Raw genomic sequence first — 72089 nt, forward strand, 5'->3', positions numbered from 1 at the left:
CATCTTGAAAAGAAGAAAGAAGGCTGCTGTTTTTTTAACTGATAATAATGTTGATATCCCCACAATAACACCTCACTTTGATTAGTACGAACCAATTATGCAGCATATAGAAGTGACTTTCTACACAGCTCAACCATGATCCTAGGCTTTTACCAAAGGGTTACTATACCAAAAGAGAGGGAAAAGTGCATGTGGAGAAGTGGGAGCTACATATTAAATACTACTGACAATGCTTAATAAAATTTTCTAACTTGGGGTAAATCTATTACTTTTCACTATCATGTCCATGGGGAAAAAACCAAAGGTAGTGATTTTATTCTTCACCAAAACCCAACAAAATTGTGGGTCATACTTTTCTATCAAGATGTATTTTTACCCCCAACTCATGCTTATACATGCGTAAATTCTTCAACAAAATAGCCTAGCTCCACTTATGCTAATAAATTCAGAAATTAACTAATTCTTCATATCTATATGCAAACTTCCCATTCTTATATATCACCACCATTTGAAGAAAAGGCAGAGTTTGATTTTTGATCCATTCTAAATACTTGGTTCTAGCTAAGAGAACACCTTAGAGAGACTCCAATTTAGTGGTTAGTATAGCACAAAGTTAAGGGTATCACTTAACCCAAAAACTTAAGTCTATGAATTTGGGTCCAACTATGTTATATTAATCACTATCTCTTATCATTTTTATCCAATGTAGAACTTTACTCTCATATGTATTCCCAGAAAAAGAGTTTATTTAGACATTAAGATTTGAGAATGGAACCCATATATATCACTTTCTGTGTATTATGAAAAGCAAAGCTGCTTCCAACTTGGGGAGACCATACAAAGCTGGAAAAGCTGTAACCTCTTTAGTTGTTAGATTATATTAGTAGCAATTAAGTCCAGGCCAGGCCTGTGCTCGATGTGGTTGCGTTATAAGGTAAAGCCCAGAACTCCCTCTATCCTATTAAACTTAAAAAGAGAGACAAAACCAGAAAAAGATCAGAGGGAAAAAAAATATTGGTAATTGAAGAGACTGAAAAAGTGAAACCTGAAATAGTGGCTTATCCTAGGATTTTATGATGACTACAAACCAAATTTATATGACCATGTCAACCTAATGAATGGTCAAGATCAATGAGTTGGCAAATCACATGCACGGTATGGGGTGTAGGGTGCAATCTACCATTGCAAGCTATTGGACCTAAGGGCCCTCATATCATATGATCATATCTTCATATTAGAAACCCCTACAAACAAGTTGATCATAACTTGTTTCTGCATAATGGAAGTATCAACTATCAAGTCATTGTCCTTTCTTATTGTATACATTTGATTCATGCTTCAAGAACTAAATGTGACAGCCACGAAGGAGACAATGCATAAAGCCCACCGGCACTTGAAACTGCCATAGAAATTGACTTAACATGACCAGCCAATATCTAATTTAATGGCCATCTGTCATATGAGCCAGGGTCGGCTCCAGGACACGCCTTCACCAAGTGTCCCTCCACGCACGAGTGTTTTCAAGACTCTGTTTTTTAATGTACTGAGTTCGTTAGAGTAATAAATTTCGAATATGTAATAAAATTAGTTAACAAAAATAATATGTTTGAAACTGATGCAAAAATTCTGAGTGAGCTACTCGTCCAAACACAAATTGTTGGAAGATTTGCAATAAAGAAAGTCTATTGAAGGGCACTGGTGTGGTATCAGCTTAAGTGTCTCTAATGCTTAGGTCATAAACTTCTTTAAACTTAGATAATTGTGTATGAATTTAGAGCGAGTGAGATCTTTCTCATATATCTTGCAAATGGGGCAATGCCACTTTTTATATAAAGGCACCTTAAGTGACCGTTGCCTTTATAAATGTTTCATTCTATAATCGGAATGCCGGAATTATACTATTCATAACGACCACGGGTTCATTAGAATTCATGAATGACCGTTGGGAAGGGTCATGAATTAATGGCATATTAAATGTATACCATTAGTTATGCTTTTCTTTTCTAGTCCAATTAGCTACATGATTGTTCATTTAGGTGGACGAGCTTGAATTTGGTTAATTACGACAAAGATGATAGGTTTAAAGTTATTTTCCATCATTGTATGGTGTAACAAGTAAATATTGTGACTATGGCTTGATGGGATATCAAGAGTTGGTAAATGACTAAACCCTAAATTACCATAAATAAATGCTACATACTCAAAAAAAATTTAAAATTGACAATTGATGGTGAAATTTGAAATCTCAATCATTATATAATCAACATATGTTGATGTATAATTTTCAACAAAAAAAAAAAAAATATATATATATATATATATATACCAGAAACTCAATCATGTAGGTTACTTCCATTTAAAACCAAAGGTAGTGATTTTATTCTTCACCAAAACCCAACAAAATTGTGGGTCATACTTTTCTATCAAGATGTATTTTTACCCCCAACTCATGCTTATACATGCGTAAATTCTTCAACAAAATAGCCTAGCTCCACTTATGCTAATAAATTCAGAAATTAACTAATTCTTCATATCTATATGCAAACTTCCCATTCTTATATATCACCACCATTTGAAGAAAAGGCAGAGTTTGATTTTTGATCCATTCTAAATACTTGGTTCTAGCTAAGAGAACACCTTAGAGAGACTCCAATTTAGTGGTTAGTATAGCACAAAGTTAAGGGTATCACTTAACCCAAAAACTTAAGCCTATGAATTTGGGTCCAACTATGTTATATTAATCACCATCTCTTATCATTTTTATTCAATGTAGAACTTTCTTTCACATGTATTCCCAGAAAAAGAGTTTATTTAGACATTAAGATTTGAGAATGGAACCCATGTATATCACTTTCTGTGTATTATGAAAAGCAAAGCTGCTTCCAACTTGGGGAGACCATACAAAGCTGGAAAAGCTGTAACCTCTTTAGTTAGATTATATTCGTAGCAATTAAGTCCAGGCCAGGCCTGTGCTCGATGTGGTTGCATTATAAGGTAAAGCCCAAAACTCCCTCTATCCTATTAAACTTAAAAAGAGAGACAAAACCAGAAAAAGATCAGAGGGAAAAAAAATATTGGTAATTGAAGAGACTGAAGAAGTGAAACCTGAAATAGTGGCTTATCCTAGGATTTTATGATGACTACAAACCAAATTTATATGACCATGTCAACCTAATGAATGGTCAAGATCAATGAGTTGGCAAATCACATGCACGGTATGGGGTGTAGGGTGCAATCTACCATTGCAAGCTATTGGACCTAAGGGCCCTCATATCATATGATCATATCTTCATATTAGAAACCCCTACAAACAAGTTGATCATAACTTGTTTCTGCATAATGGAAGTATCAACTATCAAGTCATTGTCCTTTCTTATGTATACATTTGATTCATGCTTCAAGAACAAAATGTGACAGCCACGAAGGAGACAATGCATAAAGCCCACCGGCACTTGAAACTGCCATAGAAATTGACTTAACATGACCAGCCAATATCTAATTTAATGGCCACCTGTCATATGAGCCAGGGTAGCCTCCAGGACACGCCTTCACCAAGTGTCCCTCCACGCACGAGTGTTTTCAAGACTCTGTTTTTTAATGTACTGAGTTCGTCAGAGTAATAAACTTCAAATATGTAATAAAATTAGTTAACAAAAATAATATGTTTGAAACTGATGCAAAAATTCTGAGTGAGCTACTCGTCCAAACACAAACTGTTGGAAGATTTGCAATAAAGAAAGTCTATTGAAGGGCACTGGTGTGGTATCAGCTTAAGTGTCTCTGATGCTTAGGTCATAAACTTCTTAAAACTTAGATAATTGTGTATGAATTTAGAGCGAGTGAGATCTTTCTCATATATCTTGCAAATGGGACAATGCTGCCTTTTTATATAAAGGCACCTTAAGTGACTGATGATGCCGAAAAAACCACCAGTGAGTTGCACGACGCTTGTACGCTCGAAACAGCACCTGCACAACACAAAAGCTGAAGACCTTAAGAGGAGTACCGGTATGGTACCAGCCAAATACCCTCCGAAGGTCAAGTTAGAACTTCTCACAACTCTAAAGTGCTAGAGCGGGGTCAATTATGCGTACCTTGGCTTGTGAGGGTATTGGGGTTTTCATAGCAGTAGAGGGTGGACCTCTCTTCCTTGGAGTAAAAATCTTTTCTTTATAGGAATCCTTATGAGCGTAGATTGCGGAATCCTTTCCTTATAGGACTCTAATATTGAACGTGAAAAGCAAGTCATCTTTTTATCATTCATGCGTGGTGATCAAGTCAAGAATACATTGGAGCCGTCAGCTTTAGAGCCGTCAACTTTGCCTACTCCCTCATTAGGGTCGTCAGCTTTAGGGTCGTCAGCTTTAGGGTCGTCAGCTTTGTCTACGACCTCGTTAGGGTCGTCAGCTTTAGGGTTGTCAGCTTTGCCTACGACCTCGTTAGGGTCGTCAGCTTTGCCTACGACCTCATTAGGGTCGTCAGCTTTAGGGTCGTCAGCTTTGCCTACGACCTCTTTAGGGTCGTCAGCTTTGCCTACGACCTCGTTAGGGTCGTCAGCTTTAGGGTCGTCAGCTTTGCCTACGACCTCGTTAGGGTCGTCAGCTTTGCCTACGACCTCGTTAGGGTCGTCAGCTTTGTCTACGACCTCGTTAGGGTCGTCAGCTTTAGGGTTGTCAGCTTTGCCTACGACCTCGTTAGGGTCGTCAGCTTTAGCTTTGCCTACGACCTCGTTAGGGTCGTCAGCTTTAGGGTCGTCAGCTTTGTCTACGACCTCGTTAGGGTCGTCAGCTTTAGGGTCGTCAGCTTTGCCTACGACCTCGTTAGGGTCGTCAGCTTTAGGGTCGTCAGCTTTATTATCTTCAGCTTACTGCCTTCAGCTTACTACCTTTAGCTTGCTATCTTCAGCTTACTACCTTCAACTTACTATCTTCAGCTTACCCTTCAGCTTACTATCTTCAGCTTACTACCTTCAGCTTACTATCTTCAGCTTACTATCTTCAGCTTACCCTTCAGCTTACTACCTTCAGCTTACTATCTTCAGCTTACTACCTTCAGCTTACTATCTTCAGCTTACTACCTTCAGCTTACTATCTTCAGCTTACTATCTTCAGCTTACCCTTCAGCTTACTATCTTCAGCTTACTATCTTCAGCTTACTATCTTCAACTTACTACCTTCAGCTTACTATCTTCAGCTTACTACCTTCAGCTTACCCTTCACCTTCAGCTTACTGTCTTCAGTATGCATAGTAGAGCTGACGGGTCTTTGGAGATCAACTTTTTATTTTTTCAATTAAAAATTCCCCTTATCAGTTGCCCCCCACTCCATAACCTTGTCAGCTTTAGCTGCCGGGTTATGGAGTTAACATCGTCAGAAAGGTCACTTATGTGTGACGCCTCGAGCAGCCTTTATTAAATGCTTGAGCATGTGGCGCGAATTGATCGGTTCTGTTTTCGGACGAGCCTCTACAGTCAACACCCGTGGGCGACACTATTTTTAAGGAAGGTGACGATCTTACCAAGTTCGTGGCAAACCTAAAAGATGATAGCGTCGTCCTTTCCCAGCCTGTTATGGATTTGTTCACGAATCCATCCATTTGCGAATAATGGCATTAGCTTGCTTTTACTTGATGGACTCGTCCACTTGTGGGACAAGTCATACATTCAACCACTTTGTGGATAAGTTCATTCATTTTTGAGGGGTCATTCGCTTTGTGGACTTAGGCTCATCTACTTCGTAGACTTGGTAATATGCTTGTCCACTTTGTGAACTTAGGCTGATTTGCTTTATAGACTTTGGTCCAGTTTGTGGATTTATATTAAACTCGTCTACTTTGTAGACTTGGCAATAGGCTCGTCCACTTTGTGAACTTACGCTCATCTACTTTGTAGACTTGGTAGTGAATTTGTCCACTTGTAGGCGACTTAGTATGGTGATCATCTACCCATAGTCGACTTCGGTCATGCGTCTACCCGTAGGTGACTTAACGTAATGACTATTCACCCGTAGACAACTTTGACCACGCGTCTACCCGTAGGTTGCTTAGCGTAGTGACCGTCTACCCGTAGGTGACTTAGCGTAGTGACCGTCCACCCTTAGGCGACTTTAGCCATGCGTCTACCCGTAGGTGACTTAGCATAGTGACCGTCTACCCGTAGGTGACTTAGCGTAGTGACCGTCCACCTGTAGGCGACTTAGCGTAGTGACCGTCCACCCGTAGGCGACATTGGCCATGCGTCTACTCGTAGGTGACTTAGCATAGTGACTGTCCACCCGTAGGCGACTTTGGCCATGTGTCTACCCGTAGGCGACTTAGCCATGTTTAAATAAACTCCTCTTATTATAATAAACCATGCATTCATAGAAAAAGTAGTTCTTAAAAAGAAAACAAAAACCTGCCCTTTGGGCTTTGTAGCAAAAACTAAAGTAAATAGAAAAACTGAGGAGTATAACTAAAATTCACTAAGGTAAACTAGAAATAAAGGGGTGCCGCTCTTCATGCCATCCTTTCTACTAGTAGTACTTCCGTAGGTGCTTGGTGTTCTATGGGTGGTGTAGCTTTTGTCCGTCCAGCGTCTCCAGTTCTTGCCATCTTCCGCCCTCTGTCCTGTTGCGTATCTTCCTGTCTTTCTCTCTTCTCTCAAGTCAGAAGCGCGTCTTCAGCATTCATGTACTTGGTGGCCCTGTAGAGTACTTCCGACATGGTCTTGGGGTCATTTTTGTATAGTGAAAACAAAAAGTTACCCTTTCACAACCCATTTGTGAAGGCTGCTACAAGTATTTTGTCGTCGGCTTCGTCGATCGATAGCGCTTCTTTATTGAAGCGCGTTATGTAGGATCTCAGCGTCTCGTCCTCTCGTTGCTTGATACTCATCAAGCATGCCGTGGACTTCTTATACCTGTGTCCCCCAATAAAGTGTGTAGTGAACTGAGCGCTTAACTCCTTGAAAGTGCTGATGGAGTTCGGCGTCAGTCGGCTGAACCATACCCTTGCGGGGCCCTTCAGCGTTGTAGGGAAGGCCCTGCACATGATTTCGTCCGCTACCCCTTGAAGGTGCATCAAGGTCTTGAAGGTCTCTAGGTGATCCAGAGGGTCCTTCACTCCGTCGTAACTGTCTATATGCGGCATGCGAAATTTATGTGGTAGGGGGAAGGAATTGACAGCTGCAGTGAACGGCGAGTCGGTGCGATTTACCAGATCGTCAAGGTCGCTGGATACCCGTCCTTTGAGGGCATTCATCATGACCTCCATTTGTTCCTTTATTGCCTGTATCTCCGTGGCAATGCGTGGTTGAGTTGCATCCGTGAGGGATGGCATGCTCAGATTTTGACGCTCCGGTCTACTAGGAGCATTACTGCCTTCCAGCCTTTCTCGTTCTTTTCTATCGGCACTGGTGCCTTCTTGGTCCTGCTCTTGAGTGCCGTGACCTGCATTTTTCTGGCATAACTATTCCTCCAGATCGTTGTTTTGCTTAGTGAGGCGTTCCACGGTTGCAATGAGAGTCTGCACCTGTCTCTCGAGTGCAATTGGGCATGGTTCGTCTCCTTGAACGTTGTTGGTGGTCGCCATCGAGCGAGTAAGTACCATGCAACTCTTTGTCCGGGAGGCGATAATATGGCTTACAAGTTGTAAAAATCTTTCCCACAGATGGCGCCAACTGATGATGCCGAAAAAACCACCAGTGAGTTGCACGACGCTTGTACGCTCGAAACAGCACCTGCACAACACAAAAGCTGAAGACCTTAAGAGGAGTACCGGTACGGTACCAGCCAAATACCCTCTGAAGGTCAAGTTAGAACTTCTCACAACTCTAAAGTGCTAGAGCGGGGTCAATTATGCGTACCTTGGCTTGTGAGGGTATTGGGGTTTTTATAGTAGTAGAGGGTGGACCTCTCTTCCTTGGAGTAAAAGTCTTTTCCTTATAGGAATCCTTATGAGCATAGATTGCGGAATCCTTTCCTTATAGGACTCTAATATTGAACGTGGAAAGCAAATCATCTTTTTATCATTCATGCGTGGTGATCAAGTCAAGAATACATTGGAGCCGTCAGCTTTAGAGCCGTCAGCTTTGCCTACTCCCTCATTAGGGTCGTCAGCTTTAGGGTCGTCAGCTTTGTCTACGACCTCGTTAGGGTCGTCAGCTTTAGGGTTGTCAGCTTTGCCTACGACCTCGTTAGGGTCGTCAGCTTTAAGGTCGTCAGCTTTGCCTACGACCTCGTTAGGGTCGTCAGCTTTAGGGTCGTCAGCTTTGCCTACGACCTCGTTAGGGTCGTCAACTTTAGGGTCGTCAGCTTTGCCTACCACCTCGTTAGGGTCGTCAGCTTTAGGGTCGTCAGCTTTGTCTACGGCCTCGTTAGGGTCGTCAGCTTTAGGGTCGTCAGCTTTGTCTACGACCTCGTTAGAGTCGTCAGCTTTAGGGTCGTCAGCTTTATTATCTTCAGCTTACTGCCTTCAGCTTACTACCTTCAGCTTGCTATCTTCAGCTTACTACCTTCAACTTACTATCTTCAGCTTACCCTTCAGCTTACTACTTTCAGCTTACTATCTTCAGCTTACTACCTTCAGCTTACTATCTTCAGCTTACTACCTTCAGCTTACTATCTTCAGCTTACGCTTCAGCTTACTACCTTCAGCTTACTATCTTCAGCTTACTACCTTCAGCTTACTATCTTCAGCTTACTATCTTCAGCTTACTATCTTCAACTTACTACCTTCAGCTTACTATCTTCAGCTTACTACCTTCAGCTTACCCTTCACCTTCAGCTTACTGTCTTCAGTATGCATAGTAGAGCTGACGGGTCTTTGGAGATCAACTTTTTATTTTTTCAATTAAAAATTCCCCTTATCAGTGACCATTGCCTTTATAAATGTTTCATTCTATAATTGGAATGCCGAAATTATAATATTCATAACGGCCACGGGTTCATTGGAATTCATGAATGACCATTGGGAATGATCATGAATTAATGGCATATTAAATGTATACCATTAGTTATGCTTTTCTTTTCTGGCCCAATTAGCTACATGATTGTTCATTTAGGTGGACGAGCTTGAATTTGGTTAATTACGACAAAGATGATAGGTTTAAAGTTATTTTCCATCATTGTATGGTGTAACAAGTAAATATTGTGACTATGGCTTGATGGGATATCAAGAGTTGGTAAACGACTAAACCCTAAATTACCATAAATTTACATAGAAATGCTACATACTCAAAAAAAAATTTAAAATTGACAATTGATAGTGAAATTTGAAATCTCAATCATTATATAATCAACATATGTTGATGCATAATTTTCAACAACAAAAAAAAAAAAAAAAAAATATATATATATAAATATATACCAGAAACTCAATCATGTAGGTTACTTCCATTTTTCTTGCCTTTTTATTCAATACATTATTTCTCTTAGTATTAGGATTCTCTAGAATTCTTATGGTAAGTCCCACAATAAAGTTTTTAAAATCTTATTAATCCATTTTGAAATGACGGAAGGATTATTTTTTCATATCATCAATAATTTAAATAGGTACCAAAATGGTGATAGTCAACTTAAAAAAAAAAAAATGATGACAGGATAAAATTTAATCCACTTATTTCTAAATAAATTGGTAGTATTTTATAACTAACTAGACCAAGTTCAATTGGCCTACATCTATTGATTGGAACAAGGTGGTTTTTATCAGCTTCTTCAATGCTAGCTAGACCAGGCTAGTCAAGGTTTCTTATACCTATTTAAATAAATACCAAAATGATGATAGTTGATTTTTTGTGAACGTTGATGACGTGCTAAAATTTAATCCGCTCATTTTAAAATGAATTAGTAGGATTTTATAACTATCTTTGAAATGAATTGGTAGGATTTTATAACTATCTAGTTCTGGTTCAAATGGCCCCATCTCTTGATTGCAACAGATGGTTTTATCAACTTCTTCTCACTAGACCAAGCTAGTCATACCCATTTGAAGTAGGGTACTAGGTAGGAAGAGTTCGTGCATTATAATTAACTAGACTTTAAAATACCTTTGAATCCACAAAGTAGAGATCTGTAATCCATTATAAAGTAGAGAACAAGAGATTGAAGTTCTATTATTGATAATTAGCTTATTCAATTTTACAAATTCCCAACCAAACTTAAAGGCTCCAGAAGCTTTAATTTCCAAGCAAAAATATTCTTACACAAACTCTAATTGATATTCTGTCATATAACAGCTGACTAATCAAAAAGCCATACAAACCCTGCAAATTAAGGAAATGAAACCAAAATCTGATTAGAAATTCAAAATTTTTTAAAAAAATTCTTGCAATAATTGCATATGAAAGCCCTACGCCACAGGTGCCAGTATATGCACGTGAGTTCTAGCTACCTTCTTCAACCTTTTTCTGTGTGCATTAACTCAACCCACGAGCTATGTACCATGCAAATGTACAAATATATACGAACACATACCAGCTAGCTATAGCCAGCAAAGCTAACACACACCATTGCTCTATCCTGTGAATGGTAAAATGCGGCATTAATATTCATATCTACAACGTACGTGTGTACATATATATACATGTCAATTTTTTTTGATGTTATTATGTGATTTTACATATCTATCAGAGGCATTATCATACCTCACATGGGCATGGGGTTTTTAATGTCCTCGTGAACCCCTGGAACTTTCTGAGATGCATAAAAGGTACGTAGGGGACCGCCTTGCAGTTCATACATTCTATATAACACCTTGCTTCTGCTGATATCTATTATATCCACTTGTGCTATAGCTATAGCTTCTGTGTGATTGATCATTAGGGTTTACCATCCTTGTTTTTTACACTCTTGGATGTTGTGATTCTTTAGCTTAGCTTTGAAAGTTTCTACTTTTTAAATTATTGTCAAGAAATATGGAGACGTCATCATATATTTTCTTCTTTGATGAGTCTAATTGAAAAGGCTATATATATATATATATATATGAATGTACATATCATAAAATTTGAAAAGTTTAGTACAAATTTAAAATAAATAAAAATTTGTAAATGTATCAAAGTAGTCATTTTGTAGCTTTGTTGTTACAGATCAAATTCTTTATGTGGAAAAAAAAAAAAAGCTAACATGTACATTTTATTTATTCATTTATTTATTATTTTTATAATTTGATAGTTGTAATGGGTAAGAGGGAAATTGAATCTTAAACATTTCAATTGAAAACAGATTTTTTTTTTTTTTTTTTGAGGAACCAATTGAAAATAGATGAATGTGCTAGTTGAATTACAAAATTCTTGACATTGACTTGGTATGTTTATAATTTGAGGAGAAAAAAAATTCAATTTTTGAAGACTTCTAATAAAACTTAATTATCTCAAATTTTAGGAATCAATGGTATATTTCTACCAATTATTTTCCACGTGGCCTGGTTACTTACTTATGTAGTAGGAAGAGATCAAACTTCTGGATAATGCCACTCTAAGTAATTTCCTATCTCACAATTATCAAATAGTGATAAATAAATGCCTTGATATATTAGGCATCAAAAAGTAGTAGCTCAATATTTGTCAATTATAAACCTGATGTTAGAACCCCTCTAAATTGATTGCAGGAACCTAATGTGGGCCTTCTCTAATTGCACAATAGCACATATATATAAGGAAGCTAATAGTTGTGCTGATAATCTAACTAAAATGGGAGTTGATCTTACAACAAACTTCTTTATTTTTTGAATGACCCACCGCCTGTGGCAGAAAGTTTATTAACTAATGATAAAACCGACCTTGTTTGTAATAGACTAATTATTACCTAATATTCTTATGAGCATGCTTTAAGGAAGATTACAGATATAATCATCGGAGAATGGAGGATTTTAAAAAAAAAAAAAAAAATTATGTATTTTTGTGGGATCTTCATTTGTACGCCATTGGTGGTGAATAGTAACATATCTTACTTCAAAAAATCAAGTATATAGCAATCAGCACGTTAGCTAGCTACCTAATTGAAAGTTGTGACTTGTGACACTTGATATGATCCTCACATGATTATATTATTTGATAAACTATTGAGTCTGAAACATGTTTGTACCCATTTTTCAACAGCCAGGAATGATTTGGTTTGACCCCTATATATATCCAACAACAGAAAATTGCGTGTTTGATTCGACTAAGGGACTGATCATGGAATCATCGACAAGTCTCAACAAAGCCATGAGTCTAGATTCAGAAAATATTGAATGCCTGAAGTTATAACCATTTTACATTAAATAGAATTAATCATACTTGAGGGATTAAATAAATAAATAAGCCATGCTTGAACAACCATATAATTACTTAACAAATTTCAATTAAAAAGTCATCTTGTGTGTTCCTTTGTGTTAGAACATGTTTTCCTCTATCTTGTGTATGTATGTTTGTTTCTAAAAAAAAAAAAATAGGTAATTGTCCCACATTACTTAAAAGAGTGTATTGTATGTAGTATAACTTGTCACACCCTCTCTTAAAAGTTATTATGTCTTTTGAGTGGAGTTATAATGTGTCTTTGTCTTAGAACCACTTCCCTCTCCCTTGTGTGTATGTGTTTGTTTCTTAAAAAAAAAAAAAAAAAGGTAATTGTCCTACATTACTTAAGAAAGTGTGTTATGTGTAGTATAACTTCTCACACCATCCTTTAAAAGTTACCATAACTTTTGAGTAGAGTTGTAATGTGCCTTTATGCTAGAACTACTTTCCCTCTCCCTTGTGTGTATGTTTGTTTCTCAAAATATATATATATATATATATATATATATATTTTTTTTTTGGGCCAAAGGTCTTGTAGCTGAATTGACACATATTTATGTACAAAGTAAGGAAGTCAATACCGTACTAGAAACTGTACCGGTTTGACCAGCAATACAATATATTTCGAATACCGGTTAATACTAACGTACCATTTTAAATTTACCACTGTATATATTATTTATATATTTATTAAGCAAATTTTATATAATTTATTAACAAAACTTAATAATTTTTTAAAATGTATGAAGATCTAATTACTACTATTAACTAGTTTGCTGCATCTCACTAATGTTTCTATCCTTTTAATAAAATGATAATATAATAATAACAATAAAAGTACCAAGCAGTGTGATGTCAAAAAGACAAAATTTGAAAAGTTAACTTCAGTTTTTACTTTTATCCCATTTAAACGTCATTCGTTCACATTTATTAGACCATCAGAGGCGGACAAAACAAGAAAAGTATATAGAGAAGAGATAACATTTATGCTGGGACAAGGTGAAGAAGAAGCGGCTTTTATGCTAGGACAAAGGTGAAGAAGAAGCGGTGGCAGCAGCAACTGGCAGTGGGTGATCGGCGCCGGGTCAATGCAGGTGATTAATATAGTTTTTTTTTGTACCGTCCGAATTTCAATTTTCGACCGGAATGTCCGATTTTTGCCGGTACAGCAGGTATAGTCTGGTATTGTCCGGTATTTAGAACGGTACAATACAAGCATGTTTCTGCACCGGTTGAGTGAACGGTAAGAGAAATACCGGCCGTACCAGTCAGTACGGTATAGTATTAACTACCTAGTATAAAGTGCTTACAGGTTTAAAGGAGAAAAAAATTTGAATTACAGAATTAATAGTACGTTGTAATTATCTCAAAATATATATATATATATATATTCTTTGGACCCCATTTCAACAATTGCATGAACCATGCGTGTCGAGATATGAACAAAAACTAAGATCCCCATAACAATATGTGTACATGAGTCTGGGATATCCAAAAAACAAACCAAAATAGGAAAAATAAAACAATAAACTCTACAATACAGTACATGTTATTTTGTTCAATCATCACCAACCAAAATTCTAACATAAACAGTACATGTATTGCCAAAACATGATATAGAATACTAATAACCTTTTTTTTTTTTTTGAAACAAATACTAATAACTTTAATAATTAAGTATACATATTTAATGGACTATCTATAGAGTATAGAGGAAACTATTTTAAGGCTCTACAAAAACATATCATATGAATCAAATAGTCAAAACCTTTCCCTACTAGTCAGTGGGCCATTCTCAAAGATTTGATCACACATCACCCACGAAGTGGCAACCAAGCTGTCTCCCCACTCTAGCAACCTCGTTGGACATCACCAATACCACGTATATATGCTTATACATGCGCATTCATGGACATGTTTAATTTCATAAATTGTTAATTTTATATCACTGTGAGTGATGGATAAGTACTCAGAAGTTTAAAGGAGAAAAAAATTTGAGTTGCAGAATTAATAGTATGTTGTAATTATTTAAATATTTATATATATATATATATATTCTTTGGACCCCATTTCAACAATTGCATGAACCATGCGTGTCGAGATATGAACAAAAACTAAGATCCCCATAACAATATGTGTACATGAGTCTGGGATATCCAAAAAACAAACCAAAATAGGAAAAATAAAACAATAAACTCTACAATACAGTACATGTTAATTTGTTCAATCATCACCAACCAAAATTCTAACATAAACAGTACATGTATTGCCAAAACATGATATAGAATACTAATAACTTTTTTTTTTTAAACAAATACTAATAACTTTAATAATTAAGTATACATATTTAATGGACTATCTATTGAGTATAGAGGAAACTATTTTAAGGCTCTACAAAAACATATCATATGAATCAAATAGTCAAAACCTTTCCCTACTAGTCAGTGGGCCATTCTCAAAGATTTGATAACACATCACCCACGAAGTGGCAACCAAGCTGTCTCCCCACTCTAGCAACCTCGTTGGACATCACCAATACCACGTATATATGCTTATACATGCGCACTCACGGACATGTTTAATTTCATAAATTGTTAATTTTATATCACTGTGAGTGATGGACACTTTTTAACTTTTTATACCGACTTGTCGACACGATTCATATAAAATTGATGGGATCTGGACACGTGTGGGAGAGGGGAAAGTGTCGGGATTCGGGGATTACGAGGAGAGATACTGTAAAGTGTAAATGTAACAGAAGAAGTAGTGGCTGGCGTGAGCGTGGGAGCAAGCTGTCAGACACGTGCTTGGGCCTATGATAGGTACGCAATATGGGCCACCCACCAAGTCCAACTCTCTCTAGAAACGACACCAAACAAAATAAACAAAATATTTGAACTTGTTGAGTGGAAATTTTAAATTATTTTTAAGAAAAAAGTTAATGGATTGTTTTAGAAATTTTTTTTTTGAAAGAGAAAAAAATTGACTTTTTTTTTTCAGGATTTTTCATATTTTTTATGAAAGTAATATTAAAACTATCTCAAAATCATATCTTTATTTACAGAAAAGTGCTACTATGTTTACAATATTTTTACAACAAATCATAGGTAGTAAGTTATTATTGATTTTAATTTGAATTTATTACTAAAATTACTTTTTGACCTATCAATAACTGTCAATAACAACCTTCCACTTAAGATTTGTTGTGAAAATACTGTGGACATAATATTTTTATGTATTACCGATTATATATTTGTTGGGAGCACCATAATTTGACTCCTTACAATCACTCTAAAAATAGGCCCGCGTGGTGTGATGTTGAAAGTCATAAAAGATTTGAGTGTTATACACTCATCACCAATTAGTTTTGAGGTGGAATGGCACAGCTCATAATCTGACAATGTTGATTCAGTGTTTTTAACAAGTTATGAAATTGGGTGGAAATGACTGTGTTTTTGTTTTATATTACTCACTCTAGTCTAAATGGGGTACACGTCCAATTGTCCAAAAGCCAAAGCAACAAAAATATATAGCTCGGCTCACATGGCCTCGTCCGTCCTATAACTCCAACTCCCACACCCTACCCTTTTCATTATTTATAGCTCTCTCGTTTCTCATTTCCTCATTATAACTTTGAACATTATATCATCCATTATTATTATTTTTATTCTTTTTAAATCTTTCTTTCTCTTTAGAAAGGATCTTGGCCTCTTTCTTTTGTTCTTAACAATGTGCTCTAATGGTTGCAAAGAGTTTGCTAAGGTGAAATGTAGGAGAAGGCGGAAACAGGCGGCTCGCGGGGCGGTGGAAATGAAGGTGAAGAAGCTGCAAAGGCTGGTTCCGGGCGGGGAAGGCTTGAACCCGGATCGGCTTTTTCTTAGGACTGCGGATTACATACTACATTTGAGGTTGCAAGTAGATGTTTTGCAAACTCTTTCCAAGATTTGCAAACCATGAGTTTATGTGTTATATCTTATGTTATAAGTTATAGACTGGCTTATTATGGCTTCTGTATTGGTTATAATGTAAGTTCCTCTCTCTTTTTTATTTATTTATTTTTGGGTTATATGTAAGTTCTTGAAAATGCTATTGGCTTATTGAGTAGTTTCTATATATATATATATATATATATTCTGATGAGTTGAGTATCTTACTTTTCTATGCTATTACAATATTGAAAGCTTTGAGAATTTAGAAAGTTCCAAATTCAAGGGAAGGGTAATTTTAATTAAGTTTCATTTCTTTCCTGCATTCCTTCTTTATCTAGCTCTCTCTTTTTCTATGGTTTGTTTGTTCCTTTTCATTTGTCTTCAACCGCAAGAGAAAGTTAAAGTTTTTCTTTTAGGGTTTTTTAAAGTTTGATCCTTGGTCTATAATTTTTCCTCTCTCTCTCTCTCTCTCTCTCTCTCTCTCTCTCTCTCTCTCTCTCTCTCTCTCTCTCTCTCTCTCTCTCTCTCTGATTTTCAATGAACATTTTTGGCCATTGGCAACACCTTTTGAGACTTACCATTTTATTTTGAACAGCTTCTTAACTTCTTGGGGTAAGGACTTATCTTTTAATTTACTAAAGAATACTCAACATAAATACAGTATGAATGACATGAATGCAAAGTTTTTTTTTTTTTTTTTGGGTGATAATAATGCTAAGTCTTTTATGTATACGTTCACATTATAAATGTGAGTCATATTTACACCATCTACATATTATAAATTTGCTTTTGGAAAATGATCCTGATTGTTGCTTAAATTTTTTCCTCCAAACCTTTTTTTTTTTTTTTTTTGCTACTCTAGCTAGCTAGGGGGGAAAAATGAAGAAGAAGAAAGATAAAAGATTCAATATATATAAACAATTTTTAAAAAAAAAAAATCACATGAAATTCACTGCTACTGCCATGCCTTAAAAGTATAAATTTGAAAAACAATGAGTGGTGTAGGATTTTTAATGCTATAATCATTTCTTAGACTTATTTCTTCCTTGGTACCATATACAAGTTTCTGCTTATGCACTATGGTCCCCCTTTCTCCTCTTCAAAAAATAAAATAAAATGAAATAAAAGAATGGAAGATTTCGGTAATGGCGGAAAAAGTAAGGAATTAAAATGAATGCAGGCTCAAATCATCAGTTTGCACTGCAGAGAGTTCCATAAAATTTCTTTCAAACTTAAAACACCAATAAAAGAACCTTCTTCTTTTTTTTGAGAAGACCAATAAAAGAACCTGAATGGCTTATACTCTTGTCCAAGGGACCAAAGCTGTAAAACAAAATTTATAAAGAAAAAATAAAATTTGAGGCTATTTAATATGGACAAAAGTTTTTTTTTTTATGGAAATAATTATAATATGCTGCTAAAATTTTACACTTTATGTTTTCCAATTAAATTCAACCACATGTTTATAATGACTAATGAATTATATAGTTAAATTCAATTATTAAAAAAAAATGTATTGCATTAATCAATGCAATCACATAATTGTAATTTGAGATACAATTACTAAGAAATGAAAAGTTAACAGATACCCTAAGGTATTAATTTAGGAAATATTTTTATGAACTTTTTATGATAAAAGAAAAAGTAGCTAATTTTTTTGGCAAATATTTTTTTATTTCTCATAAAAATTATATTAAAACTTTTCTAAAATTAGCCATTAACAAATACCACGAGGGCAATTGTAATTAGGTTTTGATCATTTACCGCGTACTATTAGTACGATAGTCACTTCACACATACAAAGTTCTTGTAGAGTGAGGATCGCAAAAATTAGAATTCAAATCAACAGAAGAGAGCTTTCTATATACATACGCTTAAATTAAACTAGAATAAAAATTTTTATATTTTATCAAAAATTGAGTTTTGTCCATATAAATTGTCCGCCAGTCAATGCACATGGTTAAGAATAAAGACAAGCCTGTACATTTATTATGCAACTTGTAAGAGAAAAATCGAAAGCAGTTGGGAAGTTGGTCTCTCTCTCTCTCTCTCTCCAATTCCATGGAAAACTCTTATTATATTCCCACTTGGTTTTCTTAAAGATTAGAATCTATGCAAATGGTAAAATGAGTTAGATGAGATAGTCGGCTCAAATTTTCCAACCCAACCTAATTTAGCTGATACAATTTTCCACATTACTAGACTTGACCAAGAAGATGAATTAATCTTAGCTGCTCTTTAAATTCAACTTAAGCAACCTTCCTAAACATGTGTTGGCTCAAGTGGGGAAAACAGGATTGTCGGTTGGAGCAATAAATTCCTGCCAAGTTGGACCAGGTTTTACCGAAAGAAATTCTATTGGAGAATCGAATTGGACCGACCTGAAGTTAAAGGCACTCACGAAAAAAGCAATGTCAGAAGGGTACTGATTTAATGAAAATGATACATGTGAATGTGATGCTGATGCATACTTGTCTTCCAAATGTTTTGGTTTATATGAAAATTGGAAGTATTCAACTGAATTTCACATGATAAATGAAGATGATAGATGTGCACATATATATATGTCAAGAACCCACTTCACAGTTCACACCTCAAAACTAGTTCTGTACATTTATTTGCTAAGTTGTGGTTGTGTTTTCACATTTCACGAGTCTCTTTCCCACTTTTCTAAAAAAGAGTTTCTTAATTTGCTATGTTTTCTTATTTTTGTAAACCCTTGACCATGTCATATTTTGCCTTTTGGGTGAGTATGCATATATAGTTCTATTTTTCATCATTTTCATTTAGAATTTGGATGGTAAGCTTTATTATCTTGCTCAATCGATTGTTTCAGCGTTCTGAATATAAATTGTATACCCAGTATTCCACTTTATATTTTACCAAAACAATAAAAACATAACATAATGTGGATTGTGGAACACTAAGAATGGAACAAATGATTTCTATATACCTCTTTTTATGTTTTTCCAATGAAAAGAATAATAATTGAGCCTGAATTCCAAAATTCATCTCTACTTTGTGACTTCCATGTGGACTAACTGGTACAATGTCTACATGGATTGTGGAACACAAAAAAATAAAAACATAACATAACGTAGATTGTGGAGCACTAAAAATGGAACTAATGATTTCTATGTGCCTCTTTTTATGTTTTTCCAATGACAAAGAATAATAATAGAGCCTGAATCCCAAAATTCATCTCTACTTTGTGACTTTCATGGGGACTAACTACAATGTCTACATGTACCAGAAATTGCATTAGTTCAAAGAAAGAATCATATTTTTTAGTCACACCACCAAAGCTGAGCACTGAAAACAAAAGAGTCCAATCAAAATCAACATTAAAGCTAGCAGAGACTACCTGTACGCAGGAAGGAGGACCAGTCACTATTTGTCACGTAAATTCAAAATAACCACAGCTCAAGCCAAAAATGACTGTGTTAATTTGTACTGGATTTAGAAATATTTCTAAATCATTCTTTGGACCAAAGAACGTGAAACCAATGACCCACCATCTTTTCAAAGCTTTATTATTATCTTCGTCGGCCATATGCGTACAAAATTTCAAAATGTTATACCCAGCTATCAGGACCAGGGTTTTTCCTCACTGAATCTCTTTTTTTTTTTGTCTTTTGAGTTAATCTCAAAGTACATGCGGTATTAGCCAAATTAGGACACATATGGCAGGCACTTAATTATATGTATATATATATAGAAATAGGTTCAAGTTACACATTTTTTAAATCATCGAATTTAAATAGATTCAACGGTAAAAAAAAGACTCTCATTAATGCTAATATTCTAATTAACATCTTATTAATTATCTCTCATTTATTATATTTTATATCTATTTTTGAACCCAAAAATATTTGACTCTCTCTCTCTATGTTTCTCTCTCTATCTCTTTTTCCTCCACCATTGTTCCACCTCCATGGATAGATTGCACATATTTTGCACAGGATCTCAAGGGTGGCAGATACTTCAGAGTTCAAATTTCCTGCTTACATTCTAGAAAAAAAAAATCTACTATTACAAACTACTATACAACTTTTTTTTTTACAACTTCAGCGTTCAAATAATGCTCCCTTTTATTACATACCTTCACCATTCCTATCACTTTAATATGGAATATCAATTTTCCTATAAAAAAAAAATATGGAATATCAATTTCATTTTTTTTTTTTTACAATGCATCACTTTTTTTTTTTTTAAACTATCCCAATCATTCTTTGATTTCTTTCTCAAATTTTGGATGAGTACTTTTTTAGTTGCTCCTTGTTTTTTAAGAAACTTTTATAGTTGAACCTAAATGTATAACATTTGAGATGTCCCCAAATCTCTACAGCAGAGCTTGATCAGTAATACCCTTGATCTCCTTTATTAAATGTCAACTAAATATAAACTCATATCACGTAACCCCAATATTATTATTTTTGTCTTTTTTGTTAGGTCACAACAACTGACAAGATATACTTTGATAAGTTCGAGTAAAATCACAATGGAATCTTTTTTTATCAAATAAATAAAGGAATCTGATTAGAATTCTATAGAACGTAGACAGTTGTTAAAAAAAAAAAAAAAAAGTTCTATAGTAGTTTGTAATAATAGATTTTTTTTTTTTTTTCTAGAATGTAAGCAGGATTTAGAATTCTATAGAACGTAGACAGTTGTTAAAAAAAAAAAAAAAAAGTTCTATAGTAGTTTGTAATAATAGATTTTTTTTTTTTTTTCTAGAATGTAAGCAGGAAATTTGAACGCTGAAGTATCAGCCACCCTTGAGATCCTGTGCAAAATTAGTGCAATCTATTCATGGAGGTTGAAAAACAGTGGAGAAGAAAAAGATAGAGAGAGAAACGTAAAGAGAGAGTCAAATATAACATTTTTTTTGGCTTAGAAATAGATATAAAATATAATAAATGAAGAATAATTAATGAGATCCTAATCACACTATTAACACTAATGAAGATTTTTTTTTTTTACCGTTGGATTTACTTAAATTCAATGGTTTAAAAAATGTGTAACTCTTTAGAGTTACACTAGATGTAATTTGAACCCATCTCATATATATATATATATATACACATATGAGTCCGGTTAATGTATGCATTTAAAAAAAAATTATCGGAAATTGAAAAAATTGTCAAAATTTTTCCTAAAATGATTTACTAACATATGTCCTAAGGGCATACGATAGTAAAATCCTAGGTTTGATTAATATATACCCTTAGGGCATACATTAATCATCCATTATAAGAAAATTTTTATTGAGAATTGAAAAAGCTATCATTAGTAACGTATACTCTTAAAACATACATTAGTAAACTATTTTAGGAAACCTTTTATAGAAAAATGTAAAAGTGATTGACTGTTTTGCCAGCTTTTTCAATTCTTTATAAAAACTTTCCTAAAATAGATAATTAATGTGTGCCCTAAGGGTATACATTAACCCGACTCATATATATATATATATATATGCATGCCCGCATGAAATTGAAGAGAAGTTATAATTATTTTCTAATTGTGCAGGCCTTAATATTGGTTTTCTAGCTTCACACTAAGATCCAATGGCTATGGAAACTAATCACAACCGTTGCTTCTACTTCTTCATCTTTTTATTTAAATTTTTTTGTTAAATTTAGATTCATTAATCAAGAAAAAAATAGATAATATACTCTCCGACCATCTCTCTACCGAAATGGCAGCCAACACCGCCAAATTTTGAGCCTTTGACCTGGTCAACCGAAGCAGAAAAAAAAAAAAGTTTTCAAATAACAAATGAATCTAAACACTCACATTAGCTATGGTAAAATGACGTGAGGGCGACGTACCTCAAAAATTACTCACATCAATTTATGCATATATTGTACCGAATGTATTTTTGCTATAGTTTTTGCGCAAATAAGCATAAGCACTGCATATCAGTTTTTTCACTTTTTTGTTCTTTTTTTGCATTTTCCAAAGATAAATGGAGAGAGAGAGAAATTGAGAATAATGGTTGTGATGTGTGGAAAGAGAAACAATTAAAAATAAATAAATAATGTTTGATATTCCTTTGACCTGGTCAACCGAAGCAGAAAAAAAAAAAAGTTTTCAAATAACAAATGAATCTAAACACTCACATTAGCTATGGTAAAATGACGTGAGGGCGACGTACCTCAAAAATTACTCACATCAATTTATGCATATATTGTACCGAATGTATTTTTGCTATAGTTTTTGCGCAAATAAGCATAAGCACTGCATATCAGTTTTTTCACTTTTTTGTTCTTTTTTTGCATTTTCCAAAGATAAATGGAGAGAGAGAGAAATTGAGAATAATGGTTGTGATGTGTGGAAAGAGAAACAATTAAAAATAAATAAATAATGTTTGATATTTCAATAAAATGGAGTTTAAAATAAATAATTTGACGGGTATATTTTGAAAAATAATTAGATAAAAATAGAAAAAATAAGTTATTATACTAAAATATATAATTTTTTTTTACACAAACTGATATGAACCGTTGCTTCCGTGGCATGCGACTTGTTTGGAAAACTTTTAGTGGATATGGCCCAATCTTTGAAACTCCTGCAGTACGGCACATGTTGATACCTTTTCTTCAAAATTTCTTGGTCGGAAATCTCACGCATTGGACCATGAGCCCTTTCTGGTTGCATATGTGCGTAGATTCCTTCTCTTCTTTCTTCTTCTTTTCTCAATGGACAAGTTTTCAATGGAAAGCTGGTCTAGAATGTTGAATTCCATGGTTGAAAATGACAATATCTGTTGACTTAATTTCAAAGGGTACGTTTAGGGTCGGTTAGCTAGGGAATAGCTAATGAATTCCTTGGCTAATTTTGTTTACAAAATAAATTGAAAATTTGTATATAGATTATAAAACTGAAAATAAACTGGATTTTAAATTTAATTTAGTTAATCCACAACATATTGACACAATTTCAACTAGCACATATATTATGAAGTGAAGGTTACTGGGTTACTCTTCCCGTAAAGCTCAACTTTCATCTCTAAAGAAAAATACATATAAATCCTCTCTCTAGATTGCTCCAATTCTAGCACAATCACATCAATTGGCCAATTTAGACTGTCCAATCCTTCTACACATACCTAGTAAGTTCTAATCTAAGAGGGCATCATCTTGAATTCAGAGTTGATTTTTAGTTTTTGTACTTAGTGTTCAAACGGGCTATCCTAAACACATGGATCAAACTCTTGTATTTTAGGAAGAAATGTGAGTTGTGTTCGGACTTCGGAGGAATAAAATGACATTTTGACATCTTAAGGTTCCATTGATCCATTCCATGAGTGGTGTTGCTGAGCTTAGAATACTTGCATGCTCATGAGAGTCCATGGCAAGTACACAATGCAGTAAGCTGAGTAGCTCAATGCAGCTCCATGACCTACAGGGGTGAAGGAAAAAAAAGAAAAGAGAAAGCTCACACCTGCAACTTCAAAGTTGCATTTAATGTTGGCTTGATTACAATTATACTCTTATGTTATGACTTTTAACGTGAGATCATCTGGGCTATTCGAACCCACAACTTTAAACTCGTAGGTATAAATTATAATGGTTCACAAGAGTTTCTTACCATTAAGTCACATTCCTAAATAATTAGATTAACAAATTAACATTCCCTATTCAACGCAAAATGTGATCAGCTCGAACACCCAGAAATCCCACTTCCCCATGCAAAAAGTTTTTAAAAAAAAATTATATATATATATATATATTGTTAGGTTATGATAAAATCACTCTTTACAAGCCCTTAAAAAAAAAATTCAATCCTAAATACCTCAAAATGTTTTGGGCATATATAGATGAAGGCAAGGAGAAGAAAAACGAATGATAAATTGATAACTTAAACATTAACTCTCTGTAACCAAAAAATCCCAAGCTAATTCCACTCCAAAATTTCCAACAACATGGTTTCTCTAATCCAGCAAAGTCTGAAACCTTCAAGTTTCCTTTTATTTAACGACATTATTTGAGTACCCTTTCTCTTATAAGAGACAATTTCACATTTATGATATATATTTCTCCTATATTTTCATTTGTGTATTTCTAATGTGACAAGGAACAAAGTGCCCACTTGTAGTTGCTGCTAATCATGCTTATTGGTGTGAATTCTTGAGCTTGACTTCTTGCATGTCCCTCACATTTATTCGGCAAAGGAGATAAAAAGATTGGTTATTTTGTATCTTTGTTGGTGTGCACCAATTTTTCTCCCTTTATATTTTACTCTTTATTTATTGCTAGATATTCTTGTCTAATATTGCTAAACACATTTAGTCGTGGATTTACTGTTAAACCGTAGGTCCATGCTTGTTTTTTTCACTTTTCTTTAAGGCATATAACCGAAGCATTGTTTCTCAAAAAAAAAAAAATATATATATATATATAACCGAAGCATTAAAAAATAAAATATTTATTTGATTGATAAAATTAAATATGTGCACTTGAATATTTATTTGATTGATAAAATTAAATATGTGCATTTGAATTAGTTTTTTTATTAATTGAAAGTTGACAATATTACAGTTGACTTAAAAATAAAACTAAAAGAAAAAGCTATATAGAAGCAAATAAATTGAAAACATAAAAGATAAAATAAATCCAAACTCTCACTTTACAGCAACATCGTTGATAGTTGATACCACCGAAGTAGTTGTTAGTTGCTGATTAATTGGCCAACTCCCTCGTTACTAGTTATCACCTTCTTTTTCTTACTTTGGTTGCCAAAGGTCACCGCCATATAGATAAATATTTGTTGACTTATTGATTTATTTGTGTCTAACAAACATCTAACTAAGAACCTATTAATTTTAAAAAAAAAAAAAAAACATAAAATATTTTTCATGACAAAGTCAATTTTCAACTTCTTGCTCATTAATTAATTAATAACCCAAGGAAAAAAACAAAACAAAAATCTTCTCAAAACCTTTGTGCCTAATGATTCTTGGCTTGTGTTTCATAAAATAGCACTACATCAAAATTTCGGGCTTTTCTAACACCCCAAGGATCCTGAATTGGATATTGAGCCACCAAGGATCCATGGACCATATTACTATTGGGCCATGTACTCCTCACCCAATCTTGTCCAACAGTTGCAACAAAGGGTAGTCCACTAGTTTCTCAAAAAAAAAAAAGTGTAGTCCACTAACAACACACCATGACCTAGCCAAGGTCCCTAGTTGTTGAAAGTACAATAATTGTGCAAATATGTAATAATTGTAATTATGGTGATTATTATTATTAGGAGCATGTTATCCGATGTCCAAGTGCATCCTTAAGAGTATTCACATTAGTTTATATAAAAATAATTTTTTATCTTAGGACAAGAATTTATTTATTCTATTTCAATTAACCATTTTTCAAAATACTTTCATCATATTATTTATTATATTATATATTTTTTATTTCATTAAAATATCAATTTTTTTTTTAAACATTTATCTCTCATCACAAACAACAACTAACATCCATTATCTTCTTTTATCTTGGTAAAGTAAAGAAATAATATAAGTTTTTTTGCATAAGCTGTGGCAGCTCCTAAATTTGGACAAGTATCGTAGCAAAATCTATTTTTGCATAATGAATACATGAGTTGATGTGGTTTTTTTTTGGGGGGGTTCATTGGCCAAATTTTGGGCTTTATGGTATTTTAGCCAAACTAATATGAATGCTAGGAACCAGGAGGATCAACCATTATTTTTCTGTTGATCAATAACAATATGTATTACACAGTAAATGTGAAGAAGACCATTATCTCGATAATAACGAGACAGCCTATGAATAACATAGAAGAGTAGAACCCAATATCCCATTGCATTGGAAGATAGAAAAAGCTAATAAAAAAAATACCCATTTAACTGAAAGTTACTTGACTCCAACATAATTCATTGTAACAAAAAAAAATTAATTAAAAAAAAAAAAAAAACTCAACCTTAATTAGTACACTTGAAACTCATTAACCACCATCATTATTTTATTTTTAATATTATTATTATCTTTTTTTTAAGAAGGTTATCATTATTATAGAAAAAGTTATCAAATGTCGTAAGATTCTTAGTTTATAAAATATTTTTAGAAACTTTTTTAAGGAAAAGAAAAAAAGCATTTGACTCTTCTTTTTTAGTATTTTTTTTTATTTGCCATTAAAATAGTTTTAAAATTTTCTTAAAATAATCTATTATCAAATGTCCTAAGGTACCCGTCAATTGACCCTATTATTATTTAGGGAAAATGGCTAAATGTCATTTATTTTTAAGTATGTTGCTACACCCATCTTTCCAAAGTATATGGTAAAATGCCACTATTTTAGAACTCGAATTTAACAAAATCGAGTTCTGTGTAAACCTCTATATCCTCAAAATCTAATTCTACTAGTCGCTTATAGGAATATCTACAAAGTGAGTTTCAAGAGAAAAAAAAAAAAAAGCCATTATTTTTTAGTTGGAATAGTTAGCAAAAATGCATGAAATAAATAAAAAAATTGATATTGAAAGAAATAATACAAAGTTTTATTAGTTAGGCAAAGAAAGTAATGTTGCGTCTCTAATTTAGTTTGTGTTATATATACAGGGATATATAAGATAGGCTATGATATATATGCCAAAAAATGTTTATTGGCCAAAAATGTGCTTATTGAATGAAAATGTATCTATTGACTAAAAATGTTCATATTGAATGACAACGTGTCTACCAAAATGTATATAATGAAAGGTCATAACCCTTCATGTTGGATATACCAAAATGTGCTTATTGACCGAAAATGTGCCTATTGACCGAAAATGTGCCTATTGACCGAAAAGGTGCATATTTAATGAAAATGTGTCTATCAAAAGGTGTCTATTGAAATGTTATAATCATTCATATTAGATACACTAAAAAATGCCTATTGATTGAAAATGTGCCTATTTGTCGAAAATGTATTTGCTGAAAATGTATATATTGAAAAAGAAAAGTCATAATTATTCGATATTTTTAAATATATATATGACATTAATTTATGTAATCATGTGGTGTAAAAAGGAGCAGTTTGCAAAAAGTCAAACATTTCGGTTTTATATTATATATAGATGTGTTTCTTGTAAGTAAAACTTGATATTAACAATATCGAGTTCATTGCATATTTTGACAATATACATGAAACTCAACATTACTAATGTCCAATTCCACCTAAAACTCAACCTCAAAAATATCGGGTTCCATAAGCAAGAATATTTTGTTAGATATTTTAGACAAACAAGTATTTTACTACATACTTTAAAATAAAAAAACATTTACCCATTTTGTCTTTATTATTTGATCTAACTGTTAACATTTGTAAGGCAAAAAAATAAAAGTGTGTGCACGCCTAAATTACACCAATGAAAAGGATAGTAGTGACACCTATAAAGATTTGGCCCAGTCATTCTAAATGACAATTTTGCCCTGTCTGTGGTTCTTTGTTTTTTTTTTTTAAAAGCTGCGACCTTTTTTCTCATTCCCTATGACCTCTGTAGCCTGTACCTTCCATTATAAAAAGAAATTTAAACCCCTAAGAGGGTACCATTTTTTTTATCAGGGTTTTTTATTTTCATTTTTTTTTTTCTGTTCTCACTGCAACAAACAGTGTCCAAGACAAGACTCACCAAGCACATGAAAAATGGCACCATTGATGGCAGGTTTTCCAGAGCTGAGGTAGGTGAACTGCAACCTTGGCATCTATGAAAGGCTGTTTCTTTTTCAATATTCTTTCTTGCCAATGCAAAAGATAAGAGGTGGAGTTTCTGGAAACAATAAAATATTGTCCTTTTATCCAGTTTGGTTTTACAAATCTGAGTCAAAATAAAAGTAGATTCTTTCTGCATATTACTTGACTAAACTGTGTATTTGGGTTTCTTGTGGGAGTGCAAGAAGTAAAAGTGACTATTTGCTTCTTTACCACATTACATGAGTTGGGGTTTGATTCTTTGGTGTCAAAGGAAGCAAGGGAAAATTGTTTCTTGAGGGTTACACAACACTTAAAACACATATTGATAAGTGAGTGTTTGTTGCAATTCAGCTGAGAAAAGTGGTGGTGAATTTAGTATGCCAATATCCTAAAATGTCTTTGGTTCAATCTCAAGTCAGGCTGAGAAATGGTTTTCTCACCAGTCCTCCTCTTTCTCATCTACTTTCACCTTCTTCTTCTCCATCATTGCCATATAATACTGAACCAAGCCCATCATCATCATCTGGAAGTAAAATAAGCCCAGCAATCCTTTTTATCATAATTATTCTAGCTGTCATCTTTTTCATTTCTGGTCTACTTCACTTGCTTATTAGATTTCTCACAAAGCATAGATCTTCATCATCAAACAGTGAATCAAACAGACACCCAGAAATTTCTGAGTCTGATTCTTTTCAGAGACAATTGCAACAACTCTTTCAACTTCATGATTCTGGCCTAGATCAAGCTTTCATAGATGCTCTCCCAGTTTTCCACTATAAAGAAATAATGGGTCTGAAAGAGCCATTTGATTGTGCAGTTTGTCTTTGTGAGTTTACAGAACAAGACAAGTTGAGGTTGCTTCCAATGTGTAGCCATGCTTTTCATATTGATTGTATAGACACATGGTTACTATCTAATTCAACTTGCCCTCTTTGTAGAGGGAACCTTTACACACCTGGGCTTGCTGGGCTTTCCATTGAAAACCCAGTTTTTTGTTTTGAGGACCCAAGGGAAGAAGATGGGTTTTCAAGCAATGGGGCCAGTGGGTTCCTTTCTGGTCAAAAGCCTGCAGAAAATGCCATTATTAGTGACAAGAGGGTATTTTCGGTGAGACTTGGCAAATTTAGAAGCTCAAATGATGGAGGAGTAGGAGTTGTAGTAGAGAGAGGAGTGGGAGAGACCAGCAGTAGTAGTTTGGATGCTAGAAGATGTTACTCATTGGGATCATATCAATATGTGGTTGCTGATTCAGAGCTGCAAGTTGCTCTATGTCCCAATAGAGTTGGTGGTAGCATGAGAATTGTGAAAGGGAGAGGTGAACAAAATGGGACTTCCACAATTGATGGGGATGGTGAGGGGAAGAAGATTAACATTGGAAGCAAAGGTGATAGTTTTTCTGTTTCTAAGATCTGGCAATGGTCCAAGAAGAGTAAATTCACAAGTTCTGCAGAAACACATATGGGTGGTACTGGTACATCTTCTCTTACTGTGGGTTTGCCATGGTCTGATAGACCACAGGGTTCATCATGAAGGTATTCAATGTGCTTTGTACTTTTTTTGCATTTTGTCAAATTGCCAATGGATTCATTTCTCAAAAGCTTTTTCTCTCAGCTTTTTCCTTTTTTTCTTTTCTTATTAATGAATGGTTAATTCCTTGCCTAAATGCTAACTTATGTGAATGGTACTCATTTTTTTGAACTTTATGGCAAATGGCTCTTGCACTTTATCTTTTCAGTAAAATTCCTTACTCCATACATCTACAATTTGATGCTTTCCTCTTCCTTATCACTTTTTTTTTGGGGGCAAAATTTAGGAATATTGGTATCCAATTCTATTCATAGACATTGTTGCATTAACGATCAACTAACAATGTTTCCCGTTTTAATAACAATTAGACTTAATACAGCCATGCATTTGAATATAATTGAAAAAACTATTGGAGTAAACTTGAGGAATTAGACATAAGTTTTGTTTTATTTTTTAAATTCCTCCTCTTTATGGGGGAGTCATATAGTTTATTATGTCCTCTTTATGGGGGAGTCATATAGTTTATTATGTCAAGATGTGATCATAGTAGCTTCTCTATTCATTGGCAAACCAATGTATGGGGGTGTCAAGCAAAAATAGATAGTAAATCTTAATCGAGTGAGTTTCAGTTAACTTGACTAACAAATATTAAATCTTTGATTAAAGGACTTGCGTTTGAATCTTACCCTACCTACATACATAAAAATAAAATCCATAGTTGAATTGACATCACTTTGTCGTTGAGAAGTGACAAACTCAGAAGATCATTAGCATCCAGTGATGCAAATTGCAAAATGCATTTTATCCATTTTAGCTTTTACTGTAACACCAAATCCACAAATAGATTCCCACGTTTAGTGAGGCATCTTGAAAAAAATGTAAACATACATTTTCACTGTAACAACACATAAAAGCTTTTTATTCTCCCTCTACTGTCAGCAAAAGGTACAATAACATGGTTTTCTTTTTTGTTGGTATGTATAAAATATAATATTATTTTAATGAAGGTAAAATGTAGGGTGTGTTGTTAAAGTTGTTATTATGAAATATATAGAATGACTTTTTGGTAATACATTTTTTTTTTTTTTGCTTTTCCATTTGTGGATGTGATTCTACTAAGTACTAACTAACTTTCAAGTATATGTTTGACAGTAATTTTTATTCAGTTTTTATGTATAATTTTCTTTATATCTCATATTTTTAAAATTATAATTATATTTTAATTAAACTATCAACAAATAAACTAATATTGTAGCCTCTTCTAAAAAAAAAAACTAATATTGTAGCCAAATTCCAAAGTCACAAATCATAACGGTTGGTGGTTGATACTTCCTGTTTTCAACTTTATACCATGTTGCTAATGCATCAGTCCTCACCTTTTTTTTCTTCAACTTGTTCTGATTTTTCTCCTTATTTGAGATGGGACCAACAAGCTGCTATGGTTGAGCTTCACGTGTATTCACAAGTCACAACTTTTCTTCTTTTTTGTTGAGAAAACACAAGTCATAACTTTTGTGCAACTGGAATTAGCTTAATTTCTCCAACAACATTATAGTAGCTTTGCACGCTTCCCCATTTGAACCGCCCTTCTTGATTACATTTTTCCTTTTTTAAAATTTAACCATTGATCAAGCATTTCCAAATATATAATAAATGGATTTCTTTAAAGAAATTGTTAATAAATCATTTTCAGAAAGTTTTGACATTTTAAGAAATATTTTAAAAACTATTTTAAGAAATATTTTATGAAAAAATAAAAGAGCAACTTATAGTTAATTTATATATATATATATATATTAATAGGTAAAACTGATAGAAAATCTAATTAGGTTTCAAATTTGAATACAATTAGAGTTTAATTTTGTACCATGTGTCCTATTTAATCTAAATTTTAAAATTTTGTGCCAAGTGAGTTAATTTAGTGTAAAAATTAGAGTTTAATTTTACGTCATGTGTCGTATCTAATCTAAGTTTTCTAATTTTTGTGCCAAACGATTTAATTTAGTGTAGAAAACGGAGTTCAATATAAGTAAACCATAAAAATAAAATAAAAAATAAAAAACCTAATCATGTAACTAAAAACAATTCAAATTTATAAGTCATTTATGTAATATACCATGACTATGTACGGTCAATTACTAATTAGGTTATATATAAAGCCAAAGTTTAGAAAAAATTCAATTAAAATCAAAATTGTATTTTTCTTTGGTTAGCTTTCCATACAAATTAAATTGTTTATATTTTTTCTGTTATTTTTTCTTTGAACTAACGAGCATATTTTTTATACAGTTTCTATTCAGATATTTTGTATGCGAAGATATTGAACATAACAAACTGTAATTGAGCTGAACGATCCCATGCACCTATTCTCATTTAATTTAGGAGATACTATTTGATCAATTTATTATTTTATTTTGTGTTGTATTAAGTAGAATTTCACAGACTAATTGTGAATTGATATTGTATATGTAATATTCAATAGTGATTTTCAAAATTATATATGTAATAGCAATGTAATGAGAAACTTGACGTAATCAATATCATGAAAATTATTAGTAAAAAACTATTTTAGTAACTCCAAATGTCCTGATTAAACTGATAAATATGTTTAATAACCTAAGTTAACATCAATAGCACCACAACAATTCATCAATTCCGTAGTAAGCACATGTTACATAATAGTTTCTTGGGATGGTAGCAAATTTTGTAATTTTGTTTGGGAATGTGGGGACCATCGCAATATCTGTGATCATTTCTATTCTCCTTCTTCGACAGACAAAGGAGTCTTTGTTACATGCAAAATTTTATGAGAATAGAATTTTACTTTGGGAGTCAAATCACATGTTGCTTTTTGGATGCTTTGGGTTTCTCTAGAATTTTTTTTGCTTTTTTCAAAAATAAAATTCTTTTCTTTTCTTTTGATCTTCTAATGGAGCCCCACTTTTTTTGGTTGGATACATGATGGGGTGGGATCAGTGAAAAGTTGTTCAAGGGAGCCTTGTTATGAAGAGCTATTATTTCAAACGTTGACAAAAGATGGTGCTAGTGGGGTTCACAGGGTGTGTTTCCCATATCTTATGATGGCATTTCACATAGTGTAACATTTTCTTTTAGGACCTAAATCCAATCGAAAAAAGATGACCTTTTAAGAAAGGCCACACCACAGTTCTTGCACTTGTACCTGTAAATAAGAATAAAACTATGTCACTTCATTTGTGCATTGGATTAGGGAAATGATTGGGCAAAATGGTGTATAGTTCTTTTGGCAATATCTTTCCCTGTTCAATGAGAAAAATTTCTTTTTCTATTGTTTTTTCACCCCCAACTTTAATCGACTTCGTTAATACATGATTTTAAGTTGTGGGGCATATGAGAGATAAAGGGAGGGTCTAATAATAAAGAATAGAAACTGGGTTTGAGAGGAGTTGGTCACATGCCAAATCCTTTAGAATCAGAAACTGGAGCTGAGCAAAAGTGACAGAAAGTAAGCTATAAAGTCAGAGTCATATATTGGTAGTTGGTAAATGTGAGATCATAATAAATACCGACTCCGCAAGACCCGCTCACACGGGCTCTCCATATAAAGTCATGCTTTTTTAAATGTAACCATCTTTATCAAGCTGATGTAATTATGCAATATTATGCCTCCACACAGTCACAGAGAAAGAGAGAGAGAGTGTGAGAGAGAGAGTCACAGTATCAAACAGTGAAACTTGGCATTCATTGATTGATTTAAGGGTGGTATCCAAGGCATTAACAGAAACTACATCGCTTTCATGAGTTTCCCCATTCTGGGTTTCAAAAAAATAAAGTTGGGAGTTTCCTTTTTTTCGCTATTCATGAATCATGAGTGTTGCAAAGATCAGCGTACTTTAGGTCAAATCTATGATCTTTCCCAGCAAAAAACAAAAAGGTTAATCTGTGGTCTAATGCGAAAACCAATGAAAGACTTATCATTAAAATAGAACGTTTTTTTTTTTTTTTTTATGACCATATTATTATTATATCACAGCCAAAGTTTCGTAATAACTGGCATGCATCGATGGATGAAAAGGTTTGACTGTATATATATGATTGCTAGAGCTTCGTTAAATTTGACCGGCAATCAAATATGAACTCTGAGATGACTTTTCGCCAGTTGGACAACCGAAGAGAGTTGAAAAATGAGAGGATGACAAGGCCAACTCTCACAATGACGTTTATATTAGTTAAATTGTCCTCAAAGGAAGAAGAAAAAAACACCAAATTGTCACCTAAACAAATATTTAGAATAGAAATAATCATCACAATAGCTAGAGTCAAGAAGATTCACAATATACCAAACAAACAAAGCTGATCTTTCCCTATCACTAAAAATAATAAAAAAATATTAGAAGCTGATATTTCACTGATATTGATGAAGAAATATTACATAAAAATCACATTGAAATATATATTACATAAAAATCATATTGAAATATACTAATCACTGTTTAAAGTCAAGAGACTAGGATCTCAAACAATAAGGCTTTGTGAGTAAATTCAAACTACAAAATAACAACACCTCAAGTACTCAATATGACACATGAGCTCCCTCCAATCTGTGCCTCAAGGGCAAAAATTCAATTACAAGAATCCCTAACAGGAATATAATGTAATAATGTACACAGAACACCTACAAGAGGAAGAAAATTTTAAAAGGGAAAAAAAGAAAAAAGAAAAAGAAGTGAAAGTGTGAAAGCCTTCGGACATATTCCAAACTAAAGCAAAATCAGTCCAAAATGCTAAAAATCATACCGCCCCAAATTGAACCATTGAAGCAGAAGATTGCACTAGCACCCCATGCAGCAAGAAAGATCAGTGATAGTGCACTTCCATCTTCAACACATCCAAAGGGCAACCAACCTCACAAACCACGAGGGAAATTGCTAATTTGTCCTTCCTCCAATACATCTTTGTCGTTGATCTTGTAAGCTATTCTTATTCGCATGACAAGAGATTTCTGAAAATGAAATGAATTTTGTAACTATCTAGTATCACACCCGAAAAAATGAAAAAAAGGTGATAAAATTTCTGTCACGATTCAGCTGAACATAAGCCATAGGTTCCTGGACTACATAACAAAGGTCATGTATCCAACACCAAGTAGTAGGGAATGTCTTGTTTTGAGTAGAGCTTACAAAATTATATAAACAAATACTTACAACTCTTCCAGAAAATTACCCTAAAGCAATAAGGACCTACTTTATTAATTCATCTCAAACATTACATGACAGGTTGGCCCTGTTAGAGAGTGGTTTTATTTATTTTTTTTATTTATTTTTAAAATGATTTCCTTATCACCAGTCACAACTTTCACTAACATTGTTGGTTGTTTTGTCTTCTTTGGTAAACCACAAACTATAATGTGAATTTTATAATTGTGGCCAATTTTCGGTATATTTTCTGTTAAACACATAAACCCACAGTACAAGTATTTATTTTGATGGTATCTACATCCAAGAAGCGCCTATGATGAGACAATATAAATGATAAATGTAAGGCTTCAAGTTTCAGTGAGTTGGTAATCTATATGATAATGAAGTAAAAAACTCCACTTCATCCATTAAAACAAATAGAAAACAACAGCCATCATGAACCACTGTACCAGTAGATCTAATTAGCCCCTTACATGCCTGCCTCTTATACATTGACTCAGCTCCTAACAATCTCTCTAAATCAGTGAAGTACAAATGTACCAGTAGATCTAATTAGCTCTTAACCTCTTGTTCACATATCCTTGTACTCAAGGAAGCTTAAATATTGAATAAAAGAAATTATTTCATTTAAGGATAGAAATGATCACCAAGATTTTTATTGATTGTTGAAGCACTGTTTTTGTTTTAGTGAACCACTTTGATAACAAATACACAAACACTTTTACTTTTTTTTTTTTTTTTAAATTGTTAACTATAAAAAATTAGAGAATGGTTAAGAAAATAGTAGGTTATTCAGACAGCAAACTGAAGAATAATATGTATTGTCATGTAGTCCAGGTTCTAGACTTGCAAATACCTTTCCATGTTGGCTGTTGGTAACTCTCAAATTTTGTGTGATAGACCCATTACCAGTTGCAGGAAGAGTATTGCTGCTAGCAGGATCAAGGTGCAGTTGAAGAAACTGTGAATTTAAAACAACAAATGTCAGGACTACATCTTGAAGGAAACATGGAAAAAATATACCTAAATCAACATAGCAACCAGAGAACATGAGTTATGATCTACATTGACAGACAACAATATCACAAAAGAAAACAAAAGGCTGCATGAGAATTGATTTAAAAAGCAAGCAAAATATCTCTGAAAGAGGGTGGGAAAGTCCAATGATAAGTTGACACAAAAAAAATAGTATAATACAAAATATTTTATAGCCTGTTATCTGGTCCTACCTTTGGAACTGCTGCCTGGAAAATAAAATCTGTATAGACATTTGGTGACAAATTTGTAAAAGTAGCCTGGATCGATGTTGTTTGTGGGTTTCCAGGAGGCTTAGAGAAGTCAAACGTTATTCTCAAGGCGCTGCTCTCAAATGCAACAACAGATGGATAAACTGAACCATTGTTTTCTGTTCAAGAAAAAAGCTGTCACTACTTTTGACAAAAACTATATTTTCCTAAAAAAGAACTCCAAGTGAGGCCAAATTTTACCAGGCTTTGGTGGATTGGAGACAAAACCATCCAACAAATCCATCATTGGAGCAGCTCCTACAGGAGTAGTGGCTTGTCCAGAAAGTAAAGATGGCAATGCAAGTTCCTCCAATGATGCAACTGGAGATTTGTTATCTTGAATGCTAGATAATACATCAGGTGGGGATAAACTACTTTGTACAGGAGGTGTTTCAATAGACAAAAGATCCAGTAGAACATCTGTGCCAGTTTTTGAAGCCTGATTTGTACCTGAAATTGCAGAAAGATAAATTCCTGGCAGATAAATACTCGTTTGTGTATTCTCACATGCAAACAAATGCATACGTTTGCCTGTATATATCTATATCCTTATACAACAGAAGACCATTATAAGTCAAATTAAGAAACAGAGAGCACAAATAGAAACTTTAAGTCACATTTAAGATGCAGACTCTGCAAGAGGATCCTGAACAAATTTTCTCTTGCCTTCTCGTTTAAGTAAAAAAGAAATTATTTTTACAAAAAAACAAATATACATTGTGTGATCACAAGCATGGTGCCAGTAAATTCTCTGGTACAATCTAGTATTCTGGTTTCAAATGTTCTCACATGGAGAAAAGATTGACGAACTTAAATAATTATGAAAACAACCTAGTCATTGAAATTGGAATTGACCAAAAATAATGCTTTCCAAGAAACAAAAGTTTGTGAAAGATTCTAGAAAATTTCACAGGCAGCAACCTATTATATAATCTAAATGTTTACACACAATATTAACTTTCCTAACTTATCCTTTACTTTAGATAAAAAGTCAATGCCCCTCTTTCACATTAGTTTACGTTTAAGGACAGTAGTTTTGGAAACATATATCTTTATATTTGAAAGACAAAGCATAAAATGATATTCCGTCAAAGAGTTGGATTTTCCTAAACATGAACAAAATTTGGAACAGAGGGAGCAATATTTATAATTATATTTAACATAATATTAGGTTATATATTATTTTTTTCAGGTAGATGAGCGGGCATGGTACAGAGTCCACTCAAATCTGACCAATAGGAACTGGGTTAAACCTTGGCTAATGCTCCAGCATGATCATCAACAATGGGCCTCCAGAAATGATACATCGAAGGACATCACTTAATCATGCATAAAGGAAAATTTTACAGATCTTAGAAAATACTGACTTCTACCCTAATGCTTTGAAGGCCAAAAGGTTTATAAGAATAAGCATATGGTCAAAGCCGAGAGAGAGAGAGAGAGAGAGAGAGAGAGAGAGAGAGAGAGAGAGAGAGCAAATGCTTAGAAAGATAGAATAATTCAATAATGACAAATTATGCCATAATACATTCCAATACTAACCAGATTGATTTGATGCTGGTGACAAATCAACACCAAGGAGATCCTGAAGAAAATCACCACCAGAAGAGCTAGGTGCAGGAGCATCATCTAAACTTAGATCAAGTAAATCTACAAGAGGAGCTGCAGAAGGTTTAGCAACTCCATTTGGAAGATTAAGTGACGCACCACTGGAAGTTGAAACCGTTGCTGGCATTGAACCAGCCCTCCTTCCAATGAAAGTTGCCTCATCCAAAACAGGCATCCTTTCCACCAGTGCAGACCTGCACAAATTCATCTATCTAATACACAAATTCACTAAATTAAGGGAATCCTTCCCAAGGGAAGGAGGGGTGGGGAAAGTAACTGAAGCACTTAATGTTTTAAATCCCAAAAACATTAGACTGCATACCTAATATTCTGATGCTTCTGAATAATGGAATTGAATTCAATGGATCTCTGCTGCAATTCAAGCACAAGGTTTCCTCTGTTTTGAACGATGATATCTTGGATCCTCCTATAGACATTATTTAGAGAACAATCATACTTCCACACCATAAGAAAAGAGCAGAAGGATTTTTATCAATTACTTTTGATTAGAAAAGATTGACTGAAGGGAGACTCAAGGAATACAACCAAAACTAAGTCCAAAAATATCACAAAAATAAAGATGATTTCCTAACAGATCCACAAATCAATAAAAGAAATATTTCACATACATTTCACATGTGTCTGTACCACACACACACATTCAAACATAATCAAATCACAAGACCAACTGCATACCTAGCCAGCAATATGAATAGCTAATAGTTCATATTAAGTTTAGCAACAGAGAGAGAAAACCCAATTCAGCTATGTACGCTAGGCATGTTACTAGATTTAGATACCTCTGATAAAATAGTAGGGCACTAGACAAAAATATATCTAAAGTATGGCAGAAAATAAATGCAATTAAAATGAAAAGAGAATTTGACAATGCATCACGTACTCTGAACAAGAAGGAAAACGGGAAGAGAGCTTTAGCAGAGCAATCAAAGACATTGCTTTTGTGGTGAGGTCTGATGTATGGCGCTTAATAGCAAGTTCTATGATGTCCACAGCATCAGATTCTGTTACCTGTTTAGATGAACTCCAGTTAAACGGAAGAAAAAAGGATGACAAACTAAAGGGTCTAAACATCCATTTGTTGCACATTGTTACTCAGATGCTGTAGTTACAGGATCAATTTTATACTAAAAACAGAGGTCACTTGACAGCCTTATTGTGAGTTTTAGCCCACAAGTTTGTCATTAAGCAGATGACCTTGTGGAATCTGGACGATTCATTATACATTGGTCTATGAAACTATTTTACTTATAATTTCAATTTGAACCTGTATAATTACAGAAAACAATAGGGGGACAAGCAAAAGATACTTCAGTTGCTGAAACTTATTGAGAAGAGCCATAAGAAAGAGAAACTGAAACTATTTTGCCCATGTCTCAGCAACATGCTGCATAAGAAAGGCAACCCAATACCTGCCCCCAAAAGGCAAAAATAAACAAAAAGAAAGAAAAAAGAGTGACTTATTCAAACAACATTGCATAAGACGTGGAGGCTTATTTGTTTAAGGCATTATCTACAGATATGCTTTGTCCTACTTTCTAAGTTCTGAAAAAAAAAAAAAAAAAAAAAAAAAAAAAAAAAATCTGGAAGTTCATACAAACAAACATATGGAAGAGGTTGAACTCACAGTTATTGGATCCTCTATATCAAGCATTCCAACATTCTTGACCAACATGTCACCATATTCTCCAATGCACCAAACAGCCACTCGCACAAGACTTTCCTGATGAAAATATTGAAACAATCCTCTCATGAAGAAAAAATGTTATAAATGGTGTGTAAGCTTAAATACTCAAGATGATAGAGCTCCATATTGAGCACTTATCTTATCCCCTTTTTTCTTTCCATTTTTGAAAAGTATATTGAGCACTTAACACTCAAAAACCAAAAAAGAAAAGCCAAGTACCTGTTCAACTGATGTTTGGAGTGCTCTGTATAATGCCCTCACAGTATATCCATGGAGGTCAGAAGCATTGCTTATCACAACAATAAGGGCATGCCAGACTTCATCTTTAACAAAATTTCCAGCCTACTAAGCAGAGCATAAAGATAAGTACCTCCTAAAAACAAAATATATAATTGAGAATGCTGAGAAAAATACAAATGAAAAGATTAACAGATGTCAGATGTGGTACTTTCTTTTTCTTTTGTTGATAGGTAAAGATAAATTTTTTAGAAAAACACTACTACATGTACAATGGATGCAAAGAAACCTAAAGAATTATAACGTGATCATATTATATATAGAAACCCCATGCACGAGACCATGATGGAATTACTATTAGTGAAACCCCATGCATGAGACCAATCAAATAAAGAAATAGTAAATGTAGCTGATAATTGAGTCCCTGTACTTTCCGCATTCTTGAACATACGTTGATTGTGTTCCCATTCATGTCAAACATAAAGAAAATATGTTCCAAATATCCAACAAAAACTTACCAACCCAATTTCTCCATCCAACAAAAGGTCAATGACCTTTTGTAGCAGGGACAGACCCAGGTGGGGGGCCCGGCCCCCCCAGGTCCTTTTTTTTTTTTTGAGTTATTATATATATTTCATTTTTGTAGTTGGACCCCCTTCCAAAACCTTAGGCCCCCTTTCTCCCCAATCCGCCTAGCTAGTCTAATCCAAATAGCAACTATCAATCCCAAAAACTTAACAAAAACAATAAAAACATTCACAATGGTGATTATATTTTAGCCAACACAAAAAAACAATTTTACCACGAAAGAACCAAAAAATCATGTGTTATTAGAGAAGTTAAAGCTAAATTTTTTGCAACTACAATAATCTGGTATAAATACTAGTTAATTGTAGCAAGTTGTTAAAAATAAAATACAATTTTTAATTAAGATTATATCTCTTCCTTCAATTAAAAAACTCAAATTCTCTCCCTTCCTTTATTTTTAATGAGTTGTTTATATTATTTTAAATGAAGCGATAAAAAAAATAGAACATTTGATATTTGGTATATTGTAAAGCGAGGTGGTAAAATAAATAAAATAGCTTTTTAAGGTGCTAAAAGCTAGAATTTTTAATACCACCACTGTGAATGTTCTAACTTCAGCAAAAAAAATCCTAGTCAGCCTAGTATTAAATAAAACCATTATTTTGTTTTTGTTTTTGTCTTTGTTAGTAAATGATTGTATCTTAATGTATTTAAAAACAACAATTTTTTGTAATTTTTTAATACTATACGGATGCTTGGAGTTTTTTTTTTTCCTTGATACTCCAACCCCCGCTGGCTTAAAATCTTGGGTCCATCCCTATTGTAGTAACACCCATTGAATCCCAAAGGATCTAAAAACAAAGCTCCACAAATCAAATGCAACAGTGCAATATAGATATATACGATTCATCATCTCCCCACTACACTGGCACATACAACACCAGCCTACTAATGTAGGTTCTCCCAAGTGAGGTTCTTCCCTCATGCTGCCATCCAAACAAAGAAGGAAATCCACCATGGGGACTTAAAACCCCAAAAGCCTCTCGAAGGGAGAGTACCGCACATGAGCCCCTTAGATCTGTATAGAAAGAACGAAGATCAAATTCCCCACTCCTCCTCAACCTCCACCTCATTCTATCACAAGCACAAACCTCTATATGAGGAATATTAGAATAAAGAGGATGGAGAAACAAGGCTACCAATTCTAATTCCCAATCATCCAAGACCTGCCCAAATCCTCCTCTTCCCCTCAGTCAGTCTCACCAATAAGGACTCCATTAATGCTTCTCTATTTGTGAAGCAATCATACAAGACGAGGAAGGCCACCCGACCACCCACCCAAAAGCGATTTGCAGATGGATTCTCTCGACCCTTCAATCGACAACTAGTAAAGGCATCCTTCACCCAAAAGAGTCAGTTCGAATGACAAGTTGACCCCAAACCCAAGCCCAACCGACCAGTGATCACCTCTAATCCACATTACACAAAGCATCAACTATAACTTAGGAAGGGCAAGTAATCGCAGAAGGTTAAAAGAGAAAATGGTAGCCCATGACTTAATAGTACATATGACCCTAAGTGGAAGCAAAATCACACAATAGCATTGGTCTAACTATTCTCCAAACAGTTCATTAATACCTTCACAGAATTATAAATACAGTTGTTAAAATAATAATTAAATTAATAGTTAAATGACTAAATTCATCATTTCCTAACATTGACCTTTTGGGAAAATTGGTAATTTATCATGATATCAAAATAGGTGATCTTGAAAGTTCTACCTTCCATTTAAAAAGTTAGAAATTTCACATGATGGGCCCCATTTATTAAAAGGAAGTCTGGGCCCACACTTGAGGGGGGATGTTAGAATAATGGTTAAATGATTAGCCAAGAACCTTGTAACTCAATTAACACCTCTTGGTATTTCCAACAGAGATATCCAAGGTTCAAATCCCCCATCCCCCAACTATCGAATAATTTTATTAAAAAAAAGATTAAATTCATTATTTCCTAACAGCCTAAGCTTTTAGGAAACTCAATAATTTATCAACATTCAAATATCATTAAATCAAAATGGGATTTAGATATTTATTGATAGAGCAGAAATCAACCTTCGGTAGTGACTAGTGACACGGACTTGTCAACATGATGAAATCTTCCAGCAAAACATCAAAGAAACAGCATAAAATATATTAAAATAGACAAAGAATATGTTATTAAGATGCATACCTCAGAGAGAACCTTGAGCATCTGATCAATGTACCATATCTTCTCTGGTGAAAACCTAAAGCACCAAAGAGTGAATGTTAACTGACTATAAATTGCAGGATGAAATTCCAATTAATTAATGAAGTGGACCATGCTCAACTAATCCAACTGTATGGATTCATATAATGACCCAAAAATGGAGTTTGAACACGTGCACATACAAAATTGCATACATATATAACTACACGGAAGCATATATATAAACATACAGATACCACAAAAAAACAAGATTAAAATAATTTTGGATAAGTAATCAATTTTATTGAAAGAGAGACTCCTCCATGTAAACTCCCCCCCCCCCACCCCCTTCCCCCCCAAAAAAAAAAAACTGAACCAAATGCCTATGTTGAAAAACATCAGTCCCAAATAGTAAGCTATTAGGAAGTGGGCCAACAACAAATATCAAGCTCACAATCAAGCTCCCCCTTTTATGTAAGCCCGCCGAATAACAGCTATCTGGGCGCTTGGGCATTACAAGTGCAAAATAGAAGAAATTAAAAAATGGAGATCATCAAGACTGGAAGTGAGGACCTTTTAGATAAACAAGGCTCTGATACCATCTTAGAAACATCAATCCCAAAAGCAAAAGCAATTAGGAAGTGCAAAAGCTCACAAAAACATAAACACTAGTAATCTAAAAACAATAAGGAGACTGATTTACTTCCCCCTCCTTGCAGAACTGCCTTGCTTGGATGGAGAATCAACTGCTTAAGTTGCTTCAAAAGTAAAGGATATATAATGGTATTGGCGACTGCAAGATTTGATAAGTGAACAACTACATCTAGAGGCTACAGATATTACCATATGAATTCAAGTCCTACTCTCACCACTAGTAGCTGCGTAACTTTTGTTTTTTCTTTTAGAATCAATATTCATGTTTGTTACAAATCATACAACAGATACGAGGAAAACATTATCTGGCATCTCAAAGGAGGAGAGAAAAAAAAGGAAGACTTCAATTTTAAATTCACTTGACTGTGTAACTTACTTTGCAATTAAGGAGCAAATTTTCGCAGTAAGGTCTCCCTTGAATTCCTGATCACTTACTTCAAGATAATCAATCAGCTCTTTTGTTAAAGGTTTCACATTGCTCTCATTTATTAGAAGATACACAAGTTCAAGAGCTCTTTTCCTAATTGAAGCATCTGAATCCTGAAAGGGGAATGATCAAATGACAAAGTACGCTAGAAGACTCAGTTTTTGTCAGTAACAGAACAGAAGAGTCAAACGACAAGGAAATGCATCAATTCTACACTGCATTTTCAATCCAAAGTCACAATATTTATGAGTGCAAAGTCAAAAATAATGCTTAAAACAGTAATATTTTCTGCTCAGCAAGTGCACAGGAAGAGGATTGAATCACATTCCCCTAGAGCACCGGCACCTAGACAACTAGAATATCTTGGGCAAAAAGACTACATAAAAAGCAATTGTGTAAATTTCAATCATGAAGAAAGAGAAAGAAGAAGATTGCAACAATATATCAACAACTTTTTTTTTTTTTTTTTTATTGCTAAAGTAAATGGTGGGGGAGGGGGAAGGTGGGGTTTGAACCCTAGACACAGGGCACCAAAAGGATGCAACTACAGCTAGGCTAATGCTCGAACCCAACTTTTTCATTAATATCAAGCAAAAAAACATAAGTAGCCCATGTAATACCTTAACACATTCCAAGATTGTCGCCCGATGCCTCTGCACTGCTTGAGCATCTACGGTTATAGCCTTCATCAGCATGTTTAATGCAACATACCTGAAAAACAAAAGTTTTACTTTTACAATATAGCTCAGTGAGTAGTTGACAGTGGGATGGAGAAGAAGACAAAGCATCTGGAATATTAAGCAAAAAAAAAAAAAAATCTTTCAAGGACTAAAATAACTACTGGCTTGAAGAATAATAGAATAAAATTTAGTCTCAGCTTTCAAAAATGCCAGGATAATAAAACCAAAAAAACAAAAACAAAAACAAAAACCAAAAAAAACAAAACAAGAGTCTGCAGAGAGTCAATGGACAGCTTATGACACACTTACCCAAAATGGCTTATAAGACAAACAGTGAAGAACTTTTAGGTGGTCAGAAATTTCAAAGAGAGAATTGCCAGATACTAACGCAGTCAGGTAGACCTTGGTGACTGCCTAAGCAGTAATTGAAGCCGGAAAAAGGGATACATACTCTCTACAAATACATCTAATGTCAATTCTGTTATTTTTTAGGGATGTAAGACATAGATTAATTGTCATCTATAGATATTTGTTTAGTACTTGTAGAGACAACTAAATTATTTCCACCAAGTTATAGTAGAACAGGAATTATATACAGGATAGGAATTGACATCTTTGCTAGATTTTTCATCAGGTATTTCTTGACTTTCAAACGGACACCCCACATCTTCCTTCTAGTTCATATGCATATGAGTGGCCCATAATAGGCGATCTCCTTGAGTAATTGGAGGGGAGAGATTTAGGATGTGCAAGGATCACCTTCATTGTAAAACTTACAATTACCAGTTGATAAAAAACACAAGACCATCACACTAGCATGAATTTCTACAACCACAAACAATGGTTTAAATTACTAATCAGCTACCCATGACTTTTATGTGCATAATGTTTATGTGAAAGAATACATTGGTAAATAATAGATCCCACAACTCGTTTGGAGACATTAACATACCTAAGATCCTACCTAGAGTGGCACTTTTCATTTGAATGGCGGCTTTAGGGAGAATCCTTACTATAGAATATCTTGAAGCTATTTTTCTTTAGAACTTTAATGGATTGGTTGGCTGCATTGCAGAACCAATCATTTTCATCTTTTCTTGATTTCCTAGATTCTTGTAATTTTTGTTCTTTATTGTTTGACCCCTTGTACACTCCCAGTGTACTAGGGTGCTCCCCCTTTTTGATATCAATAAACTTATTACTTATAAAAAAAAAAAAAAAAAGAATATCTTAGGAAGCACCGTATCTTTGTGGTTGATTGGTGTTGTGTGTGAAGAAGAGTGAGGAGACAACTGATCCCTTGCTTTTCATTGTGGGTTTGCTAGGGCACTTTCGTCCTTGTTTTTGAGCCTTTTCAGTATTCAGTGGGTAATGCCTAGCAATGTAATTGGTTTACTAGCTTGTTGAAAAGCTCTCTTTGGTAGACACTATAGAATATCTTAGGAAGCACTGTGTCTTTGTGGTTGATTGGCGTTGTATGTGAAGAACAGCAAGGAGAAGACTGATCACTTGCTTTTCATTGTGAGTTTGCTAGCGCAATTTGGTCCTTGGTTTTGAGCCTTTTCAGTATTCAGTGAGTAATGCCTAGCAATGTAATTAGTTAACTAGCTTGTTGAAAAGCTCTCTTTGGTAGACATTGTAGCATAGGCATTTGGAATGTGATCCCTCATTGCCTCAGGAAAGCAATGCTTGGTGCTTTGAAGGTCAAGAAAGCTTGGTTTAGTCCACATTTCTTAGACCCTTATATGAGTGGTCATTAGCATCAGGACATCTTTCCTTCTTTTTTTGTAGCCCAAGTACATGGGAAGTATTAAATAGGTACACCAACAATTAAGCTCTAATCAAATCTAATAAATTTGAAAATGAATATAATTCTGAGACCATCATTCATTCAAACAAGGATCTAAGAAACAACAATTGAAGATCTAAAATTGGTCATTCACAATCCCGAAGCTTCTAGCATTCCTCTCTCCAAACGTACCATATTAAATAATGAGGAATCACCTTGTAGATTCCTAAATTCAGAAGTTATTCAAAACAGCTTCTCTAACAAGCTAAAAAAACTGTTAAATCTATTACCTTTATAGGCATAACCCACTTAGCTCCAAAGATGTTGAAAAACATAGCCCATGACTCTAGAAATAGAACAATGAAGGAGTACATGATCAACTGTTCTTTATATATATATAAGAGTAAATGATCAGCTGTCTTCCCACTCCTTTTTTTTAATATGTAATGATCAACTGTCTTCCCACTCCTTTTACACATAAAACACCATTCTACCACAATAATATTCCTTTTTTTCAAGTTGTTAATTGTAAAAATTCTCCCCAAAGCTGCTGTCCACAAGAAGAATGCAATTCTTATTAGCTTAGGCTTCCAAATGTCTTTCCAGGGAACATCACATCTCCATTTGGAACTAATACTCAGAAATAGTATTCTCCAAATGCGTACCTTTTCTAATTTATTTGAAATGATAGATCTTTGTAATTTTAGATAATAATTGTGGTGTATCTCTTGTATACTTCCCATGTATATGGGTTTTTGCATATTTTAGGAGCATTCGCATCAGCTCTTGCAAAAATTTGTCTACTTTAGCATAAGAATATATTTTTTCTATTTTACATCTCAAAATATTCCATATCAGATTATCTATTTACACTACATTTCATTAAAATATCAATTTTTCTTGATTTTTTTTTCTTCATTTTTTCTCATTCTTCACATATAACAACCATTATTCACTCTCTTCTTTCATCCTCAAAATACTTAAAGAAATAATAAAAAACTAAATACAAAATAAATAGCGTCAGTGTAAATTTACATGGTTACTATAGCAAACTTGTCAATTTACACAATTAAACACTAACGGATGTGGGTCATTTTTAAGCAAAAATGTGTAAATTTTACACTTTTTTTTATTATACACCAACTGATATGAGCACCCTAATGAATTCTTTACTTATACTTTAAAAAAAAACATATAAATACATATATATATATATATACACATCTTTAAAATTTTAAATTAAAATTAAAAAAAAAAATCAGGATCAGATAATACATAATATGAAAAAGAAAAAGATACATACGTTAGTTGCAAAAAAAATAAGGTAAAACCTGTAAACAAATTTTTTTTTTAAGTACTTTTTTTTTTTTGGTTGATAAATTCATGATTTGAAATTTGTTTCTGAAAACTAAAATAAACAGACCATAATCTATAATTGACCACAAAGGTAGCCCAGGTTAAAATATGAGAGAAAACCTGATATTGTTGTCACGATTGGACAAGAATCTTCCCAAGATATTGATTGCAAGCACACGTAAGCCACCATTATCTTCAATGCTCATGATAGTTTCAACGCATTCATATAGAATAGCATTGCCAGCATTCTTGTTTGACTCAGTTTTCGTTGCCACCTAGGAAAAATATGGCATGTTAAACAACAAAGATAAAGGGTGTAAACTTTATCATATTTTGTCAAGTCATGAAGCTACCTAGGAAAAATATGGCACGTTAAACAATAAAGATAAAGAGAGTAAACTTTATCATATTTTGTCAAGTCATGATGAAGCTAGATGAGTTTCAGGAATAATGCACAATTGCAACTGTCCAAAAGGGTTTAATGTAAAAGCAACAATTCTCATAAATCCACTTTGACAAGGTTACAAGAATCACAACAAAGGGGTCCTTCAAATTATATGACTGGAATCAAAGAATAAGATTTAGGGATAGGAATAAAATTATAGCACGCCAAATTTACACGTGGAAGGAGGGCACAATTGCAAGGTTTTGAAGACATATGTTGCACCCTTTTTTGCCCCTTTTTTGGTTCAAAGACATACTTAGCATTTAATTCTGCATAGTCATCTAATCCTAATCAGTCAACTCAACATAAACATACATAGATACATTTACATTCGTAGACGAATGATACAGGTGACATAAGCATATAATCTTAAAGATGGTTTTAGAAAAACTGGAGTTTATGGACCCAGTCATTACTCACTGTCTCTGTCTGTATAAAAGAAACTTAAAAAGAAAAAGAAATCCTATGATTTTTTTTTTTTTTTTTTAATAAATAAGAAATCCTATGAAAATTTCTAATAGATAACTCACTCATCCATAAAAGATTTAACTCCTAACTTTTTCACCCCATGTTTTATGGAGAGGAGATGCCAATTGGTCCAAAAACCATCAGATAAAAAAGTCCAATCAAACATCATGAATAAATTTTCCAAAGTACTATATAAAATAAAAGCCTACTTTATGCCAACTCTCTTGTAAAATCCTCATCTCTAAACAACCGATATACATTAAGAAAATCCATTTTGCTTAGGCAATAATTTGTGCCTAATGAAAGTTTCAAACCAGTGACCTCTACTTCCTAAAGCATGGTCCCCAACCAACTGTGCTTCCCTAGGGGTTAATCTCAAGTACTATTTCTATTCTAATTATAATCATACATGTCCTACTTTTCTTAGGATCAATTTATTCTAAAGCATCTCCCTCTTGTTCTAACATTCTCCCATCAATGACAGGTTGACAACTACACTATCAACAAGCATACATGCCACCATGAAACCGAAATGGAAGCCCAGACAAGCATGCATAACTAAAGCAAAAATGATATGGCACCAGATTGACCTAATTTGTAAAGTCCTATTCTGCAGATTTCCTACCTCATCCCTTCCTAAACATGAAATTTAATTTCATCATAATCACAAGCCTACCCTATACACGTTGAAGCCTTAATTTCCTTTCAAGCCCTTTAGATCTCCCATAAGTTATAGAAGATATTCAAATGAAGGCCAAACACTCCTAAGAGTCTAAGACTGCTGAGGCAAAGGCATCACAAATGACCCCTCCACAACCACTAAATCCTTCCTGTTCAAAATCACGGTCAACCACCCGAAGGACCATAGCCTCTAGTGTAACCACGGAATATTCTTCCTTCGTAACTATACTTACATTATGATTCTGTAATTTGGCATCTTATACGGCTTTGCCTGCTTTCTACCAACAAAACACCATCTCAAAAATCACGTAGTTTTACCTTTTTTAAGGGAAAAAAATAAAATTTGAAGATCCAACTCTACTGTAGGCAAAAATTTAGTTATCATCTTTGACATAATATCTACCACCCATAAAATACAAACTCACAAAACATACTGATTGGTGAGGTAAACAATACTGCAACGCAAATTATCAATAATCTGTAAATATTGACTGATAGTTTTTTTTTTTAATGATAGCATGAGATAAAATTTATGTGACAACTTACCTGAGCAAGAATGTCATTCATCAAGTCACTGGCATCTGCATCTCCTTGGCCTAACACACGCAAAAGCTTAAGCAATCTGATATGGAGGAAAGGGTCGGTGATGCCAGCAATGTCATACTCAGGTGCATATGGACTGTTTGCGACATCCTTGAGTGTTTTAACCAAACCCTCTGTGCATTTCTACAACAATGGTATAAACCATTTCTTGTTACAATAAACAAACAATCTGAATAAAATTTCTGTAAAATAAAACCATAAAATATTAAAACAGGCTGCATTCCTAAAATATACAAGCCAAATGCACAATAAGGATTTAACGTGTAGCACCTTGTGCATAAATTCAGAGTGTCATATAATGAATGGTAACATCAGGTCATCAAGAAAAACGAATACATATAGAAGAGACAATGGATTCTCAAACATGCATTATGTATTCCAAAACACAGCACTTTTAATCTTGATCAAGGACTATAATACGTGAAATTAATTCAAGATGCCACCAACATCTAGGATCTTTGAAACGAACTCCTTGTGCATTACTTTTTTATTTTATTTTTTATAATGAATTCCTTGTGCATTTCTTGTTCAACCAGATATGTATTCCAGCATGGATTATCCAATAAGAATGAAAACAGCAGCTTATCATGTAGTGAAATAAAATAAAATAAAATAAAATAAAAAACTCAAAAAAAAAAAAACTTTACAATTGTGCATTAAATCATGTGCCACACAGAATGCTTCTGTCCTATTAACAGTAAGGAGAAACACATTGGCTGGGCCATGGTCAAGTTACCTCTCTGAAATATTCAAGGGCATCCGTACTGGCTTTGCATAGATCTGTACAAAGTTGAACTCCAGTTATTAAAACTCCATGGTGCTTTTCTTTAAGTAAGGCTGCAGCAGGATTTATAAAATTTTCTGCCAGGTCTGGTACTTTCCTTATAATCCTTATAGCACACAATGCTGCCTATATACAACATGGTGCATAGTCAAGTTTACAAGAACAAAAGATTAAAGATAATCAAGTTGACCAAATAATGATTAACATCAGATTATCGGACATTGCAAATGAAAGTTCAAATGTAAATGTTTGTCAAGAAACTCCAAATATTGAATTGCAACACTTAAAGTAGTTTCTCAACAAACAAAATCACAGTAAGTTGAACACATCTAGGATTGACTAATATGTTGGACTCAACCTTTTTCTGAACAAAATGATCATATCTGGCAGTACACCAGGTTAGCAAAGCTTCTAACAAGAGAAAACCACACACCATCAGTCTAAAACAATTTGAAAATGGGCCATTTTGATGAATATTAATTTCATAATTGAAATATGAGGACCAGATTCTTTCACTGTGAGTATTCCAACATCCTACAGAACTAAAATAAAAAAGACGGATTTAGCACAGATATCTTTCCAAGTAACATGTACTTGTACAAATAAATGGCAATGACTAAGAATTTGCTAGAGACAAAAACAGCAGACTAGCCTCGAGTCACTAAAACAACTTAAGGATACTATATACCTAAATTTTCCCTTTTTTTTCTTTTCTGTTTTGAAATGATTATAGGTTGGAAAATTTCTTTCTTGGTTATAACTTAGTTGAGCTATGTGCAAGGAGTAATATTTGGAATTCAGAAAAATTAGCAAACAAACAAGAAATAGACACAAGTTCAGCAGAACTAACATCTCAATCTGCACGAAGAAGTGGAGTTAACCTTGTCAAAAAGTTGAGTATTGTTGCAAATGACTGATTTTCATTTCTTAGTCACGGCATTTACAGAATGCAGATTTTACTACTCCTTGTATTAATACAATCAATATTTAGTTACCATGCTTTAACACAGCCATATAGTGGGATGATCTTCCTTCCCTTTTTCCATCTATTCCTCGCAGGTGAAAGCCAAACTTATGGGTCTAATTCAGACATCTTAGAAACATATTCTCCAGAACATAAAGGGCCCAAAATTAAGGAAAAAAAAAAGACTCACTTTTTTCCGTGTATTTGGATCTCGAAATTGCAGCAATCTTTCTACTTCTGGTGCAAGATCACGAGCCATCTCAGCTGAACAAATATTTCCCAAAGCACAAAGGGCAAGTCCCACAATATACTGATTTGAATGATTGAGATCTCTGCACATAGGTTAAGGTCGCACAACACTGTATGGATATTTTTATTTTTCCCTTTTCTTGTATAAACACCACATCAGTGAAAAAGTCGCAATAAAATAAACCTTTAAAAAATAGGTGATAACAATAAAACACAGAAAATTAACTAAACTTAATGTGGGAGAATGATAAAACTGAAAGAAAAAATAAGGGTTTACCAAAAAAAACCCAACAACAACAACAACAGTTGGATACTGTTTTAGCGAGTTTGTGACCAACATTAGAACTTCTTGTCTTTCATCAAGAAGCAACATAAGGCCAAGATATCCTATTCTTTTCTCTGGAAATTCAGAAGAAGCAATCAACTTCAGGCACTCCATTTGACCAAAATGTGTGGGGTAGCCAAGCATGTGAATGAACATAAGCTTTGCAAGGTTACGGTGCCTATAATCATTATCATTTTCATTAATGGCGGCTCGAATGGCAGCACACTCTTTTCTTACAACACCACGCTCCTCTGCTGCAGTTTTGCAGGCACGTATAGCCCGAATCATGTCCCTGCTTTAAAATAGGTATATATCACATAAAAAATTTAACATGTTCAAAACCAGTGACTTAGGTCGATGAAATGTCACCTCTGAAAGAAACTATAAAGACAATAGGTTACGTATTTCTTTGATTGGGGTTATATGAACAAACAGAATGAAGAATTATGCACCCAAAAAAAAAAAAAAAATCATAAAAACAGAAGTAACCACAAATTAAGCAAATGGAACAAAACAAAAACGGACTTTCCACTTAGCAACAAAAAGTTTAACAAATTGCATTATTCATGCCAAAGGATGTAAGTACCCAATCTATCACTTTACAAAATCTTATTTTGTAGAGATTCATACTATCAAAATTATAGGGTTTTAAAATAATTATTGTGTATTCCATTACAAGAAAAATTGAAGAGTCATTTGCTATTGACAATAAGTCATTAATAATCTTCTTTGAAAAAAAAAAAAGGAATTCATTAATAATAATAAATAACGACTGTTATTATTATTATTATTATTATTATTATTACAAAGGTAAGACCACAAGAATGAAAATTTCCCATGTATAAATTTTATTCTTTTTAGTAATTTACAACTCAAACCACAATTTCGATAAGTGCCACTAACACTCAGCTTTTTCATAAATCACTTTTTAACCACTCTTACAAACTCCCTTCTTTTTCAAAAGGACCAATTTCATTAAGCAATTAATTATTATCACACAAAAAAAAAAAAAAAAACTAAACCAAACTCAACCTTTCTTCTCTTTGTTCTAATCTTACATTGCTGGATTATTATACCCTTTGTAAGAGTCAATCTGCTTGAAAGATGGCATCTTTTGGCTGGGTTCATATCATTTCTACACTACATTGAAGTTCTCCTTACCGCATCTTTAACCCACTGGGAAATGAATTCCCTGAATTACATATTCATGGAACTACAAGAGATAGGGCCACTCATTGCCTCTACCTTTTGCTTTTATGAGATACACTCAAAATGGTAAAATCAGTAAACTATCCACAGGGGATGCATTTGACTGCTAAAGTTATCATAGTCTCACATATACCACACTCAGGTCTGCTGCTCCTGATCATGGGTGACCTATACGTACCAAGCTCAAGGGCTATCCATAATTAAAAACTTTACGAGGTGCAATGGTTCAATTCCAACCAGATCTGTCACCTATATTGTTTTGTTTTATTAAAATACTTAAATATTTCTAATGATCCATTTGGTTGGGTTAAAAAGGAGAAGGCTGGCAAAAGGGGTGGGTGGAGTTTTCCACTCAAGCACGCCAAAAACCATTCTCCCAAATTGGAAGGAAAAGTGGGTAAAAAATGTGTCTTACAGACTTTACTGTTTTACCCCTTTTTTTAGTCACAATTTTTTCTATCCTCTCCTTATGCAAGAAAATCATAATAGTAAATTTATTAAAATCTCATTTCTATCCTTATACTTTTACACCTTCCCAACATTTACACATGAGGGAAAAGAAGACTAAAACATTTTCTATCCTACCACTTTCCTATCATTCCTACGTTTTCTATCCTCTCACTTGTCCATTCTCCAAACCAAAAAGACCCTAAATTTATACATATAGAGACAAAGAGCACAAACAGTAATAGCATCAATGTCAATTGGCATATTCACTTCTTATGAACAAGATCAATTAAAATAAAATTGTTCAAGTGGTCCTGACTCATAGGCCCTAGTGGCTTGAATTCTATTTTAGAGTTTGTTGATTCAATATCTCTTTGAATGTAAAGATTGGCATTTGTGTTATTTAGGAATATTTTGTGTACACACCCTGTGACCTGTGTGCAGAAAGTATTTTCTCTTTTTCAATAAAACACTATTACTTATCAAAAAAAAAAAAAAAAGATTAAATGCCATAAAATTAAAAATGAAAGAGTTAGAAAAAGTTAATAGGCAGTCATTCTATTTTTTTCAGTTTTTTCTTTGATGGATGCTTGTAATTTGTGCATTTGATTGTTACTTTTCCCTAATGTATACTTCCTTTATACTTAGGTGACTCTTTTTTTGATAATCTAATAAAATTTCCTCATTACTTGTCAAAAATAAATAAAGAGCTAGAAAAAGGTATAGACTCTTACAAGTTTCATCAGAAAGGCCACTTCAGCATTGTAACAAACTAAAACCAGAAGTTCTCAAATAGTAGAAACTTTTGTTTTCCTTTTTTTTTAACCTTCATCTCCCTCTGCGGCTTGAAAAGTTCTGGATCTAAAACCTAAGCTAATCTTAACCCACCCATTACTACTTGAGCCAAAGGCTCAAAGCCCATATAAGTTGTAGAATTAAGTCACACACGTGACAACCTGATTATTGCATGGCAATCTAGCAACCATATTGTATGAATCAAAAGATGCAAAGAGTAACAGTTCCAAATTCAATAACTTAAACCACGTTCTTGTTAAAAAGTGCAACCTCAATGTTCTTGGTAGCTAGGTTAAAAAGGGAAATCCATAACATAAAAGATAGTTTTAATCTTTCCCTCAATTTTAATAGCTAAAAATAACTTTATTAGAAAAAGGAGGAAACTCAAATACACAAGGAGTGTATAGGAACTACTCTTGAATAATTGCAATTCCAAAATATCATCTTCTTTTTTGTTGGTAAGTTAAACACCACCCACTGGGTCTTGAACCCCACGAACTTACCCTCCACCTTGCTTTTACAAGGGAAAGAAGCTCCATTAGAGCTACAACTCAATAGCTAGAAGTTTTATATATATATATATATATATGATTTTCAATTCTTAGGTAAAATAACTAAGTAGATTTTTTGAAATTAAAGGTTATACTTGCCAATAAGCTTTAGCTCAAATGGAACTTCCTCCTTCCACAAGAATGGCTGGAGAGTGGGGTCATGGGTTCAAAACCCAATATGTACATGTATAACTTACCCGCCCCAAACAAAAAAATAAAAATAACAACCTAAAGGTTAAGCTTCCAAGTGAATGCTTTTTTATATTACTTTTATGGCCAGTTTGGATGGAGGGAGTGTAGAGGCTAATTTCCGGCCAACCCTACTCTACTCCCCCGCCCTCCCCCTCCGTCCAAACTGGCCATTACGGGAAGATTTAAACTTAAACCCTTTTCCAACCAAAACTCAAGGGTGCGTCCCGGTATAAATAAATTAGTAAAGGGAATAGGATTTAACATGGGCTGAGAATTAAGATTGACTTTCTGTCAGGAATGATATCACACAAGCTGAGTTTGGTGTTAAAATTCCACTTCATACATTCATTCCCTGAAACCACTTTACAATCCCTCTCCAGAATCATAAGATAGTTCCGGAGACTAGAGAGCATCCACTTCATTAATCTAAACTAGGAAAAAGGCATTGCCCCCAACAATTCCAATTCATTCTCAGTTACTACACATCCAAGTCGTTGTTTTTCAGCATATAAACGAGATCACACGGCGTCAAAGATCATATACACAGTGCAAAACCTCGGACATTTCAACATTTGCCTCAACAATTCTTACTAAATATATCAGTCTCTAACTATCCAAAATCAAACGGTTCAAATTACAACGACAAACAATCACAATAAACCGCGATTTTCAACCAAAATCGTCTCGAATTACGATCAGCTTTAAATTAATTTTCGATTTGCGCAAACAAAAATTCGATGTGAAATTGATCTGATAGCAAAAGGAATCGGAGGCTTTACCTGAGACGCGTTCCGGAAGAGAAGGGATTCATGACTGGGTCCGTGATTGATGGAGCTCCGGGGAAAAGGTCGGTCGGTCGGTCAGATCCGATTGGTGGATTCGGATTCCCCGAGCTGGATCCGAAACGAAGATCTGAGAGATTTTGGATCTGAGAAAAAGAGAGAAAGTGAGAGTGTGACTCTGTCTCTGCGTTTCAAAGCACTCTTCGTCAATCGGGGATTAATATGAGTGCGTTCGCTCGTGTTTTGTATTTTTTTTTTTTTTTTTTTCCCTATGTGAAAGAGCGAAATGAAAATTAAATTAAAAAACATTTCTTCTTTTCTTTTCTTTTTTTCTTTTTTTCTACATTTTGATTGTATTACCTGGTGCGGTGAAATGGGGTAGGTGACAGCGGATGCTGATTGGATGGAAAGGGAGTGGGGAGTGGGAGGTTTGAGTTGTCGTGGAGCAAAAGTTCAATTGTATTGGTCCGTGGATAGATCTATCTCACCAGCGGAGAGGATTGAGTCATTTTCCATTTAATAAAGGGCCCTTCGTTACAGACATTTTTTTGGTTCTTATGGTGGGGGTGAATAACTGGTAGTAGTGTAAGTTAGGGGTAGAATTCTCAACAAAAAAAAAAAAAAAAGAAGAAGAAGAAAGAAGAGAGAGGAGGCAATTTTTGCTGACAATTTTGTTATGTCACCAAGAAGCAAATATAGTATTAGTTAAGTATATGGTTATTAAACTCGGATCAGATCGGTCGGTTCGATCAAAAACCCAGCATACATACCGGATCGAGTACTTAATTATATCGTTTTGCAAGTGACTTGCCTAAACTCGATCAAACTTGGGGATTTTGTGAGGAACAATCATTCAACCTAGCTAGGTTTATATCACCCAATTGGGTTATTATTTTTGAGAAAAGATCTGAGTTGTTCTATAAATTTATGAGAAAGAGGATGGCTAACAAGGAGAGAGAGAGAGAAGCACATTGATTGTTGCAGTCGCAATTGCCTAACCTCACTTAATACTTTTATTATTTCTTGGTTGTCACTTTTCACCCTTGTTTGCCTCCTTAGTTCTCATGTTGTAGGTGGATTTTTTTCCTACGTTAGCTTTGCCACCTCTTGGAACTCGAAGACTCGAGTTCCTTTTATGAAGTTGAGTTTTGGAGATTCGAGATACTACTTAACTAATATGTTTGTCTTGGGGTCACGTAACAAAATTGTTAGTAAAAATTGCTTAAATAACAAAAACCCGTGTAAGTAATAGTAATGTGTTATGTTACACTAAAATTCTTAATAGGTATTTGCAGTTGAATAATTTAATTGAAAATAACTCATAATAAAGTTCCTAAAATTTTATCCATTATAAAATTGAAATTCACTATATTGATTCAGTTTATATCTATTAAAATAATTAGAAAAATACAATTCATTTACTATAAGAATATCTTCATTCCACAAGAGAGGGAAGCACATGTAAAATTGGGGGTTTGGGGAGGGGGGGGGGGGATTATGTTCATGTGTAATATGCATCACTCTAAAAAAAAAAAAAAAAGAAGAAGAAGAAAGAAGAGAGAGGAGGCAATTTTTGCTGACAATTTTGTTATGTCACCAAGAAGCAAATATAGTATTAGTTAAGTATATGGTTATTAAACTCGGATCAGATCGGTCGGTTCGATCAAAAACCCAGCATACATACCGGATCGAGTACTTAATTATATCGTTTTGCAAGTGACTTGCCTAAACTCGATCAAACTTGGGGATTTTGTGAGGAACAATCATTCAACCTAGCTAGGTTTATATCACCCAATTGGGTTATTATTTTTGAGAAAAGATCTGAGTTGTTCTATAAATTTATGAGAAAGAGGATGGCTAACAAGGAGAGAGAGAGAGAAGCACATTGATTGTTGCAGTCGCAATTGCCTAACCTCACTTAATACTTTTATTATTTCTTGGTTGTCACTTTTCACCCTTGTTTGCCTCCTTAGTTCTCATGTTGTAGGTGGATTTTTTTCCTACGTTAGCTTTGCCACCTCTTGGAACTCGAAGACTCGAGTTCCTTTTATGAAGTTGAGTTTTGGAGATTCGAGATACTACTTAACTAATATGTTTGTCTTGGGGTCACGTAACAAAATTGTTAGTAAAAATTGCTTAAATAACAAAAACCCGTGTAAGTAATAGTAATGTGTTATGTTACACTAAAATTCTTAATAGGTATTTGCAGTTGAATAATTTAATTGAAAATAACTCATAATAAAGTTCCTAAAATTTTATCCATTATAAAATTGAAATTCACTATATTGATTCAGTTTATATCTATTAAAATAATTAGAAAAATACAATTCATTTACTATAAGAATATCTTCATTCCACAAGAGAGGGAAGCACATGTAAAATTGGGGGTTTGGGGAGGGGGGGGGGGGATTATGTTCATGTGTAATATGCATCACTCTAACAGAAGGGTAAATTTCATTTACATAACCCATAAGTGAGGTCCACTCTTATATGAAGAGCACATATTGTATGTAGTTAATTTTAATTAATTCAGATAATTCAACTAGTAAAGTCTCTACGTCATAAATAAAAATGTTAAAAGTATCTTTCCATCAAATAAGTAACTTAGGTTTAAAACTTGCTTACACCTAATTTAATTGTTATTTTGGCATGATAATATAGATCAATTATCATGAAATGGGCATCATAAGTTCAAATCATTAAATATATATGTGTGTGTAACTCTATTCAATTCAACTGTGTAATTTGGAAAATAAATTACTAAGGTGTGTATTATTCAAAACACCAATTATCTAAAATCTTCTTCTTCTTCTTCTTCTTCTTTCTTCTTTCTTCTTCTTTTTTTTTTTTTTTTTTGCTCCCTAAGAGTAGGGTTGACAAAAATTTCCCACCATGCCCCCAAAATATTTGCCTCGTCCGTCCTTAATTAAGGACGGACGAGCTTGGCTCAAAGTTCAGAATGTTTGCCTCGTCCGTCATTTGGACGGACGAGGCCTCATCCGTCTTAATTTATGACAGACGAGGTTTGATGGGGACGGACGGCTTTTTTTGTTGCGCCCTTCCTCCATTCTTTTTCCCAGGACGAACCATATGGACGATTTTGGAGGTTACATTTTATAACATCATCAATATATATATATATATTAAGATGTGTGTTTTATATACCATATTTAAATATATTTGGGGTTCAAGAAACACAACAACTTAACATCAACACTCTTAGGTAGGAATAAATAAATTATAAATAGGATAGGAATATTAAAAAATTAAATTATATATATATACACAGATTTAAGCGGGATAAGACAAGATGAGACAAGCAAAACTTGTCCCTATCCTGTCACCTATTTAGGGCGGGGAAACTTGCGCAGGGTAAAGAGGGGCATGGTGGGAAATTTTTGTCAACCCCACTCTTAGGGAGCAAAAAAAAAAAAAAAAAAGAAGAAGATTTTAGATAATTAGTGTTTTGAATAATACACACCTTAGTAATTTATTTTCCAAATTACACAGTTGAATTGAATAGAGTTACACACACATATATATTTAATGATTTGAACTTATGATGCCCATTTCATGATAATTGATCTATATTATCATGCCAAAATACCAATTAAATTAGGTGTAGGCAAGTTTTAAACCTAAGTTACTTATTTGATGGAAAGATACATTTAACATTTTTATTTATGACGTAGAGACTTTACTAGTTGAATTATCTGAATTAATTAAAATTAACTACATACAATATGTGCTCTTCATATAAGAGTGGACCTCACTTATGGGTTATGTAAATGAAATTTACCTTTTGTTAGAGTGATGCATATTACACATGAACATATCCCCCCCCCCCCCCCCCCCTCAGATAATTCAACTAGTAAAGTCTCTACGTCATAAATAAAAATGTTAAATGTATCTTTCCATCAAATAAGTAACTTAGGTTTAAAACTTGCCTACACCTAATTTAATTGGTATTTTGGCATGATAATATAGATCAATTATCATGAAATGGGCATCATAAGTTCAAATCATTAAATATATATGTGTGTGTAACTCTATTCAATTCAACTGTGTAATTTGGAAAATAAATTACTAAGGTGTGTATTATTCAAAACACTAATTATCTAAAATCTTCTTCTTCTTTTTTTTTTTTTTTGCTCCCTAAGAGTGGGGTTGACAAAAATTTCCCACCATGCCCCTCTTTACCCTGCGCAAGTTTCCCCACCCTAAATAGGTGACAGGATAGGGACAAGTTTTGCTTGTCTTCATCTTGTCTTATCCCGCTTAAATTTGTGTATATATATAATTTAATTTTTTTTATTACCTATCCTATTTATAATTTATTTATTCCCTACCTAAGAGGTGTTGATGTTAACGTTGTTGTGTTTCTTGAACCCCAAATATATTTTAAATATGGTATATAAAACACACATCTATATATATATATATATATAATTGATAGTTATTCTTATATTTTTTTTAACTCTTTAAAAAGTCGTGTAAGAACATTTTTAGGTAAAAAATGTAAATTGTCTATTTTTAAATTTTTTTTATGTTCATTAATTATAAACTCTTTGGTTTTTTTAAGCAATAACTCACTTTGATGGATATTTATGATTTAGTCCTACACTTAACTCCAAAATTAAGAAATAAAACTCTCTCTAAAAATAACTAATTTAGGACATATGACGCAAAATTGGATTCAATTGTAGAATCTAATTGGATTTTCTCTAAACTTTGCCTATATATATATATATATATATGTATATTATAACTATCCTATTTATAATTTATTTATTCTCTACCTAAGGGATGTTGATGTCTACGTTGTTATGTTTCTTGAACTCCAAATATGGTATATCACACACACACACACACACACACATATATATAATAACTAGCTTGTAACCCCATGCATATGCATAGATAAATTTGAAAAATATACATTGAGATGCATAGTATAAATCTTACATATATAATTTAAATATTATTAATAGTTATTCTTATATTTTTTATAACTCTTTAAAAAGTCTTGAAAGAATATTATTAGATAGAAAATGTAAATTGTCCATTTTTTTTAATTTTTTTTTTTAATGTTCGAGTCTTTGGTTTTTGTACACAATAGCTCACTTAAATGGATATTTCTGATGTGGTCCCACATTTGACTCAAAAACTAAGAAATAAAACTATCTCTAAAAATAAATAATTTATAACATATGATGCAAAATTGAATTCAATTGTAAATTTTAATTAGATTTTCTCTAAGTTTTGCCTATATATACATAGGTAAAGCTAAGAGAAAGTTTAATTAGAATTTGAAATTAGAATCCAATTTTGTGTCATGTGTCTAAATTGATGTGGGAACTATATCACAATTATTCACTTAAGTATAATTATTTATAAATCTAAGATCCACTAATAAACATCTATTATGAGACTTAGTACACGTTCATACAACACACCCAACAAATAAATCTGTACAATTTGGGTATCACATATAAGCCCTTGCCATGCAATGAATGCATGGTGACGCATGATTTTACTCCCCTCAAGTTTGCAATGCAGATGACGAGTGTAAATTTTTCATTTTTGCTTCAATTCTTATTGTTTGCAGTTTGTGTACGATGTTTAAAAAAAAAAAAAAACCACATTCTAGTTGAAGAAATCCAAAGTTGCGCATGTTCAATTAGCCCACAAAATCAACAGATCTTACAAGTCCCACCATTGAAGGTTGGTGGAAACTCAGCTTGATGCTGCTTAGATTTTAGTCAATGTATGGTTGCAGCAGTATGCAGTGATCCACGAGGTAAATTATCCCTTTCATGGAAAAACAACTCCCATCTAGCTCTCCTATTTGGGTTGAAGCTCAATTGCTTTGCTGGCTCTTTGAAGGGGACTCCATAGGAGTGGTGAAAGCTATTGAGGCTAGTGAAGTGAAGTTCAGTGGGAATTAGCCAATTTAATTAAGGATGTAAAGGCTTGTCTTCAATCTTTTGTTGTTTGGGACTATAAACATGTATTATATGGTGATAACTTTATTACCCACAACCTAGATCGAGCTTCATGCCATATCCATGGGCCTATTCATATTCCCTTATCCCTAGATTGGGTTTCTACTTCTCTAAAAACAAATTGATGTCTTGATATGATATTAAAGGGTGATTATCAAAGAGTGGAGCCTATCATGTCTTAAAAAAATAAAATTTAAATAAAACACACCAATTTCTTTGAAGTTTCATGAAATGAGAATTTCTATCAAACTTTTATAAATGCAATTTGATAAGTCAATTTCATCTAATGGAGTATTTCTTTAGTAAAGTAACGTTGTGGGAGGGAATAAACTTATTTGTTGCACTTTTTTTATTCATTTTTTGATATATTTATAAAACCTCAATAATGATAGTGTCATTTTTAAGCTATGTTTGGTTGAAATGAAAATAAGGAGGATGGAAGATGAGAAAGAGAAAATAAGTAAAATTTGGATGAGAGGGTGTTTGGTTAGAGTGATTTTGAGGGAAATAAAATTGAGTGAGTTCATCTAATTTTTCCCCAATCCCACCACTTTTTAACCCCCCAAATTGGAAAGAAAATGGGGAGGAGAAGGGGTTGGATGAAAATTACTCATCTCCCACTTCCCCTCCTCCCAAACAAAATTCAACATAAACTCTTTTATTTTTTCTCTTTTCCTGGGTACTTTGCTCCACATTTGGATTGCTTATTTTATTCCAAAATAATATTTTTCCCTTTATAAAAATATTATATAAAAAAACAGGTTATGTATTAGAGACATTAAAGCAAATTTATACTAATTCTATTTTTATCTCTCCATTTTCCACACTCTAACCAAACACAAATGATAAAAATTAAAATACCTTTTATCTCTCAACTTTTCTATCTTCTCATTTTTTCATCCGGATTCTAAAATGTTTGTGAGATGTTGATGTAAATAAAATAAGGGAAAATTACACTTTGTCCACCTGTGGTTTGCCTAAAAAACACTTTGCCTACTGTGGTTTAAAAATTGACACTTTACATATCTAAGGTTAGCTTTGTTTGTGTCCTAGCCTGTTACGCACCTTAGTTAAATACATGGGTATTTGTATTGTTGCTACCATTTTATGTCTATCTCCTCTCAAAACATAAAAAACTAAAAAATAAAGAGAAAAAAAAAAAAATCTAAAAGTTAGGTTTTGTAAAAACCTAGCTTTTAATATAGATTAGAAAAGATTGTCCAATATTATCAATTGCTTCATTAAATAACATTATGATAATGTAAAAACAAATGTTTGAAGAGGAAGAGGCTAACCTGTGCTAACAATAATTGGTTGAATCCTAACTTGTGCGCTGCAGCGGCTATACAATGTTGGAAGAGGAAGAGGCTATATGAACAGCAAATAGAGCAGCTTGGGAATTTCCAATTGCGAATCCAAGATCAGGTATGCTTGTTTATTTTATATCTACTAGTGTTTTATACTTTTTTCTTTTTCTTTTTTTTTTAAATTTTAAAAAGGTGTGTGTTTTCTGTTTTGTTGCTGCATGGAATGATTTTAATATCTAAAGTTTCTTGTATATCAATGTTGCAGATGATATTGTTAGAAGGTGCAAAAGCAACTACTGAAACTGTAGATGCATTGAGAACTGGAGCTGCTGCGAGGAAGGCAATGCAGAAAGCAACGTATGTAGTACTTTCGGGTCTATCTTACATTGGTCTATTGAATTCTTTCGTAATTTTATGGAGTATTTTCCTGAATACAAGTATAAACTGGCATGTGTTTGAAAATCTGTTTTACATTTATCATAATGTTATTTAACGGAGCAATCAATCATATTGGACAATCTTTTCTGATCTAAATTAAAAGCTAGGTTTTAATTTTTACAAAACCTAGCTTTTAGATTTTTTTTTCCTTAATTTTTTAGTTTTTTATGTTTTAAGAGAAAAGAGACATAAAAATGTAACAAAAATACAAATTTACTGCTGTTTTTAACAGTGGTGGGTAATAAGAGACGAATGAAGCTTACCTCGGGTGAGTAAAGTGCTAATTTTTAAAAGACTAAAATGCAAAACTGACTTTTTAAGTTTTACCTTTTGTCATTTCAGTCCGTTAAGTTTTAAATTTTGTCAATTCAGTTATCTATTAGCATTCTATTATGTGCTGCCATTTACTGACCAAAAAGACGTTGTTTTGGATTTTTTTTTTTAATTTCTTAATTAAAAAAAGAAAAGAAAAGAAAAGAGGAGAAGAGAAACAAAGGGCTCAGGGAACTACGTCATTCCTGTAGCCCCTTTAGCCCCTCGATCCTTCTTCAACAATGGAAAGAGGAACTTTCTTACACCTGTTTTGTTCAAGTAAAGACGATAATGCTTGTATTCATTTTCTTGCAACTGCTTCTCAAAAGGTGTAGAGTAAAATACTTGAATAATTAAATCAAAAATAAATACCATTNCTATATCACAATTATTCACTTAAGTATATGTCATGTAGTTACTTAAGTTTTTTTTTTTTCTTTATTTTTGTGCTAAGTGAATTAATGAGTGCAAAATACTAATAATCTAATATTAATGAACTATAAATTGTATATATATACATATATATATATATATATATATAAAAATCACATATGCTCAATAAAAATAATCACACAACAAATATCACTACACGTTCTATCTTATTAAAATTAGAAGGAAAAAAATGATCATAAGTAGTATTAAATTTAGGTAAGAATTTAATGTGACTTATTGTGTTTGCTTTTTCAAAAAATAATTTGACTAATTATATATATTTTATGATAAAAATTGTGTTTAATTTTAATTTATCTATACATATGCATGTGTTACATCCTATTTTTTTAATAATTTGACTAGTTATTTATATTTTATAATAAAAATTATTTAATTTTTAATTGCATCCATGCGTTTGCCTGGGTTTTTAACATAAAGTACACTTCATGTAGCGACCCACCCACGAACATTCTAGCCAAGTCTACACTTACACCCTAAAAGGACTAGTAAAGTTGCAATTAGAGTTCCTTATAATTATTTATAAATCTAAGATCCACTAATAAACATCTATTATGAGACTTAGTACACGTTCATACAACACACCCAAACAATAAAATCTGTACAATTTGGGTATCACATATAAGCCCTTGCCATGCAATGAATGCATGGTGACGCATGATTTTACTCCCCTCAAGTTTGCAATGCAGATGACGAGTGTAAATTTTTCATTTTTGCTTCAATTCTTATTGTTTGCAGTTTGTGTACGATGTTTAAAAAAAAAAAAAAAACCACATTCTAGTTGAAGAAATCCAAAGTTGCGCATGTTCAATTAGCCCACAAAATCAACAGACTTACAAGTCCCACCATTCGAAGGTTGGTGAAACTCAGCTTGATGCTGCTTAGATTTTAGTGCAATGTATGGTTGCAGCAGTATGCAGTGATCCACGAGGTAAATTATCCCTTTTCATGGACAAAACACTCCCATCTGCTCTCCTATTTGGGTTGAAGCTCAAGTTGCTTTGCTGGCTCTTTGAAGGGGACTCCATAGGAGTGGTGAAAGCTATTGAGCTAGTGAAGATGAAGTTCGTGGGAATTAGCCAATTTAATTAAGGATGTAAAGGCTTGTCTTCAATCTTTTGTTGTTTGGGACTATAAACATGTATTATATGGTGATAACTTTATTACCCACAACCTAGACGGCTTCATGCCATATCCATGGGCCTATTCATATTCCTCTTATCCACTAGATTGGGTTTCTACTTCTCTAAAAACAAATTGATGTCTTGATATGATATTAAAGGGGATTATCAAAGAGTGGAGCCTATCATGTCTTAAAAAAATAAAATTTAAATAAAACACTACCAATTTCTTTGAAGTTTCATGAAATGAGAATTTCTATCAAACTTTTATAAATGCAATTTGATAAGTCAATTTCATCTAATGGAGTATTTCGTTAGTAAAGTAACTTGTGGGAGGGAATAAACTTATTTGTTGCACTTTTTTTATTCATTTTTTGATATATTTATAAAACCTCAATAATGAAGTGTCATTTTTAACGCTATGTTTGGTTGAAATGAAAATAAGGAGGATGGAAGATGAGAAAGAGAAAATAAGTAAAATTTGGATGAGAGAGGTGTTTGGTTAGAGTGATTTTGAGGGAAATAAAATTGAGTGAGTTCATCTAATTTTTCCCCAATCCCACCACTTTTTAACCCCCCAAATTGGAAAGAAAATGGGGAGGAGAAGGGTTGGATGAAAATTACTCATCTCCCACTTCCCCTCCTCCCAAACAAAATTCAACATAAACTCTTTATTTTTTCTTTCTTTTCCTGGGTACTTTGCTCCACATTTGGATTGCTTATTTTATTCCAAAATAATATTTTTCCCTTTATAAAAATATTATATAAAAAAACAGGTTATGTATTAGAGACATTAAAGCAAATTTATACTTTAAAGAAAAGTCCTATTACTAACAACAACTTTAGATTCTTCATGACCGGCATTTCATCGAGCAGGTTGAGCGCAAACCTTTCGTTCCAGTTTTTGCCGCAGTTCATTGGAGGAAGCCAACTTTGCCTGCAATTCCTGTAACTTCCTGCCATATTTTCCCTCAGTTTGCCTTTGCTTCTGTATCCAAACAAACACCAAAATCCAACTTTTTTGAGAAAGTAAAAAAACCTCAAGTATTTAGACAAATTCTTAACTAGTCTGCCAATATGGCTCTGAATTGGTGGCATCTTTGGGAGCTCATAGGGATAAATGCAGGACTCAGGTGTGCTTTGAAGGCCTTTTGGTCTTGCATTTTCCTTTGGTTTTGGATTAATGGTTGCTCTACCATTACCAACATCTTGTTCTGTGCCTCCAAAAACAGAGTTCCCAGAGCCAAGTTGTTTTTTGTTTTTGTTTTTTTTTTTTTTTTAATTAACTGTAAGGATCAGGATTGAAATCCCAGCCTACTATGTGGGTAGACTTAGGCCCAAAAAGCTCCAAACAATGAATTTGTAAAGAAATGGGTTATAAAATTGGGCTTTAGTTGATCAAACAAATGTTGGAATTGATTCAAATGATAAGAGAATGAAAAGAAATAGGGTTGTATTGAAAAAAAATTGTCTTTGGCGAAGTCCGAGGGGATCTGTTTTTGTATTTTATTCTCAAATCAAGTTACAAGTTTGGATTCTGAACACTATAGTGTTTTCTCCTACTCTTTTTTCCCTTTCTTCTTGTTGCCACCATCTTTTTTTATGTTCTCCTTCCTTTTCCTTCCCACCTTACACGTGCATGGCAGAAAGTTGGTGTTGATACTTATCCCATCAGCCCATCCTCTAAGTCACGATACAGTAGCTGTAAGGTTGAAACACACTATTCAGGTATCACCTCCACATTAATGCGGTCAGAGAGTTAGCTGCAGTGCATTTAATGTAAAGATAGCAGCTTTCCTTTGAGATACTACATGATCACGTTTTGTCCTATTCACATGTAGTAATTAATGTGGTAATAAAAATCCATGAAGCATGTCTCGTCCTTATATGTCGTCCAAAGAAAAGACGGACTTAGGAACATGCTTGTCCATAACATGCTCGTCCGTCCATCCTTGGAACACGGACGAAGTTGTTATGTCTTGAGCATGTTGAGTCTTAGACGACTCAAATTTCTATCAGGCATGCGAGAAGTCAGACCATTACGAGCTAAACCCAAGGGTTGTAGAACACAGACACAAATAATTTAACTTCCATAGCAGTTATGGAAGTTACCCCCGAATCTTTCGCACTCCTCAACAATAGGAACGGTTACCAAAATAAATAACCGTTCCCCGCATGTTATATAAATGATCACTAAGAGAGGGTAAGGCATTCTGATACTTCCAATATACTTGGAATTATAAAAGAAAAAGACTAACTTTGCCATCGGAGGATTCTTGACCAGCCTTCACCGGTCTCCTCTGATTTTATGTTTGTTTTCTCATGACTCAGTCACTAAATCATCAACGCCTGAGACTTTCAGTCCACTGATATCACAGGATTCATTAGTACTTATCTTCTCATATGGAATGGTATGGAAGGTTGTCTTTGTCGGTAAAACACTTCTTTGTACCTCGGCCTTGGTTAATCAAGGAAGGGTTCATCCTTGACGTAGTTTCCTAGACTGTTACGATCAACACTATCTTCTTCGCCTATAACTATGAGCCTCTATGACACCATGTGTTTGTCCTCAGATATGTCCTCGTCCTCAATTTGGGCCTCGGGCCCAATACATATGTGGATGAGTATCTTTGGACTTTCTAGCCCCATATTAACATTTTTTAGTTTTTTTTTTTTAAATTAAGAAATAAATTTAAAAAAATCATCCAAAACAATGTCGTTTTAGTTAGTAAAGGCAGCCACTGCTTTAAAAACCGGACCGGACCGGCCGGTTTGACCGGTTCAACCGGGAACCGGATGCCAATCCGGTCCGGTTAAAAGTCCCATAACCGGTCAATAACCAGTCAACAACTGGAAAACCGGCCAAAAACCGGTCAAAAACCGGGGTTGAACCGGAAATTGAAAAAAAAAACGGTTTGATGTCCGGTTCCGTTTTTAAAACCATGAAGGCAGCACTTAACAGAAGGTTAACGGAAGACTGAATTGACAACGTTTGAAACTTAAAGGACTGAAATGACAAAACTGAAACTTAAAAGACTGAAATGACACAAAAGGTGAAACTTAGAAATCAGTTTTGCGTTTTAGCATTTTTTTAAATATAGGTAAGCAAAGTATTTTTCAATAAACCACAAGGCAAATGGAGCAATTGATCATATTTGACAATCTTTTTTGATCTAAATTAAAAGCTATGTTTTGATTCTTACAAAACTTAGTTTTTTTTTTTTTTATAGATAATTACAACATATTACTAACTTCGCAGTTCAAACCCTTTCTCCCTAAACCCTTAGACACTTTGTATATGGAGAAGTGTCAATTCAACTACAAGATTTTGGCAGTATTTAGATCTTCTTTTCTCTTGATGTTTTAGTTTTTTATGTTTCTTTTCTCTTGATTTTTTAATTTTTTATGTTTTGAGAAGAGAGAAATATAAAAGGGTAAAAAAAATATAAATTTGTCTTTGTTTTTAAGAGAGATAGGTAACGAGACAAATAGAATTTGCATCAAGAGGATAAAATGTCAATTTTTAAAACTAAACAAAGTTTTTTCGGATAAACCATAAAATAGTAATAAGCAATTGTTTTTATTTAGAAAAGCTCGGAAAAAGAAGATTCTTTCCAACTTTTAATCCAACGGTTATCGATGCCTAAGCACGCCACGTGTTGGAAGATCTAAGGAACACGGTTCCATTACCAAACTTTAGGTTGCTTTCGCAAGCAAGTAGCAATTGCACTAGCTAGTAAAAATAAAGAGCTATATTACAAGTAAAAAAAAAAAAGCACTTCGCAATCCGCTCCCAACAAACGCAACTCTCTCAAGAAGCTTTGCGATCATGGCCTCTGCGTTCGCTGCCTTCTTCTTCTTCTTCTTCCTCATCTTCAACCTCGCTTCACTTCATCATCGCGGTAAATAAATTCCATAACAGTAACTCTCATTTCTGGTTTTTCATTTGCCAGTAACTTTTTTTTTCCTTTACAGTCTATTTCCAACGGCTTTTAAATTTAATATTAATTTCTTATTATTAAATAGTAAGAAATAACCCTTAAGCTTGTTCTGTATTTTCAGTTTTAGCCAGGGACGTAGTGGAGATCGAAGAAGGGTACACAGTAACCACAGTAATCGACGGCCACAAGCTTGGCATCAACCCACGCTCGATCCTCTCCAAACCTGGATCGTCCGATCTCCTGCTCCTTGATTCCGTCAGTAGTATCGTCTACACTCTATCTTTTCCCACATCCAAAGGTTCTAAGAACACTTTTATTTGGCCAAAGTTTGTGTATGCTTATGATTCGATCGGTAATTTAACATGATATTAATATGTTATTAGAGCAGAAGATGTTGAGTTCGATCTCTGTATTTAGTCTATCTCTCGTTTAAAATGTTAAAAATCTCTGATCGGGACCCACTTATTATTAAGGGGAGGTTTAGGAAGAGTTAGAATTATGACTTTTGGGATAATTGGTAATTTAACGGGTTTATGAAATGGAGAAAGTTTAGCTTCAAATTTTTAGTGATATTTTTGGTTCGGCGATTTAACAGACTATTCATGTGTGTTATTTAAACACATAACACATTAAAAAAAAAAAGGTCATGTGATTAAAACTACACATGGATGGTTTTTTTCAACCGTTAGATAATGGATTGGAGGAACATAGCTCTAAACCAGTTTGGAGCTCAACTTTTTCCGAAATGGAATTTGGTTTAAGTTGTGAATGTATTTGTCGTACCTAACACAGGCATAATTGTTGAGGTGACATGTTGTGATTAGTGCGTGATAAAAGTGATATTAGCAGCGGACATGTGAAAATGATGATGCATCACTCACAACTTGATGCATTAACATTTTGTGAAAAAAGTTGCATTGGATTCGGTTAAATATTTGACAATGCATAGGATGCAACTTAAAAAAAAAAAAAAATTTGCTAAGGTGTCTGTTTTTTTTTTTTCCTTTACAGTCTATTTCCAACGGCTTTTAAATTTAATATTAATTTCTTATTATTAAATAGTAAGAAATAACCCTTAAGCTTGTTCTGTATTTTCAGTTTTAGCCAGGGACGTAGTGGAGATCGAAGAAGGGTACACAGTAACCACAGTAATCGACGGCCACAAGCTTGGCATCAACCCACGCTCGATCCTCTCCAAACCTGGATCGTCCGATCTCCTGCTCCTTGATTCCGTCAGTAGTATCGTCTACACTCTATCTTTTCCCACATCCAAAGGTTCTAAGAACACTAACCTTTATTTGGCCAAAGTTTGTGTATTCTTATGATTCGATCGGGAATTTAACATGGTATTAACATGTTGAGTTCGATCTCTGTATTTACTCTACCTCTCATTTAAAATGTTAAAAATCTCCAGACCTATGACTTTTGGGATAATTGGTAATTTAACAAGTTTGTGAAATGGAGAAAGTTTAGCTTCAAATTTATTTGTAGTGATCTTTTTCTACCTCTCATCTAAAATGTTAAAATTCTCCAGTATTATGACTTTTGGGATAATTGGTAATTTAACAAGTTTGTGAAATGGAGAAAGTTTAGCTTCAAATTTATTTGTAGTGATCTTTTTGGTCCGGCAATTTATCAGACTATTCATGTGTATTATTTAATCATGTAACACATAAAAAAAAATTAAAAAAAAAAGTCATGTGATTAAAACTACACATGGATGATTTTTTCAATCATTAGATAATGGATTGGTGGAACATAGCTCTAAACTAGTTTGGAGCTCAACTTTTTCCGAAATGGAATTTGGTTTAAGTTGTGGATGTATTTGTTGTACCTAACACATGCATAATTGTTGAGGCGACATGTTGTGATTAGTGCATAATAAAAGTGATATTAGCCGTGGACATGTGAAAATGATGATGCATCACTCACAACTTGATGCATTAACATTTTGTGAAAAAGGTTGCATTGGATTCGGTTAAATATTTGGCAATGCTAAGGATGCAACTTTAAAATAAAATAAAATAAAATAAAATAAACAATTTGCCAAGGTGTCTATTTGTGTTTGGTTTTTCATAAAATCGTGGAATTTTTTTGTGTCACTATACTTGTTGAGGAAGAAATTGATTGGTATTAAAAAGTTCAAGGACAAGAGTTATACTTTTAGTTTGATAATTGCAGAGAGTAAGGTGCAAGTGAATCGGTTAGCTGGAGCTAGTGATAGAAATGGCGGGTATGCAGATGGGGAATTGGATTCAGCTCGGTTCAATAAGCCTCGGAGCTTTGCTGTTGATCTAAAAGGAAATGTTTATGTTGCTGATAAGACTAACCATGCCATTCGAAAGATTAGCAATACAGGTCCCAATTCCCAACTCTCTTTCTGATGTTGTTGTTGGTGTTCTTGTTTTAATTATAATTAATTAAAGCTTTATCTATTGGTATTGTGCGGACTTGTCATGTGGCCATGTTGTATGTGATTTTATACATACATAAACCATTTACTTATGTATTTATGTGTTTGACTATATAACTAGATACATTAATACACATGTCACTAAAACATACATACATACATTAATGTGCAGGTGGCGTGGTGGGTTCAAGACTTGCCCAAAAAATGTTAACTTTCCAATAGAAAACAAAAACAAAAAGATGTTATGTACATGTGCATTTGTGTAAACAGTGGCGTGCCAGAATTTTTAATTTGGGAAGGGAGGAAATTGAAACATAAAATTGATTCGGCAAACATTGATCAATGTAAATATAAACTCAAAATAATTAAAAAGTACAATTTAATTTTGATACAAGACGTAATGTATTTTTCACATTGATATGAATCGTTTAGGGTTCAATTGTGACTTCATATAGTTTTCATTGTGCTAGGATTCCATATGATCTCAATAATCCTTTAGTAGTTTAATTTTATTAATCATGG

The 72089-nt window shown here is 33.6% G+C and overlaps 3 protein-coding genes across 4 annotated transcripts in view; 2 read left to right on the plus strand and 1 right to left on the minus strand.

Moving 5' to 3' along the window:
* Nucleotides 1–27763: 27763 nt before the first annotated feature.
* Nucleotides 27764–32719, plus strand: LOC112015355 (RING-H2 finger protein ATL47). 2 transcript variants are annotated; one of them, XM_024047752.2, is made up of 2 exons: nucleotides 27764–29417; nucleotides 32389–32719. In XM_024047752.2, the coding sequence occupies exon 1, from the start codon at nucleotides 28279–28281 to the stop codon at nucleotides 29413–29415; it is 1137 nt and encodes a 378-aa protein (XP_023903520.2). In that variant the 5' UTR covers nucleotides 27764–28278; the 3' UTR covers nucleotides 29416–29417; nucleotides 32389–32719. The 2 variants fall into 2 exon arrangements, with proteins under 2 accessions (XP_023903520.2, XP_023903519.2); XM_024047751.2 differs by lacking the exon at nucleotides 32389–32719 and adding an exon at nucleotides 31702–32332.
* Nucleotides 32720–33779: 1060 nt separating this feature from the next.
* Nucleotides 33780–55833, minus strand: LOC112015360 (AP-1 complex subunit gamma-2). The gene is made up of 18 exons (XM_024047759.2): nucleotides 55578–55833; nucleotides 51594–51896; nucleotides 51221–51362; nucleotides 50019–50192; nucleotides 49226–49405; nucleotides 47206–47360; nucleotides 43881–43971; nucleotides 43210–43373; nucleotides 42183–42237; nucleotides 39408–39530; nucleotides 39129–39224; nucleotides 38385–38512; nucleotides 37806–37910; nucleotides 37418–37677; nucleotides 36077–36325; nucleotides 35819–35994; nucleotides 35446–35550; nucleotides 33780–34393 (listed from the first exon to the last, which is right to left on the minus strand). The coding sequence occupies exons 1-18, from the start codon at nucleotides 55607–55609 to the stop codon at nucleotides 34298–34300; spliced, it is 2634 nt and encodes an 877-aa protein (XP_023903527.2). The 5' UTR covers nucleotides 55610–55833; the 3' UTR covers nucleotides 33780–34297.
* A 13109-nt stretch (nucleotides 55834–68942) lies between these two features.
* LOC112004847 (uncharacterized) overlaps nucleotides 68943–72089 on the plus strand; it is a 5251-nt gene continuing 2104 nt past the window's right edge. Inside the window, exons 1-3 of the mRNA XM_065779788.1 lie at nucleotides 68943–69115; nucleotides 69276–69452; nucleotides 71336–71512. Of these exons, the coding sequence (XP_065635860.1) occupies nucleotides 69043–69115; nucleotides 69276–69452; nucleotides 71336–71512 (427 nt within the window). The 5' untranslated portion in view covers nucleotides 68943–69042. The remainder of the gene's footprint in view (nucleotides 69116–69275; nucleotides 69453–71335; nucleotides 71513–72089) is intronic.

Source organism: Quercus suber, unplaced genomic scaffold (assembly GCF_002906115.3).
Source record: "Quercus suber isolate HL8 unplaced genomic scaffold, Cork oak 2.0 scaffold_217, whole genome shotgun sequence".
Lineage (NCBI taxonomy): Eukaryota > Viridiplantae > Streptophyta > Magnoliopsida > Fagales > Fagaceae > Quercus > Quercus suber.

Coding starts and splice junctions, on each gene's coding strand:
- LOC112015355 (XM_024047752.2), top strand. CDS start 28,279: ATGTCTTTGGTTCAATCTCAAGTCAGGCTGAGAAATGGTTTTCTCACC.
- LOC112015360 (XM_024047759.2), bottom strand. CDS start 55,609: ATGAATCCCTTCTCTTCCGGAACGCGTCTCAG. Junction 37,678..37,805: donor CAGAAGCATCAGAATATTAG/GTATGCAGTCTA, acceptor GAATTTGTGCAG/GTCTGCACTGGTGGAAAGGA. Junction 35,551..35,818: donor TCCAGGCAGCAGTTCCAAAG/GTAGGACCAGAT, acceptor TTAAATTCACAG/TTTCTTCAACTGCACCTTGA.